We start from the raw sequence: 68,757 nt of genomic DNA on the forward strand, positions 1-68,757 counted from the left end.
TGTCTTGCAGCAGCACTGTGGGGCTGTACCTCCCAGCCTTCAGGTACTGAAAGGAATTAGACCCAAAAACAGGTTGAAGAAGAGCAGGGCTCTGAGGCCCTGCTGGACTCTGAATCACGCTCACTTTTATTGGAACTGAAGGTAATTTTAGACCAGAGAAAGTCAAGGATAAAACCTATCAGGGGATGTTGAGCCATTGAGCAGGATGGGATGTCAGCTCCACTGAGACCTCCAGACAGAGCTCAGAGCCAGGGCCCATCCAACACTGTGTCCTGTCTCTGACAGTGATGCAGTCCTTGTATGACAACCTAATTTCCCTGATGGTCTCATCTGATTAAAGATTAAATCAAATCTACAGGCTAGCAGGTTTTCCATCCATTTCCATTTTTTAAGGTAATTAGCATTTGCTTCTCTCTCCCTCGCTCTCTTCTCCTGTTTACAATCTCACTAAATCACTGTGGCATCTTGTGGAAATGAATCTCTTGGTCTTAATTATCAACTGTCTGGTCATTCCCATGTGAGTGGAGGTGACACCACTGTGCCAGGGAGCTGCTAATGCAAGAGCACCTTCCCACCCCACCCTGGGCACACAGCCAGCTGAGCTGGAGCTGGTTCCCAGCTCTCCCTCGGGCTCCATCTCATGGGACTCGTGCCCTCACCTCTCTCAGGCTCTGTTTGCAGAGGGGGCAGTTGGGCCTGTGGTCCAGGCAGCGCTCCAGGCACTCCTTGCAGAAGGTGTGACCACAGGGCGTCGTCACCGGCTCGAAGAACATCCTGCAAAGGGTGATCAGAGTCAATGGATTGCAGACAGCAACAAAGGCAAAGGAGCACAGATAAGTCTGGCAGAGAGAGACTTTAATTAGCCCTTTAATTAGAAAGTCTGGGCTCAGACTGCTGGGCTTGCACAATGATGAGAACTGTTCCAGGCCTGAACTCTGCTCCCCCTTGCTGCAGGGTCTCCATGGAGTCCCAGCAGACCCCATCAGTACAGACACAGCCCCCTTGGTCCTGCCAGGGCTGTGGTTCCCCAGACACCCACAGTGGTATGTAATCCAAAGGGCAGTGACAGGAAAGTTCCTCCTTCTTCCCTGCTCCAGGAGCAGAGCCAGCAGCAAGCACCCAAGCTGCTCACAGGTAGCTCCAGGATCCGAAATTAAATTAAGGTCTCAAAAAGCCCTGACTCCTCCTAAACACTTTTCTTCTTTCAGAAGAGACCCAAATTCACATAATTCAGATCATCAGATGCAGCCTCAGTCTCTCTCCCCCCTGCACAGACCTGGAAAAAGCTGCCATGCAGGACCTTGACCGACTTGCACGTCTGGCAGTGCAACACCCACCCAGCTCTCTGCCAGCAGCAGCTTGCGCAACTGCTCCACGTCCTGGGACACACCAGGAATAACAGCCTGGTTTCAGCATGCCCTGTGGCAGTGCAACACCAGTCCCTGCCCAGCCCTGAGCCAGCAGACAAACACGGACTCTGCCTTCCTCCCTTTTCCACCTGCACCAGGCAAAGAGCTCAGAAACGCTCCCTTCTGGCTCTGCAACATCCCCATCACGGAGGGAATTTCCCTGGGCAACACCTTCCTGTCCCAGCCTGTAGGTACAAAGGGCAACCACTGCTTTTGGTCTTTGACCCCACTGAACATCCCCACCTCCCCACCTCCATGTGGGATGTCCCACATGCCCTCGGGGACACTGGGGACAGCCCCAGTGATGCTGCACCCTGAGACAGGGTGATCTGAGCTCCTGCAGCCTGGCAGGGTGTCCCGTGGCCTTGCCTTCCCCTCTTATCTGTACCAAAACCTACATCTCAGCAATTGTCAGGACTGAGCTTGTATTAAGATGTGAAGAAAGATGCACACCAGTAAAGAAAACCCAGCAGGTGCTGGCTCTTCATCCTAAAAGCTCTCCTGCTGGAGAACTCACCGTATGCAGAGGGAACACTCCAAGTCAGATATGCTCAGTGACTCCCTGAGGCATGGCTGGGTACACTTTGCTGCTGCTGTTTCCTCCTCTTTATCTAGTGGCAAAAGAGAAGACAACCACCCGTTTCAGTATAGAAAATTTATCTTTGCTTTCTGACCTCATTCTGAGGCATACTGCCCCACAAAGTGCTTTCGAAGTGTCAAAGAAAAACAAAGCCAGTAAGAAATGCAACATAAACCCCTCTATTAACCCATCTGTTCATCCATGTGAACATGTGTGTCATGTGGGTCTCATGGTGCTTGGTAGAGGAAGGTGGTACCTCCTTCTTTTGCAGGGAGGGAAACTGAGGCATTGGGCAGCAAAGTGGCCCATAAAGCCCCAGGATGGAAGTCTCTGGTGACATACCACAAGCCATCACTGCTTTGTGCAAACCCAGGTATGTGGCAGCCACCTCGCTGGACACTGATGTCAAGTTAATGCTGATGGAGGTGCTGCTTCCTCAGGTGATGGCACATATGGGTCCCGTCCCCTACACAGAAACTTAATCTAAACCAAAACCCATCTAAACCCATGGGCACCAAAGAAAGCTTCTCCCTCACTCCACACACAGAACAAGTGATGACTGGTTTCCACAAGACCTTGTCACCAAGCAGAAGCCAAACATTCATCTGCTCACACAGGAAGATCAGGTGGATCCTCCTCACGTGCATGAGAAGCAGTGAAAGTCCTGGCCAGAGCTGCCCCTGGGATATTTGTTTGCTGAGCTAGACACAGTGCAAACACCAAGTTTTCAGTGCCAAAATGGATTTCAAACAAGTACTTTTTATGACACAACACTGTGGTACCTTTGATAACACTCACCCAACAACCACCGGCCCTGACTCTCTGCCGACGTCTCCAGTCCTTGCCATCGTCCTGGCCGGGACAGGGTGGCTGTGTCTTGGCTGTGCTCTGACCCAGCATCCCCTCGGCCATCTGACAGCTCTCCCTCCTCATCCTAGGCACAGCAAGATGAAATTGAGCCCAAACCCTCTTCTCCCTCTGAATGCACAGTCCCATCTGTCCCACCAAGCCCGATGGCACCAGGAGTTTCCTGGCGTGTTGCTGCACATTAACAGCTTGTATCTGCAGGACAGCAGGAGAGTGACATTGCTGCCCATCACATGGTTAAAACATGGGTTCACTCTGTCCAGACCTACCAACTGCTATCTGAGTGTATCTGAGCCCATTTTCTGAATTCCCTCTTCTCTCCAAACCTTCTAGGTTTGTTTATAGAAGGTAAAGAGGAAAATACAAGCTTCCCTTAACAGCTGCTAAGGGTCTGAACTATCCTCAAATGCGGTTTTTAGATGAAAAAAAATTTAAACTCACATTTCATTTTTTTTCCCCTGAATGAACTGAGATGAACAGAAAGTCTCCTCTGTCTCCTGAGTCCCCACAGCATCAGCCCTGATGGTACCTGCTCTCCCACCCTCCACTACCTGCAGATTCTCATCCCAGCACACAAGGTAAGCACGGTAACAAGGTAACATGCCCTGCACAACCTCCCATTATCACACCTCCTTTCCTGTCACCGGGCAACTGCGATGTCCCAGAGGGACATTGTCTCCTTGCAGACTCAGGTATTGCAGGCTCTTACCTGAGCTTGTGTGGAAGATGGGAGTGCCAGGCTCCCTCCATTGACCTGGGAACCAGCTGAGCTCAGGGGAGCATCACTCAGGTGTGCAGCTGTGCGTGGCTGAGGAGCATCAGCTTCCTTGATGATCTGCAAGGACAAAGCAAGGGTTAGGGGATGCTAGTAGGAAAAAGCAAGGAGGTGGGGAGGGCTGCCAGGCTCCCTCCCTCTTTCCCCAAAGCACCCTTCTGCCCACTGCAGGAGCTATCTGTGCTGGCTGAGCACTGTGCTGAGTCCTTCAGAGGACAAGGACATCTCCCTGTACAATGTGAAAGCACAAGAGCATGGCAGAGCCCACACACCTTCTCCATCTCTCTTCGAGCTGGCTGGAAATGGGGACTGAGTGTCAGGCAGTGCTCCCACGCCAGCAGGGCTTCATCTCTCTGCCCCATCTCCAGGAGCACCTTCCCTTTCCTGAAGAAGGCCTGCAGAGCAGAAAAAACATGTGGTGACTATGAGACAGTGACCAGCTGAGCATGTGCCCCCTTAGCTCCTGTGCCAGCCCCAGGGGAATGTCCCTTTGCCTCCTGCCTGCTCCCATCCCAAGCCAAAGCACACAGACATGTCACTGCTCTCCGGATTAGATCTGCCTAAAAAAACCCAGGACTCCCCAAAGTGCAGCAGTTGCAAAAGCCAAACCCAAGGAGAGTTGGAGAAGGACTGAAGGATGGACATGGTGCCAGACCTCTCCTGTGAGAGCAACACAGCACCTGCCACTTTCATCAGCAACCCAATGGGTCTGTCAAGTGCATTTCTGAGCAGGATGAATCCAGTGGAGCATTGAGGAGAAGGGGAAACTGCTCCTGTGCAGTAAGATTTGGCTCCAGTCGCTGTGGCCTCCACTCACCTCGTGTTGTCCAGGCTCAGCCTTGCACACAGCATCCAGGTCCTCCAGTGCCTGTGGATACTGCCCCAGTGCCACCAGGGCCTCTGCCCGGCACAGCCGCAGCGAGCTGCTCTCCAGGGCTGCAGAGAGAAAGGTGGTCACTGGTGAGATGGGCTGCTGAGGCACTGGGGCTGCAGGAGGCTGGGGAGAGGCCACCACAGTGGGGCAGTCCCTGTGCCACTGCCTCACGCTGAGCACAACCTGGTCCTGCACTGCTCTTCATCAGGGGACACTGGCTTTGTAAGCCTCTGCAAGGGAGTTAATTCCCCTAAATACACGGTTTTAAATTGAGGCTCTTCCCTTTGTTTTTTACCCTCAGCTAAGAGGACCCACCATTGCCTCAGGACTCAGCCACGCTGGGATCTGGGCTTTCATCCATCTTTTTGGGATGCAGCACAAAAGCTCTACCACACATGCAGTCTTTACAGGGCTGTGGCCATGGCAGGCCCTGTGATGTGACTCACCCAGCAGAGTCACAACAACACCTTACCAAACAGGACTGCAGTGCCCAATGCCTGAATTTCCAGACCAAACTGGCTGTCACTGCTCTCCTGGGGCAGATGAAAAGCCAAGGGGGATGTAAGAATCTGCCTGCACCCCATGACTTGGGGTTTCCAAGTATGAGAAAAGGCTGAGATTTCCCAAAACTGAGGAAGAGAACTGAGGATCCAGTTCCTCATCAGGAAGATGTCACTGATGGGATATTAGGGTGCTGAGAAGGCACAGATCCCACAGATATTGCTAGTCATAACACCAAGCATTACATACTCCTGCCTTTTCCTAAAAAAATAGCAGTGAAATCCTCTTCTTTCCCACCTGAGAAAACCACATAAAGACCTTGTTTCCTATCAGCACTGCCTGTAGCAGAATTGGGTTGGGGGATGCCAGGGAGAGCGAGGAAGCAGCACCCTAAGAGCTCACACTCATGGAGTAACCAGGTGTGGTAATGTTTGTGGGTTTGAAATGCAGAGATGCCCAGACCCACCCCGTTATATCACAGCTCATGGAGGTGACCTACATCCAGTGCAGTGCTGGTGTTCCAGCTCAGGTAACAGATCTGTCATCCAGCCCTGCATTCCCCCAGCTCTGAGCATCAGCTCAAAGCTGCTGAGGGTTGGGGACTTGTTGCTCCCTGGTCCATGTGAGGAGACCTCCAGTGTCATGCAGGTCCCCCCACTGGCTCCCAGCTCCCTGTGGGACGATGGTAGGTCCAGCACAGGTAACATGTGGTGGCCCTGCAGGATGCTGGCACTGAGGCCAGACTTGTTATCATAAACTAGACACCCTCTGCAGGCATTGCTGCTGCATCTACTGTGGCAAATGTGGTGTGGGCAACATCATCTTGCTGAAGGGCCAGGAGGCTCTCTCAGGGGCAAGCTGGGTCCATGAGCCTGCCTGGCAGCTGATGAGCAATCATCAGGAAACATCACAGTTGATGATGTCTCTCCTGCACTTCCAAACCCTGCAGCATTTCCTCCTGGCCCGGGTCAAACACGGTGCTGATGCAGCTCTGCCAGCAAATTGCAGGTCAGGACTGGCAGCTCCACGACAGCAGGGTGCAGGAAGCATCTGCCTCATTCCCTGTCTGCCTCTGCTGTCACTCTGCCCAGGCACACACTTCTTATCACAGAGGAGGAAACTCTGCCATGGCTATGGCCTCCTTGTCCTGTGCCCAGCGCAGAGCACAGTGAGACTTTGCTCCCTGCCTGGTGTCACCCTAACCCAGAGAGCAGCAGAGCCAGGCACAGCCACTCCTGCACCAAAAGCTGCATTGGCCATGCTGAGCTGTGCATCAGAGCAGCACCTGGGAGCTGGTTTTCCTTTATAATATCAGCCACTATTAGGGCTCAAGTCAGGAAACGTGGGAATTTGCTGCTCAGTATTCTGTCCCACAAGCACCCATCCAGAGGTGAAAAATCCCAGCCCCTAACAACAAGCAGGGCTGAAAAAAATAGGTACAAAGTCTATAGGTTTATTTTCCATGTGGGCAAACCCATTCAAACATTTGCACAGCCCAGCAATAAAGTGACTGATTTGGCCAAAAAAACTTCACACCAGATGTGTAAAACGGGGCAGTGAATTCTGCATTTCTCTGCTGCTGCAGCTATTTTTGATCTATGATATCATTACACACCAGGGCCATCAGCCAGCTGGCAGCCTGAGAGAATCACCAGCTCCACGCTCCAGGCATGTCAGAAGCCTCCTGTGCTACACATTACAGTGCATTTTTCTGTTGTTCACTCAGAAAGAATGAAGATAAAAAGTTGACAGTTTATTTCCACCCAAAGCTGCTCGACAGGCTGGGCTGAGCAGGGCACTTGCAAACTGCCCTACCACACTGCACTGCACCACAAATAAAACATCCCCATGGGTCAAACATTTATCAGTGGTTCTGTTTCAAAGTGAAAGGCAGCCCGTAAAAAACTGTGCAGCTGAACGCTGGCTGCGGGACTTGGAAAACACATCCTGAAAGCACCACCCACGTGGCTGAGCCTGGCAGCCCCAGCAAGCACAGGTTCACTGGAGCACAGGCTGTGACTGCAATTTCCTCGCTGCCCTCAGCCAGACTTTCCTGTCTTTCGGGGAACAGAATGTGCAAGGAAGAGTGAGGACAGAGTTTGCAATGTTTCCTCTTTAAACTAACAAAGGATTTCTAAGGAAATGTGTGATTGTACACCCCAATCAGGCAAAATGAGGACTAGAGAAGTGTGCGTGTGCCTTTACTCTGAAGGAGGGTGCAGGGAGAGACGGATGCCTCTGGAGGTTGCATAAAAGGACTTGTTTTCTGCTGCCAACACCAGGATCGACCGGTCCGCTCAGCCCTTCGTTTCCAGGCTTACCCTGAACCTCTGGCACTTGTCTAGCAGCAGGAGATGAATAAGAGCCTGCGCTGCTGGAGGAGAGCTCAGCGCTGTCATAGAAACGCCGCGGAGAAAGGAAATTCTGCCTCCGTCGCCCCAACCCCCTGCTCCAGACACATTGTATAACCCCTTTTATTTAAGTATTACTTTCCAAGAAATCCACTTACAGCCACACATTAAAGCAGATCAAACCCCACCTCCCGGGCCCGATCCTGGCCCCGCAGGCAAATGTCTGGCCAGAGCCGGCTGCAGAAAGAAGGCGCCGGGCCGGGCGCTGACCTGCACCATGGTGCTGGCACAGGAGCTCCGCCAAGGCTGTGTCCTCGCCAGGCTCCGGGGCAGAGGACGTGTCCATCCCCGACTGGACAAGTCCCAGGCACTTTACATAATGGCCACCCCCTGGGCAGAGCTCTTCCTCTGACCCTGAAACACTGCCGGGCTGCGAGATGTCAGCGTCTGCGGCTCGTCCCTGCCCAGGAGCACGTGGCCGATGGGACACGGCCCCGGCCGGGGATGAGCGGCGCGGTTTGCCCACCGCTCCCAGCACCTCGGGACAGCCGCGGATATGGAAAAAAATCCCCAGCAGCTGCGTTCCCCCTTCCCATCCCCACCATCCCTGCCTTACAACACTTCCAGCTTCCCACGTCTCCCAGCTTGGAGCGGGCTTGGAGCGCACTGAGCTGCAGGGACACAGTGACCTACATTGCTATCCACACCGATACTCACCTGCTGCAGCAGCCCAGCCCGTGCATCATCCCTGGTCTCTCGGGCTGCTGTGCTGGCCCCTCGCACCCCGCGCCCCACCATCCGCACTCCCAGCCCCCCGAGCCCGGTGGTCCTTACCCAGCTCGACCCCTCTCTGCGCCATCCTCAGCGCCTCCCGCGCGTCCCCGCGGGCGAGGCGGTGGCGGACGCGCTCCGCCAGCCCGGCCAGGCGCCGCTCCCGCGGCACGCATCGCTCCAGGATCCCGCACAGCACCACGCTGCATCTCGCCGCCTCGATGCCCAGCAGCTCCAGCCGCTCCTGGCACAGCGGGCAGCGGGACGGCCCGGCCCCGCCGAGGCACGGCTTACAGAAGGAGTGACCGCAGGACGCGGTCACCGGCTCCCAGAGCAGCAGGCGGCAGCAGGGGCAGCGCAGCAGCTCCGGCCCCAGGGGCTGCCCGGAAAGGCTCTCCCCGGCCGATGGGGAGCTGGGGCTGGAGGGGCCGCTCATGGCGGCAGTCGGGGGAGCTGTCCCTAAAGCCGGCGGCGCCCGCTCGCCCCGGCCGCCGCCGTGCCCCCGCGCATCGCCCCGCTCCGCCCCGCGCCGCTCCCGGCCCGGCGCAGGCTGCGGCTGCCGGCCCGGCCCGCCCCGGCCCGCCGGAGGGACCCCGGGCAGGCGCCGGTGGCGGGTGGCCCGGGCCGCCATTGGCCGCCGCCGCCCGCCCCGCCCCGGCCGCGTTTCGTAACGGAGCCCGCCGAGCCGGGGGCGCCGCGCCGGGCCGGGGCCGGGGCCGCTGTGTGCGAGTGGTGCGACCCCCGAGCCGGGAGTGCTGGGGGCTCCGCCGCCGATCCCCCCGCAGCCGGGGTGCTGGAGTGCTGGGGGCTCCGGAGCAGCCGGGACAAGGGGATGTTGGGGGCTCCGGAGCAGCCGGAGTGCGGGGATGTTGGGGGGCTACGGGGCAGCCGGGACAAGGGGATGTTTGGGGGCTCCGGAGCAGCCGGGGTGCGGGGATATTTGGGGGCTCCGGAGCAGCCGGGATGCGGGGATGTTGGGGGGCTCCGGAGCAGCCGGAGTGCGGGGATATTTGGGGGCTCCGGAGCAGCCGGGGTGCGGGGATATTTGGGGGCTCCGGAGCAGCCGGGATGCGGGAATGTTGGGGGGCTCCGCAGCAGCCGGGGTGCGGGGTACGAGCCGGACACCGGGTCTGAAACCGTGCACCGGGCAGAGAAGAGCTCCGCACCAGATGGGCACGGGGTCCCAGAGGGTCTGAGGCACCCTGAAGCAGGACCAAGATGCAGAGTGCTGGGGGTGTTTTGGGGTGCCCCAGAGTGGGGCCCGGGCAATTTGGAGCCACCCAGGGTGTGGGGTGCCTGGGGTATCTGGGGTGCTGGTGAAGCAGGGCTGGGGCACAAGTCCTGGGCAACACAGGATGCTCTGTGATGGGGACAGGAGGGTGGGATGCTCCAGAGTGGCTGGCGCAGGATACCTGGGGTCCCTCAGCTGTCTGAAGCTCTCCAGAGTGGGAGTGAGGTGCTGGCTGTTGGCAGTGCTCCAGAGCAGGGCAGGCTGGTGAGGCTGGGTTGCACCAGATGCCTCTTTGCATTACTCTCCATGGAAACCCATCATGTTTGGGGGCAAAGGGGCACTCCTCCAACATACACTGCATCACCCTCAGACGTCCTACTCAGCCAGAACTGAATGAATTCAGACCTTGTATGTGGACAATCCCCTTCCCATTCACAGACCCCCAGGATGGGTTTGGTATCACAAGGGAGATGTGTCCCCTTACCACACAGTCATACAGCAAAAAGCAGCTCTTGCACAGCAGGTGCTGAGAAAAACAGCTGAAATCTGGGAGCTCTGGAGCTCAGTAGATCAGAATTTATATAAGGATGAAGCACGTTTCCCAAGGACTTCTTTGCATGTCCCCAAAAACAGTCAAACCCATGCACACACTGGCAGGGCTACTCAGGGAGAGAGATCACGAGTGGGACATCAGTGCTGGTGAAACCCGTGCCCCGCTGAGGGAGTGGCTGGTGGAGGTTTGGGCTGTGGAGCAGGTTTTGTTTCCAAATCTATTGCGATTACATTTAACAGCTCATGAGTGGTTTTAAAAAGCTTAACAACTAAGCATTTTATATGGGCTTGATAGGCTTTATTGCTTTCTCCGTTATCTTTTTAAGTGATCCCTCCAGACTGGAGAAATCTCAGGTGACATTTGGTAACACTGCCCTGAAAAGCTGAGCATGGCAGTAGGGACAGTGGTCACCCTGGGAGCATTGGAGTCTGTCTGGGACTCTGCCCAGTCCATTTTCCATGTCCCCATCTGCAGGGTCAGCTTTTAGTTCCACCCTTCTCCCCCTCCTTCCTCAGAGGACCTTGCACATCCCTTCCCCCAGCAGTTCTCCCATGGTGGGCATTTCTCAGGTGGACAAAGCTCATTCACCCCGGACACTCTCCTTTTCATGTTTTAGTTCTCACCATGGTTTTTTCCCATCAAAACCTGGCTATTGAGTAAAAAAAAAATATTGCCACCAGGTAAACCTCACCAGTTTTGCCCCCAGTTTACCTCTCAAGAAGGGCACGTTCCTGGCTCGTGAGCCGTGAAATGAGGGTGATTTTAGCTACCACAGCCAACATTGCAGCAAAGCGTACAATAACCTGTTTGTGTGGCTCAGCCTGGGAGCAGCGGCTCTTTGCCAGGGGCAGCTGCTGTCAGACGAGGAGCACAGCATCTTTCATCTCCCCAGCCAGTTCCTCTGGGAGACACCGGGCTGTTCGCCCTGGGACCTGCCTCGTTCTTTCCCTCACCTCCTGATTCACTCCACAAACATGTGTGGGCTGTCCAGTGCCTCACAAGCAGAGCAGGCACGCTGCTGCCTTTGCATAATACAGTTTAAAATCAATCAACCACGACACACGAGGCCATCACAAACCAGGCTTCATTAGCACCAGTGTGCAAGAACATTTTGTTTTCTTCAATCCGTCCAGAGCTGAGCTGGTTCAGAACTCCGAATGCTTTCTCTTGTCACTGCCCTGTTTGTGCTGACTCAGTACATAACTGCAAAAGAAAAAAAAAAAAAAAAGCTTTAAATGCTTAATGCTAACCATTCTTCTAGCCAGATGAGAACTTCACGTGTTGCATAACAGAGGACAGATCAGACTGTGTTTAGAAACTATTTGCAAAGCACAACAGGATTTTTTTTTTCCTACTTTAGAGGTGGGAAATATCCCAGGGTCAGTGCAGGGTGAGGAGTTCCAGGTGTTGCTGCAGCTTCTCCTTTGGCTCCCAGCCACACGTCCACTTGTGCTTCGGCTCTAGCACAGCCTCATTAATGTGGTCCAGACTGCTGAGCCCAGCATGGGGATCAGGGATTTCACACCAGCCCTGTTTGCTCATTTTTAGTGCATAAATATTTGTTGCAAGCACTGACACTTGTTTTTGACACGCTAGGGTTTAAGGAGTGGCTCTGAGCAGCTTCCCAGCGTTGCCTTTTTTTTGTTCAGAGAGGAGCCCTGCGTGCACCTTAGGGTGTCTTCAAAGGCACCACAAGCGCTCGTAAACAGGAACATGCACCCTGAATGTCATGACCCCTTTTCCACAGTGCTATCCCTCCTCTACCCACCAGCTTCCTCCAGCACCATCAGACCTGAAAGTCCTGTTGCACAGAGGTGAAACAAGTTCTCCCATTTCTAAACCTGCAGAAGGAGGAAAGTGTCAGAATCCCCGCCGAGGAGGGGGGAGTGCTGCTATCAGCAAGGGCCACCCTGGGCTCACAGTGGCATGTCCAAGTGCCAGGCAGCCTGCTGGGTGATCAGGCAAAGAGCCTCAGCACTGTGCAGACACACTTGTGCCCCAGCAGTGCTGCACCTGGATCCTGGCTGCCTGCAAGCCTTGAGAGTTGGCCTAAGGAATTACTTTTACACCTCAGTACATGCATATAACATGCAGGGAGTTATTTGCATTATCCCCCCTTCCTCCTCCCACCTAAGCCTGTCAACAAACACATCAGCTTCCTGGAATTTTTTTTCTTTTTTTCTTTACATCATAGTATTTCTAAATCCAGGATGTTATTCAACCACAGGTTTTCCCATTTGCCACATGTGGTTCAAAGCCTTTCCCGGGAACTGGAACAAAAGGAAGTAGAAGCAGGTGGTGTGGGAGACTCTTTGTCCTGAGCTCATCTTTTGTAACCTGCACTCAGGTCTCTGTGTGCAGTTAGGGGAGCTACTGCAGGCCTGGTTTTCCCCTGGTAGAGGCAGGCAGATTGCCACAGTGCTCTGTGAGGTTTGGGATTCGAGTTCTGTGCTGTGCTGACCAGGCACAGGGCAGGAAGCAATCATATAAATTACATGGTGTGGTTCCCAAGTCCTGAAACTCTGCTGCTTGAGTGCTCAGAGAGGTATTGACTCTCAGTACAGAGGATCAGATGTAAACAGGGTCGGGGAATTAAGAAAACTTTAATATTTTTTCCTTCTGACTCATACAGGCTTTGCCTGAGGCAGCATCATTCCTAGAGAAATGAGTTGACTTTGACATGGATTGGTGGGACAGAGAGCTGCAAAGAAACATTATCTCATTGTTCATGTAATTACATTGTTCATGTAATCTGGCTTATGCCAGAACTGAGAACTGGAGAGTCACAGTGGGAGAACCCAAATTTGTATCTGGCTCATTTCAATCTCTCCAGCCAAACATCTTGGCAAAGAGGTTGGCAGAACATTATTGCTGAGTCTAAGAAGCAAGTTCACACATAAAATAGATAGAGATGTCTTTTTCCACAGCATGGGCAGTCATGTACAAGCCACATACCCCTGAGGAGAGAATACAAAACCAGATCAGAACTGTCTCCATTATCCCAGGGGAAGCCCTGGATGAGTGACAAGACCATGGGCTGTGGTGCAGGGTCCTGTAAGCTTGCCTGGATGCCTTGCAATTGTTATATTGCTATTGTTCTTGAAGCTGAAGACCGTCCATCTATTGGAGCTCCCAAGGAGGAGCCCAAAGTCAGCAGGGCTTGTTCAGCACCACCTAAATCCATGGATAAAATAACAAAGTGAGTAAAGGAGGAAAGTCATAACAAGACAACCCTCTGAAGAGACACCTTTACATTGCAGCAACGTCCACCACTTCCAAGAAGATTGGTGTCCAGAGGGAGCTGCCTTTCAGTGGGCCAGACCTGGAGGTCACATCACCCTCTTCATCTTCTGGATGGGGGAGAGCAGATTTGTAATGAGCCTTTACTGCAGGGTCAGACAGAAGCTGCCAACTCCACAAGCTGCTGTGTGTCCGTGTGCCTGACCTGTGGCCAAGGGTGACGCCGTGGTGGCCCATCACTGCAGCTGGGGACCCACCAGCTGCCCTGCCCCACTCACTCCCAGCTCTCCTGGCCTTGGCTCCTCGCCTCAGCAAGAAGCGAGTACGTGCTGCCTCCCTCATTTCTTCCTTTTTCCACTTTTCCTGTGTGGCTCCCACCCACCTACAGAGATGCCAGCAGGGCTGGCGGGCACCCAGCGCTGCCTTTTCTCTTTGCCAGAGGAGGCTGCAAGTGGCAGCAGGGGAGCTCTGCAGCTGGCAGATCCAGGGTCTGACTTCCTCATCCTCTGCCCTGGTCCTTATCCCTTCAGCTCCAGGATCTCCACCACTGTGTGTCCCTCTTGGGGAGGACAGAAGAGCTCTTGCAAAGCCAGTGGCTCAAATTCCACCCAAAAGCCATGTGTGACTGTGTGGAGAATGAAGCACCTTGAAGTCTCGGGGAGAAATGCAGAGGGCTGCTCTCCCTGCAGTTCCCCTTCCCCTCAGGCAGACAGGATGAAGCCCTAAGCACATCCTGGGCTGCATTTCAGGCAGGATGAGCAGCCCTGTGTCTCTAGCACAATTATAAATAGCTGCCTGTGGGCTCCTGGCCTGTTCGCAGCAGTGGTGGCCTGGGCAGAGCTTTCTGCTCAAGGGGCAGACAAATATTTCTGTCTGTGCCTTATTGTTGCACAGGCTGGCTGGCCTCCACCTCTGCTGCACTTTGAGCAGCAGGTGAATCATGTTTGGGTTTGTCGCCCCGCCGCCAGCTCCTCCTTTCATAACGCACAGACGTCACGGCTCTTAAAGAGGTCAAGTTGTTAGTGCTCGGAACATTTGTCACCCAGAAACCTGTCCTGGTGGATCTGCCAGAGCAAATTGAAGGTTTTTCCTTGGCAAGAAGCCTGGCACCATTCCACTGTGGGTTTTAGGAAGGTATTGCAGTGAGATTTGGGGAAGCAAGGAGCCTGCTCTGCTCTTCTGGAAGAGCAAATGCAGAATCCTAGAGAGGTTTGCAGGGGAGGGAAAGGTGCTGGCAAAAATCTGTATCCTTAGCATCATTTTATGAAAATTAACCCCAAGAATTAAACTCTGCTATAACTTTTAGCTGTTAATTAACGTAGCAAAGATTCTTAATTTATGGATATTCAGCATGAAGGGACAAGTTGTAGAAGGATGCAGCACAGAAAGGAGCAAGCCTGAGTGCTGTGCAGGAAGCAGGAGCAGGGATTTCACCTTCTGAAACATCCTTCACTTGTGTGACTCCAGTTCCATTTGGGTTTTGCTTTTCTTCTTTTTCAGCTCAAAAAGAGAAGAGTGGTTTCATAGGAAACCTCTGCCCAGCACTCTGCAGAGATTAGCAGATCAGAAGCAGGGCTGCAGGAATCAGCTTTTCTGGGAAAGTCAGGATTTTTAACTGTTTCCATTTTTTAGTGGAATGAAAAAGCAGCTTGAAATTTTCCATGAAGGTCACTTGAGAACAGAGGGAAGATTTCTTTTTGATCTTTACCTTAGAGAGCCTTGTTTCCCTAATAGGACATTTTATATAATAAAGCCCCTAGACGCAAGATGAAAAGTCTCATCACAAAATAAAGGCCCAACCTATCTGTTCTGAAATTGTTGGCATTTATAGAAAAAGGCCTCTGTTTGGGGGCATCTCTGCATGAAAGGGTATAGGACACAATTCTTTCTCCACACCTAAGCTCTCTTGGTATCTCTGCTGCTATGAGGCTGCAGACAGCCACATGCTGTGCAGGATCCCTGCAGGCACCCCCAGATGCTGTGAGCAGGGGCAGCACAACTCCTCCTGCTCTCTGAGGACCAGCCAAAGTTATTATATAAATTTGTGTAAACAAGACTTGCTTAAGTAACTCCATGGCTGCCAGTTCCTCTTGCTGGTCTTCTTTTCCTACTCCGCCCCTCCAGAGCATGGTGTGATGGGCATTTGGCCCAGCTCTGTGCTCCATGCTCCTCTCCCAGCCAGCTGAGGACACAGCAGCTCCAAGGAGCCCCTGGTTAAACCTTGCAGATGCTCCAAGCAAAGGAGGTGGTTGAAACACCCCGGTGAAGTCAGAGCTGAGGCCCAGCAGCACTTGGGCAGCTGCTGCCTGTCACGTCTGTGGGCAAACACCCATCTCAGCACACTGAGGTCGTGTTGGGGGACGTGTCCCTCAGGAGAGCCACTGAACTGCTGTGACTGAAGGTCCTCAGCATCCCCAAAAGCCAGATGCTCCACCTGCCTCCTCCACTAAGTGTTTTTAGAGCCTTAATCCCCATGGCTAGCATGAATGTTCATGCTCTACACCCATTCACGTCAGCTGGCTTCAAGCCAGGGCTGAGGAATCAGGGACACCAGAGAACTTGTAATGGTTTTCACCTGCACAACTTTTTGGGGAAACTTGGCCAGCTCAAATAAAGGCAGGGCGAGGGCGCAGAGGGGAGAGAACTACGTGCAGGGCAAGGTGCCAAAGGAGAAGCTCAGCTGCCAGAGGACACGGCTGGATGTTCACACAGCCAGTCCCTGGGTGTGTTTGGCCCTTTGCTCTCCTGCCACAGGGATCTGGCTGCACGTGCTGTGTTTGCACAGAGCTTGGTGCAGTGGCCTGAATCAGGAACTGTAAAACATGAGCAGGAAACAGGAAATCTTCTCCTGGCTTGGTGCTCACCATCACCCAGCACTGCAGAGTGCCCAGCACTGGCCTTGAGCATGTGAAGGTGCTGAGACTGGGGCAGCGTGAGGACATGGCTGTGGGGTCAGCTGGAGACAGACATTTGCAGGCTCCACCCATTTGGGGAGCTGAAGCACAAGGCACAGAGGAAAATTTCAGGGCTTTTGGATGAAATACCTGTCAGCTGGAAAGCAGAGTCCCACTCCAGTGAGATGCAACACCTCTCAGCTCCAACTGAGCATCTACAGGCAGGCTTGACTTCAGAGTCTGGCACATCATGCTTGAAAAGTTTCCAACCTTTATCTTGAAAAGCAAAGGCAATGCCTCCCCTTTTCATGTCCAAACACAGAATTTATTCCAAGACATTACCATCCTGTAGTAGCGTGGCCTGAGGGAACTGTAAAATTCTGTAACTCCATCTACTATTTGGAAGTAGTTTGTGTCTTGTGCAAGAGTCCTGTGTACTTGCACAGAGGGAAAAGTAAAATCTGTAAAATAACCCCACAATGGATTATTTTACATTAATGCACCCAAGGGTTCATGAAGCAATAAGGTAGTTAAAATCAATCCTTCCCAAGCCCAAACCAGCTCATTGAAACCCAGTTTAGCTTTTGGGGTTGTTTGTTTTTCCCATCTTCGTGTTTTCCCTTTAATCTTTGTGCTGGATAATTAAGACAACATTCCTCAGCATCTTTCCTGCTGTTTGTTGTGCTTATACAAGAGCCGGCTGCATTTGTTCCATGGAAAGAACATCCAAAGCCACATTCTGTGGTTTCAAGTAAAATCCTGCAGTGTTGACTTTTAATCTCTAGTTTGCCTGAAATCTGTCTTACTCAAGGAAGTACTCATAAAAATAGACTTCTTAAGGAAAACAAAACAAGGCAGCAACACAGCAGGGAGAGCTTATGCTCGAGTTTGCATTGAACTTTTTATTGATGGTGAGACTTCTGGGCTTGGCCTAATAGTGCCTGGCAGCAGCAGCAGTGGGTCGGGGGGCTGGTCCTGTGTCCCCGTCCGAGGGGCTGCCGGCTGGACCCTGCCAGCATCCCGGGCTCCTGCGCCGCTCCCTGTCCCCGGAGCGCTCCCTGACCCAATGCTCTCCCTGTCCCCGGAGAGCTCCTTGTTCCTGGAGCGCTCCCTGACCCAGTGCTCTCCCTGTTCCTGGAGCGCTCCCTGTCCCTAATGCTCTCCCTGTCCTCGGTGCTCTCCCTGTCCCCGGAGAGCTCCTTGTTCCTGGAGCGCTCCCTGTCCCTAATGCGCTCCCTGCTCCCGATGCTCTCCCTGCCCCCGGAGCGCTGCGGGAGCCTTACAAAACAGCCGAGCGGTTATGAAACCCGTGGCCCCGCTGCCAGACGTCTCGTTCCCGGTAGATGGCGGTGCCAGCTCATTTTTCCTAATTTTTCCCACTTCTTTTTTTTCCTGGCGCCGCGCCCGATGCCAGCCCTCGGCGGCTGCGGCGGGGCTGGGGATGAACAGGCACGGCCCGTGCGCTGGGGTCAGTGCTGCAAAAAGAGAGAGCTCTGGCGGGGTTTTTCCCTCCTATAACTGCTTTTCGTTTGGTTTTGATAAATTTGAAATCAGCTTTAACAGCTTAGCACAGCTCCAGATGTCTGTGCTCGCTCATGCCGCTCCATCCCACGATAAACAGCGAGGAGGGCACGGGGAGGATGTTGGTGATGACAAATCTGGAGGGGCTGTGCAGAGCCAGGCACACAGAGCCCCTGCGTTTCTCTCCAGACTCTGTCATGGTCGTGTACAAAACCTGCTCACCCAGATCGCAGCTCCCCACCTATTACTGCCTAGAGTGTCTCCTTCTGCAGAGGGACAGCACTGGGTAAGCCGTGTGACTGGGGGAATAAACAGCATTTCTCTTCGGAGATCACAACATCTTTATTTAGCTAGGAGTGGCCCAGTCGCCCTCCAGCACAAGCTGCTGTTTCCTCAGTGTGCCCAGGGCATGCACTGCTGCTCCAGCACGGAAAGACTAATCCTTGTCTTCCTTCTCATCATCCTTGGCAATGCCTTGGTCCTGGGGCAGGAACAAAAAGAAAAGGGACAGCAATGTGAGGGCAGTGCTGACTGTCCCATCCCAGGTATTTGGTGGCAAACCCCACAGGGTTGGGGTGCAAGGGAGAGCCAGGTCCCAGCACAGAGCTGGAGGTGAGGTTACCTCCTCTGAATCACTGTCAGAGCTGCTGCTCCTGTCCTCTTCCCCCTCTCCCTGCTGGGGTGAAGAAAGAGGGACAAGCATTACTGGGAACACTGCCACTTTGCTGTTTGAGCCAGAGCCTCAATTCAGAGAGACTCCTGCTCCTGTGGGTATCCAGAGCCAGGCCTGGCACCACTGGTGCTGCTGTGGAACCACGTGTGACCATGGCACCACAGAGCCCTCCAGAGCCAAGAGCAAGGATTTCATGGTGTGTGCAGTGAGGCAGCATTGCTGTCCACACCAGGCAGCATCCCATTTGGAGAGAAAAAGGAGGGAGAACTAACCAGGAATGTTGGGAGCAGAGAGACAGCTGTGTCTCAGTGGAAAAGCCATGGACACTGTGATTTCTAGGTTGTGGACAGCATAGCTCCATCTGCTACAGCTGTGGGTTTGCCCTGGGTCAGACGTGGCTTCCCTTTACAGCCAGGATGGAAATGGTTCTGCAGAAAACTCCGTCATTCCCCTACCTTTTCTTCTTCCTTCTTCCTTCTCTTCTGCTTCTCCTCTTTTTCTCCCTCAGTCGTTTCCTTCTCCTTTTCTTCCTTCTCCTCTTTCTTGTCCTTCTCCTCTTTCTCCTTATCTTCCCGTCCGAACCCTACAGCAGGGTACAGAGGAAGGTTCATTGCCAGCATGCAGAATCCAGCACACACAAACCCTGCAGGAGCCCCTGGGCCCACACCAAACACTCACATTTCAGGATTGTCGACATTTCACCAAAGCCAAGGAGCTCTGGGGCACCAGGCAGTCACACCTACAGAACAGAGAGCACTTGAAGGAGCAACCAGAGAGTGGAGGAAGGTGAGTATTTCAGGGATGAAAACACCTCCCTGGAACATTTAGTTTTCACAGAGGCCCTGTGTAATTCCTACCCCCTAAAACAGCAAGGAAGGAGATCAAACAATCTGTGCACTGCACAAAACCCAGAAGGACCAGACCTTGTGCCCACCCAGGCAACCCTCTCTGCCCAGGAAAGCAGCAAGTGCAGAGTGATGGAGGGAGAGAAATCTCAGGGCAAATGTGCAGGGAGATATCTTAACCTCTCACCATGAACAGGTGCAAATCACAGAAATATTTCAAATTAAATGAGGAAGAAACAATAAAGAGCATGTGTGGGGACTCCCAGGAATCCCCAGAAAAAGAAAACCTTCCCTGAGGGACAGGGTGATGCCAGGGAGGGAGATGGAGACAGCAGCAAACAGAGAAGAAGCCAAAAGCAAGGGTAAGAAAACTTCCCAAGCATTGATTAGGTGCCTGAAAGGTGACAGATGAAAAGAAAGGAAAGGGAACAGCTTGCTTTGAAAATAGGAGGCCCAAAAAAAGCTTAAGAAATAGTCTGAGCAGGTCAAACCCTCCTTCTCATACACAACCAGGGCAGTAGGGGTGAGGGGATCAGGGAAGAGCAGATCCACCCCTGCTGCAGCAGGTAATTAGGAAATAGTTTCTCTTCCAGCCAGTGATGCAGGAAGGCAGAATATTAATGCTTCCTTTTAATGGTTTTTAGCCACAAAATGACATCATCTGGTTGGTATTATTCGCCTTTTTGAAGGAGCCAGTTGCAGCCTCTGAACCAATAACATTGATTTGTATTTTTCTAGGCAGGTTTTTAAACCTCCAGGATGCTGCAGGGGAGCAGGAAGCAGAGGGGTTTGGGGTGGCATCAGGGGAGAGGGAGTTTGGATGGGAAGGAAAGGAGTGTGGGAAGTGACTGATAGAAGATGTAATCAGTGCAAAGTTAAAATCTAATTAATAATGAACAGCAATCTAATTCATCTCCGTAATTAAGAAGTGCAACTACTAATTGAAAATAATCACATTTTAATCTAAAATCATTAAAAATAATCAAACATTAACAAAAGAAAAGGCAGCCCTGGGAAGGGGTAGGAGAAGGTGTAGGTGATGCTCTGACCCCAGGTTCAGCTCACCAAAGCTGCCCCACGGCTCCCATGGTGTGCCCAGCCCCAAATCCAGGAGGATGGCCCTGCCTTGTGCCTTCACTGCCACAGGGGAGCACTTAGGGAAACACAAGGTCCAAGATAGGTACAGATGGGGATGGCACAGAGGTGGTCATCAAGATTTGCACTAGGAGATGGGCAACCAGACCAAAGTGCAGCAGCCAGAGCTGGGAGGGGATAGCTCTGCCCAAACACATGGCAAGAAATGCCTCTGTGGGAGGTTGAACCCCTTTAATTCCCCCCTGCACTGCTACCTCTGTCCCTGGGGACCAACCCTGCTGATTTCCAAGAGATGGGGGGGCTCTGACAAGCTCCTGTCTGGGGGGTGCCACCCCCCACCCTGTGCAGCCCCTGCTGTGGGTGCTGGCTCCTGATGGCTGCCAATGCCCAGCTCTTTCCCATCCCATCCCAACCCATCCAGTTTTGCCTGTTCCTCTGGAGCCTCAGCCACCTGGCCTTTGGCACAGACAGGTTTGCCTGCCCCAGATGAGCTGGTTTCCTAAAGCCCAGGCAGACAAACCAGCAAAACCCAAGGACCAGCTGATGGTCCCCACAGATCAACTGCAATTGTCCATAGGCAAGCAGGGCATGAGGTGCAGCTGGATCAGACCTCTGGCTAACGGAGCAAACCTATTTGGGGTATTTTTTACCTTTCTAGATGAAACCCAAATGGCCTCACCCCTCCAGGCACAACAGGCTCACACTGAGCCCACTCCTATCTTAGCCAGGGGACTGAAGTCCTTCCCACAAACTCAGGCCCCTGTTGCCATCCCCAAGACCACATGGAGCACCAGCTGTCCCAGGGATGCTCCTGCTGCACCCTCATTCACCCTGCTGTCCTGCTCTGCTTCTCCAGCCTGTAAAATACACAGGTGAGTCTGTAAATTCCCTGGATGGCATAAGGGAGAAAGGGAAGGGCCTTACCTAGAGCTGGAAAAGAAGTGATCTCCTCGATGCCTGGCTGGCAGCAACCAGGGCTCTGAGTATTTGAGTGTTGTGGTCTCCTCCCCAGTCCCACTTTTGGAGTAGAAAAACTGGCTCTGCCATCCGTCATGGACAGCACATGACACCGGAAACGTGACCAGTCCCACTGGTACCCACAACAGGCATTGCCTCCAGCACAGGCAGGAGCACAAAGACCTTTTGCAAGCAAGTCAGGGCAGCTCTGGAGGCTGCAGACATCCACGGGGACCAGGCTGGGACGAGGGAGAGCACTGGGGACTCAGTCTGGGAACATGCTATGGTCAGGACCCTGCTGTAAGTACAGAAAAGGGGCTCTGGGGCATGCCTACTGTGGGTGGGAGATGTCAGGCATCTCCAGGAGGTCCAGGCAAGGCTGGACCAGGCAGAGCTCAGCGCTCCCAGCTCCCTCCAATGCTTGTCCTTGCTGCTGGCTTTCACTCCAACATATCATTAAGTAAATACCTGTCAGCAGAGAGCAGTTACCAGCAGGTCTAAACACTTGCATAATGTGCCTTCCCTCTAAGGCAATGCCCTCATTTCTAACAGCACCAGCACAGGATAATAACAGTAACAATAGTGTCAGAAAGGGCTTGTGTACCCAGCTAATTTGTTTTCCCCACCTAATAAAAGGAATTAGCTCTCCCCTAAGATTTGTCCCATTTAACGCCTTCAACTCTACAACAAAGTTGTTCCCACAATAATTTGACTTTAATTTACAGTAATTGCAGGGTGTGTGGAGCCCCCTCTGACAGAGTGAACCTATCTCTGGGTAACCCATGCAGGGAGCGAGCAGCTCTACAGGATTCAGTTGTCACAAAAACCTGGCTATTTCTGCCCCAGACCTCCTCCACCACAGGCTGCACTGATCCCAAACCTAGAGCAAGAGTCCCACGGGCAAGTTTAGGTCAGAAATGAGGGATAGGTTTTAATGTTGAAGGAGATAAACCCTGGAGCAGCTCAGCCAAGCTGATGGCAGAGTCTCTGTAGCTGCCCAGTTTGCAATCAATAGCTCTGGTGCTCTGACAGATGTTTCAGCTCACACACAAACCACTCAGGGAAGTCCTGCTGCCAGCACTTGGTCTTGGGATAAACGCTGGCAGCAATCCCATCTGTGCCAGCATGGCACAGCCCCCAGGTCAGTGCAATCAGGGAATCTGGTGGAGATGTGCACATGGAGCACCCTGAGAACAGGTCCAGGGAGGATCTGTTTGGTGTTGGGAGCAGCACAAGCATCCAACCCACACCTCTGAGCAGCTCCTGCCACCTTAGGAGGATCCTCCCCCACAAATACCAAACTCAAACTTGTTTTTAACTGGTGACCTCATTGCTCACTCATGCCAGCCCCAGCTAGGCTCTCAGTCCTCTGATGCCTCCAGCATCCTCCAGTGAGAACAGCCCAGGGGACAGCCCTGCCATTGCTCTCTGGACACAGGGACACAAAGCATCACCCACAGAACCAGGACCCTGCTGACCTGCAGGCCAGGCTGCAGCCACCAGCATCTTCCTGCAGCAGGACAGCAGAGTGGCAGCCAGGGACACTCCTAGGTCCCAGCCCACAGACTGCACAGGCTCTGGGCTCACCCTGCAGCAGGCACAAAACTGCCCTTGAAGGAGGGAAAGCAGCCTGCCAGCCAGCACCCAAAACACCAGTGCATGGTAACCTTGAGCTGCTGTCACAGGAGACTCCCAGAAAACACGGATTAGCACAGTAAAGGCCACTTTTGTCCTCTGTTTCTGTGCTAAGGAGCCTGTGACTACAGAACACCAATCTCTGCTTAGGTCACAACATCAGAGACCACTCTTTATTTTGGGTTCAGTGTACACACCTGAGAAGGAAATGCCAGAGCCCTCCTCTTCCTGCCACAAGCTCCCCCATCCCTTACCTGTGAATCAGGCCCTTTAATTTGTGCTGTGGGTGACCTGGGACAGGTGCCCTTTAGTCAGGGCCACCAGTGGCAGCATAGCTGCTGCTTCTTCCAAACGAGGACAACTGCTCATCCTGCCAGAGGTTCTACACGCTGCTACTGACCATGCGTGTTTGAATAATGGAAAATGAGTCCCTGGGAAGGTGTTAGGCAAGGCCTGGGAGCACATCCCAAAGCCCACTGGGAAACCCACGTCTTTTTTACGTTTTAAACCCTTCCACAGCAGCTGCCAGGAAGCAGCTTTTACAGCTGCAACTAACAGAATCACTCCCAAGGAAAGAAAACAATTGCAGAAGGCTTTTTTTTTTTTTTTTTCTTCCCTCCAAGTCACTGCCAGCATCTTAGCTGACTTATCTATTCTCAGCCACCTCTCACCTCCCCGAACACCACCAGAAGTGTTCAAATTACTGTCAGCTCTCATTAGGTTCACACAGAAGGCAAGGCCAAGCAGGAAGACCTCCAGACAGTTGGATGCTGAATTCTGATGAATCCTTTGGGTAGAAAGGTTTCAGCAGCCATGCAACTGTTTTTGTTGCCTATCTATTGCAGTCTTTGCACTGGCACACAAATGAAGCTGGTGCACATTTGATTACTGGCTGCTGTAACAAAATCCAGGAGGGCACATGACTGAAGGAATTATTGTCTGCATGTTAAAAAAAAAATCACCTCATTTCCTTTAATTATTAAACGACTCTACACTAAAGCACTGCAGGTCAGTAGAATTTATCTGCAAAAAAGCAGCTGCTGCTTCATAAAACCCCATTACCTTTATTTCTTCTCTTCTGACATTCCTGTACATTTTGGCTTTCTGGCAGGAGCAAAGCTGCCTTTTTGCACTGACACGGGAACAGGGAGCTCATCTGTGGGAGCTCTCACTCCCCAGCCTGGGTTCAGAGCACTGAGAATTTCCTGTCATGAGAATTATCCCAGCTGTCTTGGCCTCAGAGCTGCACCCAGCTCTGCCCCAAAAAAACACAGTCAAGGCTGAGGAAAAAACCCACAGTTCTTTTATTTCAGTTGTGCCCACTGCTACCTTGATAGCTTTTAACTGACACAGTTGTCAAAACAAATCCTTTATTTAATAATGCTATTAACCGAAAGAGGAAAAATAATACAGATTTTATTGTAGTGCAGACTTCTTTTACCCCACACTCCTTTCAAGTCCAGTTTTAAGATGCCAGAAAAAGCTTTCCCTTTAGAGATCTGATCAATCTAACCATGACTAAGGCAGGTTTTTTTCCATATATATAAAATCAGAGCATTAGCCAAAAGGTATTCTAATACAAAAAAACACTTCTCCACTGCACAACTAGAGCAGAGGAATGTTCTAAGCCTTCAGTATAGCAGAGATGTGCAAGACCTGCTAAAACCCAGAGGATATTCAAAAGGGGATTTGAGCATCATTGTTACCAATGAGCAAGTGCAGAGGCAGGTGTGACAGTCACCTCTGATGAGCTATTATGGACTTCTTGAAACTCCATTTTTGCTGTGCATTTCTGCTCTTGTGATTCCAACAGAGGCTGCTGCCTCCTCACGGGCAGGCTCACAAGATAAAGGAACAAAGCAGGGAACTTGCACAGCACAAAGAAACAGATACCATACGTGGAGCAGTTTCTGAGGCAAATCAGGATTCCTACTAACAGAACCAAATTGCTGCCTCTCTTCCTACTTTAATATATACCTTCCAAGAAGGAGCATTGCGTTACAGTGTTTTTCCACAGAAAGAGAAGACAAGCAGTATGTGAGTAAGTCAAGCTGCACTGAAAAAGGGGAATCCTCCTGCTGAATTCTCTCATTAAAGTGCCCAAACACAAATCAATCCCTTTTAGCCAGTTCTCATTGCTATAAAGCCAAGTAGCTGCATTCTCAGGGCTAGATCAGCATTTTCCCAGCTCATGCTGAAGCAAGCACAGCGTGAGACAATGAGGAACAGCCCCCTGGTGAGAGTCCCTGTCCCACATCCCTGAGTCAGTACAGACATCTTCAGCAACAACCGCTTGATCAGGAATCCTCACTGCTCTATTCTAGGAAGTGCAAGGTTCATAATCACAGAAATTTGCCTTTTCTTGCACCTCCTATCCAATATTCACTTCAACATGAACGCAGAGCTATCAGGAACCCAATTATGTCTGACTTAAAAATCACACCATGATTTTAGCTAACTAACTAGCCAGCTGCTACTCTTCTCTTCAGCACTGGAGAAGCTCTCTGGACTGTGAACACAAAGACCTTATTAACACATAGAGCAGAGAGATTTCAGTGAAAAGATACAGACAGTCCATGAGACAGAGAAGCAATCTGCACTTTAAGTCTGTCACGTTGTCCACCAGCCTGGACTATGCTAATCACATCTCTCAGTGTGCTGTAAGAGCTGTCATTGCCAGACTGCACTTAATCACCATTCTTGCAGCAGCAGTGAACAGAGTTCATCTTTTTCCCTTTAATAAGAGCCATTACATCATTCTCCAGCATGGAAACTACGAAGTGGAAAGGTCAAAAAGTTCTTAATTAGGATTTTTATTACTGTGATAGTTCCGTTCTAGCCTCAATAAGAGAGATCTGCAGTACAGGCAATAAGAGCTGGAAGGCATCTTGGATATAGGAAGCACTGTTTGAAGCCTGTGAAAACAAAAATCAAAATACACAAATGAATAGCCATGCTACCAATCAGCTTTACTCACCACACACTCATTTCAAACAGCATTGATTATTGTACAGAAAAAACAGAATCCCAGTGCTTTTGCTGGATTTTAAAGGCTTCCTTCTAGAAATCAATTTTATGTCAAGTTTTTGAGGGGCTTTATGCCACTAGGCAAAAAAAGCAAATGGTTTAAAGACTGCCAAACAAGATCAGTTCCAATCCAAATGCAGGATGCTGTTTTCAGTGAAAGGAAAGTGTTTATTTCTAAGTGAAGCATAGCATGCTGTGGCAGGAAGGAAGAACACATGAACATCAAACACCCCTTTCCTACCACACCTCAGAGCTCTGCAAGCTTGAGAACCAATTTCACAGTAAGGAAGTGCTGGGACTCTTGAATGCTAATTTCTGAACTTGTCTAAGGTTTAACTTTGGACATTTAAATTCTAAAAATCCAGACTGTTGAATTTAGTATGTCTCTTGATCGTAACTGTGAGCTGGCACTCACTCTTCACTAAGTAACTCATCTCTTGTGCAAATCTACGGACATTTATCAAAACTTTCAAGTTATTAGACAGGTAAGCACAATTTTAGACCATGGCCTAGAGAACTTGGCATGCGTAAAAATCCTAAAGTGGAAAGAAGCAGCACATCTATTTTTAAAGTATTAGCTTAAAGTTTTAACGTTAGCACAACTGACCTCCAAAAACACTCCAGTGATTAAGGGATTAAGCACATCTGCTTTCTCTTTGACCTGCAGAGATCAGACATATATTATCCTGATTGAAAATTTGATCACATTTCTTCATGCAAGATAAAGCTAAATCCTCAGTAAGTTTAAAACCACCACTGCTCCCTTAACTAGAGGAAAGCTAAGCCACAAACTTAGCAGCCTTGTAGCATGCAAATAAGAACAAAGTAACCTGCATGTGCCCAGCACAGGTCGGGTATGAATACGCATCACATCTTCAAATGAACTGGGGACAAGTGGAGGATCCAGAGATGATGATACCATCTTCAGGAACACTCAAGTGCTTTAGGAATTCCACAACAGGCTCATAAACATTATTTGCCTCTGTCTCCTTAGCACTGTGAGCATCAGTTCCCACCCCCACTTTGTGCCAGGCTCTCAAAAGCTCAGGACGCCCCAGTTTGAGGAACCCTGGACTAAAACATCAGTTCACAAATTAAGAAGTGCACAGGTAAACATGCAAAACCAAAAAGCACTTCATGGCAAAGATCCTAAGGCTGTTTTCAAATAACCACATCACTCCTAAGGACTGAGGCATGACTCTTACCCCTGCAGTGGTTAAGCATGTTGTGAACTCTTTAGAGAAAGCTGACAGTTCTTTACACAGCATGATCGTCAGTCTGTGGAAGAAGACAGGGAAAACACTGATGTAAACACAGTCCTCAAGATGAAGTTTCTTTCAGTATTCCTCTAAAAGATAAATGTCCTGGTTCTATGCTCATTAAGTTAAATTAAACCAAAATTGATATAAATGGTGTATGAAGATTCAGAAGTTTCCCAAATAAAACAGAGAGGGGAGAGATGGAGAAATAAATGATTAAAGCAGAAGATCTTAAAGAGCACTCAGAGGACACACATCCATTCCAGAAGGAACAGTACTAACTTGCTATTTTTTTACTGGCAAGTGCCATTTTCTGAATTAGGAAGTACTGCACATTTCAGACACATGCCAAGTGTCTTCTGTGCAGTAATTTTGCCATCTCACATACCAAGCATACTAAATGATTAACAAAGAGGTAATCAGGAATCACTTTTGTACACACTGTTTTGTCATGTTTTAAATCTCTGCCTACTGACTAACACAACCTTAAGGCAAATATTCTTCTAGGCTACACAAAGCTTTCAAGAAGGTTTTCCTCTTTCTTACCAAGAAATGCCTTTAAGCTGGAAAGAGATAGCTGAGTTCTTTTGGAAGATAATGATGCCACCCATCAAAAATTCATAAATTTGCCCAATTCCCAAATTTAAACACCTATGCAGAAATCAAGAGCCCTGCATTGCATCCATTTCCAAAGAATTATTAGACTGTTTAATCAGTAATTATATGTTATCCATTTACTGAGAGATGCACTCACTGTGAAAGAGACTTGGCTCTGTCTGTGGCTGTCACCTCCTGTTTCTGGCCGTAGAGAAACAAAGCTGCAGTTTTGTGAAACATTTCAATGGAGCAGGCTGTCAGTTCTGCCAGGCTTCTTATGGCAAATGCATGAATATCCTGCAAGAGTGACAAAAACTCTGCATACAACACAAAAACTAGCAGCTCCTATTATTTAAAACAAGTCAATCACAAAACGTACTATCACTGCCCTTTCAGTGACCTCAGAACCCACACAGAAACGGAAACCCATAAACCCTGTGAGTCACAACTGCAACTTAGCAGCCAGATAAACACTCTGCAGGCAGATATTCTTTTCCTTGATTACTCGGTTACCTCTACTGATTTCTTAGCATCTTGGTCCCCATCTCTGGATTCTACTTCTTGGTTTTCTTCACTTTCTTTTTCTTCTTTAGGAAGACTGCTGTTGAATCGTGCTATCCACTCATGAGCAGATGTCCTCACCTGTAGCAAGATGTGCCATAATATTAAATGTCTGGAATGAAGCCCCCCTGCACACCACAAGACAATGGAGTATTTGATCTCTCCAGAGGAAAGAAGCAGCTACAACTCCTTCTGAGCTCCTGAGAAGAACCAGGAGAAATTATCCCATTGCCTTCAGGATTTTGCAGGAGTTTGGCTGCACTGATGTAGTTGAGGGCAATTGCTCTCTAGCACCAGGGGCTGGAGTTTACCAACAAGACCAGACTATCAGAGGTGCTTTAAAAACATGTCAGCAGAATGCTGCTGCCACTTGGTGGATCTGAAGGGTAGTGAATGATGGCTAGAAAAGTGATTCTTCCTCACATTAGCTCCTGAACACAGAAACACCAGGTGCTCTGTACCAAGAGAAGACCTTCAGTTCATGACTGTGGGTTTTTTTCACTGTGGTGGCTGAAGGCTCACATGATTCTGCCCCATAAAGTTAGTTAAAGGCCCAATGTCCTTTGCCTAACATTGCCAAAAGATCTAAAATATGGCTTGGTTTTGTGCATTTCACATTTTCACAAGCAAAGCAGGTGAAGAGAAGCCCTTCCCGTGAGAAAACTCTCCAGCTTTTAGAATATGGCAAACTCACCGTGATCACTTTGTCTGGCTTGGAGGAGATGTGCAATTCTGAAAACAACTCTGTCACTTCTTTTGTGAACTCCTCGTCTCCTAAAGGACAGGAAAGGTTAAAGAATCCACACAAAGGACAGATTCAGGAATAAGCAGCACTTCAATGCACAACTAGTTCTGCACAAGTCTGTCAACTGTTTCCTTTACTTCTCTTTGAATCATCACCTCAGGCAAGAACACATCAAACCCAGCCTTTTCAAATACAATTTCTAAGGTAAGTTCTGCAAAGGTGGAGACATCAGTGCCTGAAGGTTAGTTCTTGCTTTCTCAATTCTGTTTTTGTAGCTAAGGTAACTCCTTTTTTTTATTTTTTTACAGGCAGCCTTTTATAACACACTAACTTGCACATCACCTTGGAGAGTCTGAAATATCACTTAGAGCCTATGGTTCTCCTATTATATATGGCACAGCAGATGTGAGATCCATTATGTGCAAATATAAAAGATACATTAAATGTTGAATGATAGCAAGTGCAGGTGTGTAAGCCCTCCCTGATGAGCATTTAGGTAAAAGCAATGCAAGAAATTTACATTTAAATCCATGTAATTCTCAAGAATCAGGGCTCTTGTGTGCAAAGGTACCTCTGAATCTTTTGCTCTGTGTGGCTAACTCTCATTTAAAAAACAAATAAAAAGGCTCTGTGCTCTCCCACACGTTGGACAACTCTGTTCTTAGTTTTCCCTTCCTGGTCAAGGAAACACACTCTCTCTGAATTAACATCTTGGCTCAGGGTCAGCTGTATGAACTGCCCATGAGTCAAACAACTCTAACTCTGCCCTGGCAAGAAATCATTCCTGCTACAGAATTACTGTACAGCTCCTCAGAGATGAAGGGTATTGCCCCTGGGCAGAGATGGCTTTAAGATCAAACATCCAGCTAAAGAATAATCTAAATTTTGCATCGTGCCCATTGCTACTGATCAGGGCTGGCTGGTTCTGCACTGAGGACCAGCTTCTCAGAACCTGGGGCTCTCTTACCCTTCTTTTCTTCCTCTTCTTCTTCAAAGAATTCAGGTAAAGAAAATGCTTCTTTGAGTTGTTCCATTTCCTCCTTCAGTGTGTCCAACTCCTCTCCAGAGAGGGCATTCAGAACTGCTTTCACCTGGTTAGGGGCAGCACAGCCAAAGAGAGAATCAATAAATCCATCCAACAGGATGGAAAAGCTAGGCCAAGGCAGCAAACCAGTGGGTGTGAAGAAAGCAACTTGTGAAAAGTTGGAGACCTGCAGGAACTGAGGCTGGCTGGGGTAAAGGGAACGGCTTTACGAGCTGAGGACAGGACAAACTGCTCCCAAGGTAAACACCAGATCCTAATGCAAGGATCAAAGTGAAGTTCTGTAACCATTTTACAGCAAGTTCTGAGCACTTGATTTTACATGTATATACATATATTTCTAGTCTTTTTTCCCCTGCTCAGCTGAACCCAAAATAGAAAGCAAAATGCTCAAGGCCATTACCTTTGATTCACTCTCTCTGGAAAGCATCTCTAAGGCCTCCAGATGCGAAAGACCCTGAAACTCATCAAACAGTAACCCATAATGGGCTTTCTTCTCAGTAGCCATGGTAACCTCGGTAGCTGTCTGCTGCTCTTCTTTCTCCTTTGCCTCTCGTAAGACCTGAGAAAGAAAAGCAGAGGCCTCGTGACAGCGCCAGGAGATAGGGAATACAGGAGGAGAAGGCTTTTGGCTCAATAGCAAAAATGGTTGCTTAATGACAGGACCACAAAAGAAGGGAGAAGAGATGAGAGAAACCAATGAGGAGCTGATTGGGAACTGCAGTACCTGAGATAACGTAGAGGTTCTGTTTATGAGGCCCTTTGTTTTTTTGAATCCAGGGTCTCCCTCAGCTATTACATCCATTGTCTTTTTCCCGATGAATTCCAAGGCATCCAGACCTCCACTAATAACACTTTTACCCTGGGAATCAGATTTGGATAAAGACAGCACATAAAACTCACAGAAGATTACACAATGGAAGAAATTGAATTGGGAGGGTTTTATCAGCAATCTTATGCTGGGCACTCACATAAAAGCCAAATTGTCCTTGTCACCCTAAAATTCGACCTTAATCACCACAAAGAGAGCAGCAGGACATGGAAAGAGCCACAACACATTATCACCCAAAAGCCTATTACAGCACCTAGACAGCTATAGCAATCTGATGGGAAATACATTTTTTTTTTTGTTTGTGAACAAGCTGGTTCTCAGCACATTACAGAATTCAGTTCTCATCCTTCCAATGAGAAAACAGCAGACCTGTGGATTTTGACTGCTAACTTTTGTTTGAGCCTTAAAAGCAAAAACAGAAGCCAGCTTTCCATCTGCAGCTCTTTCAGATTCCCAGGCAAACTGTCGAGACAGAAGATCACAAAAGCAGTTTCTAAGGGTAATGGCTTCCTTTGAAGTGCATTTCTGATGGTCACAGGAGCAAACTGATTTCCAAGCGAATTGGGCTAGTTTCACATAGGTCTTTGAAGAGGAGAATGAATTTCATCTCTAGTTCTGTGGAAATCAGTGGAAATACTCCAGGAATGAGGCTGACCCTGTGTTTAGCTGACTACTCCAAAGGAAAGGCAGAGATGACAGAGTACAGAGGTGACATGCACAGAAATGCATGCTCTGCACAACCCACCATTAGGATTTTTTTGTTATGTACCAACATTCAACACAGAACTATAAAAATTCAAGGTATCTTTCACATAAGGTGCCAGTTAGAATCAAGGCAAAGGATAAGGATTTTCTGAAGGTTAGAAGAGTTTATCACCACGCATCCCACAAATGCCAAAATTAAGTTTACTCTTACAGTATTTCAGATGAAAGGCGAAAACCCTAAAGCTCCCTCAAACCCATTTTCTCCTGCATTCCCAACTCACTCACTGTGCTTTGGACAGCAGTAGAGATGGTTGATAAAACTTCAAGAGCTCCAGCAATAGGGAAGGAGCTGCCATCATCAGCTGCATCAGTGTTGCTGGCAGCAGGATTCTCACTTCCTGCATCAGAAGGCAGAAAATTAACTTCCTGACTTCCAAAAAAAAAAAATCCTTTCAGCCACAGAGTGGAGAAAATCAACAGACACCAAATATCAGCTAGGAGCAAACCTACAATTCAGATTATTTTTCTCTCTACTTTTCAGAGCTAACAGAACTAAGCAAGAGAATATTATTTTAATGATTTTATTATCAATATATTATTTTAATGATTTTTATTATCTCAAGGTGCAACGTGCAGAGTGAGGTGATGCTACTTGAGGGCTGATTATGCTTTGAAAAACATTCCAGGGTTGTTCTTATGCAGTACAAAACTCACCTCTTGAAGCATCTTTGGACTCTGATGAGATTTCACTAGGACTGGGGATCCCAAGGGTTGTTTCTGCTTTTTCTATGACATTTGAAATACCTTGACCTAGAGAAGACAGAAATCAGAACAGAAACAGAATTAGAGCTGAATATTCTTTTTTATTATTCCGGATTCCTTCTGTTTAAAAACAGTTTAGCCAGCACTTAAAAACTCCTTCTATCCAGCTCACCTAACAATGTAATGAAAAAAGGTTTCATCTTAGCTTTTAAATAAAGTTGTAAAGACTGACAGAATACCAGTTTAAAATACCAGGTGAAAATTACACAAACGCCTTAAAAACTTGAAAGTAATTCTGTCTGTGCATACCTCCTTTATCTACTGTGCCTTTTGGTACAAGCTTTTCCCATTACATGAACAATTCTCTTGACATTTTTCCTATAATGGCTGCTATAACTAAAATTCCCTTCTCTAGAAACAAGTTCTAAAGCACCAGCTTGAGACACAAAACATGATTAAAATATTTATCAAATACCAGAAAGAACCTTACCTACAGTAGCTACGGTAGCAGACGCAGTTGACAGAAGAGATTTCCCCCAGCTTCCCCAGTAGCCCCACCCTGTCTGAACTGCAGGAGGATCTGAGACCTTTAATGAAGAAAAACAGAAGACTGATGCAGGCATTATGGTAAGGAAAGGAACAGAAGCAGTCTGTGACATGTGCCTTTTGTGCAGCTTTTTCATTTCAGAGAACAGCAATATGAATTTTTCAGAAAGGAGTGAGGCTTATGCTCAGAGTTCTTCTGTGCTCAAAGCCATGAAATGTGCATCCACATCTTTCTGAGGAAGCACAGGAACATACCTTGATGGTTTCACCTGCAGGCTTTTCTGTGGCAGCAGGCTGGCTTGGGGGCTTGGGCTCAGGTCTTTTCCGAGTCACAGGCACAGTCTCTTGTTCTCTCCCTTCACTGCTCTCAGAGCAGCCAAGTTCCTCTGTCTTCTGTTCATTTTCAGCTTCATAAGAGGTTTCATCTTTCCGATTTTCACCACTGTCTTCCTCAGACATGACTACAAACATCCATAGAAAGCAAAGCAAATAAAATAATCACTCCCTTGCACTTTGACATTAGGTCAAGAGCATCACGTTGGTGCTCTAGATAATTAAATACATCAATGTTGCCACACATGTGTGTACATCAAATTATGTCTGACTAGAAGAAATGTCATACTTCAAAGTTTGAAGTCCCACAGGGACACGTGGCTTTACCTAACTGACACACCCTCTCCGCAGGGAAAAAAAAAAAAAACAGTCTCCTAACTCAGAAAAACAAATGAAAGTACAAAAGGGCCTCAGATAACGAAATCCACTACACGTTCCACCAAAATAAAAGTGAAAACAAACCGCTTGGGCTGGCTGGTTTGCGGAGCGTAGGACACAAATGGGGACAGCTGTCGGAGAGCTGAGCAGAGAGGGAGGGTGGCTCACTCCTCTAGCTGGGGATGAGCACTGCAAGGGCATGAACAGCCCCCAGAAGCTGCGATGAGCAGCACCGGGGATGGGGAGCCGTGAGCGGGGCTGTCACGCTGCTCCCTGGGGACACGAGCCCCCCGCCGGGGCTCCTCCGGCAGCAGCTGCGGTGACTCGGCGGGCCGGGCAGGGACAAGCCGAGCAGCCCAGCCAGGGCGGCCGGGATCACACCGCCGTGACGCCGTGTCCCCGGCCAGGCGCTCACTGATGGCAGCGATGGCCCCGAGCGAAGGGAAGCGACAGCTCCGGGTGCGGGCTGCGGACCCCCAACCCATCTGCCCAGGACCCTCCACAGCGACCGCAGCGACCGCGGCCCGGCCCCGGCACCGCCCGCACCCCGCAGGCCTCCGCCTCCCCGGGAGACCCCCGAGCCCATAACCCCCACACCGGGCTGCCCCAGACGGCCCCCCAAAGTCCCCTCAACCTCCCCGCGGGGCTCCTGCCGCCCAAGGAGCCCCGCAGGTGCCCACACCACCCCTCCGCGGTGCCGCCCGCCCCGCAGCGGCCCCCAGAGCGCGTCTCCCCGCGGGGCCGGCTGTGCCCGCAGGGCCCCGGGCCGCCCCTCACCGCCGGCGGTCGGCGCGGCCCCCGCGGCTCCGGGCGGACCGAGAGCAGCGAGGCCGGCGCAGAGCGGCCCCGGCGCTGCCCCGGAAGCGGCCTCAGCCCGGGGAAGCGCGTCCGGGGCTGCGGGGCCGGCGGCGGCGGAGCTGCGGGCCGGGCCGGGCGCCTCGTCCCGGTGAGAGCGGCGGTACCGCCAGGTTCACCGGGCGGGGGTCGGGGTCGGGGGACGGCGGAAGGGGAGGCCGCGGGCACATGTCCCTCCTCGCTGTTTCGGCGTGTAAATAGGGGCAGTAGGGAGGGCAGCGAAGGTGGTAAAGGGCCTCGAGGGGAAGCCGCATGAGGAGCGGCCGAGGTCACTTGGTCTGGTCAGGCTGGAGGACGGGACACTGCGGGCTGAGCCCATCGGGGTCTGCAGCTCCTCCCGAGGGGCAGCGGAGGGACAGCGCCGAGCTCTGCCCTGTGTGCCCGGGACAGCGCCCAGGGACCGGCTGGAGCTGGCCCAGGGCAGGTCTGGTTGGAGCTCAGGGAAAGGTTCTTCCCCCGGAGGGTGCTGGCACTGCCCAGGGAATGGGCTGCCAGAGCTCCGGGGGCGTGTGGACAGCGATCTCCATCCAGCACGGGGGGATTGCTGGGGGATCTGTGCAGGGCCAGGAGTTGGACTGGATGATCCTTGTGGTTTTCTTCCAACTCAGAATATTCTGTGTGTTTGTGTTTCATGCCTCAGTGACACCAGCCCGCCCGGTGCCCTCGGCTGCGGTGTGTTTGTGTCACTTGTGTGTCCCACTGCCACCACCAGCCCAGCGGCACCAGCGCTTTCCCACAAGCGGGCTTGGAGCATGCAGCGGCTCTGAGGACAGGGTGATGTTAAGTGAAACTTTGTGCCTGATCGTTTTTTAGCTGACAGGGAAAAAAAACCTGTTTTGGTGCACAGCCGATGGCATGTCATGGTGAGTTAGCCCGTGACAGGTTCCAGTCAGCCAAGGGATAAGCACAGCAAAACACCGTGTCCTGTCAGGCAGCCAAGGGATGTGTACAGCAAAACAACAAATCCCATCGGGCAGCCTCACCAGCGAGGCTGGCCCTGGGTGTTGTGGGTTTGCCCCTTAGGTTGGTTTTGGGGCTGTAGGTGCTGCCACTGCCTCGCAGAGCTTTGGCTGGTGCCAAAGGTGAGTCCTCCCTGCAGCCTCTCCTATGCTGGGAGCACCCAGAATGGCTCTTGCCTGTGTTCATAAACTTCCCAGGAGTTCCTGTCTGCAGGGCTCTGCCAAATGCGTCTCCCTGGTTTGACAGAGGGTCAGGGGGGTTTGCAAATGGTAATTCTGCAAGATATCAGCAGCCTGTGCTCTGTCAGGTGTGTGTCAGTTTATTGCTTCATGTTACTCCAGGTATGAAGTGATGTTATAAGCACTGAATGTAAAACCATATAACTTGCAACCTCTTGGGCCCCAATTTTGCAGTGCCATATAAATGTGTGTAATTTTAAGTACTATCAGTGCTTCCACTGACCTCAGTGGGACTTCTTAGAGTGCTCTAAGTTAGATACAAATACACTTCTTCAGGATAGGAGCCAAGGATGACTCATACAAGCACATGCATCACAGATTTTTATCTTTCCACTGCTATTTGTTGCTGCAACTTATGGTTTAATAAAGGTTAAATGTGTTGAGCTCAGCTTCAGGTTCACTTGTAAAATAGCCAGTTTCTATTCTGGCACATTTCATCTTGATTGAGCTTAACACTTTGTTGAAGAATTGTGATGTTGGCACTGATCACGCTGTATCCTTTTTGGGTCCCTTTATCAGCTCCAGCAGCTGTTTTGCATAAGTGCAGTGGATGAAGAATATGGATTTTGCAAATCATTTTATTGTTCCCAGCACTCGGCAGTGAGAGATCATTGTCTGCTTAGGCAATAATGGCTTTTCCAAAAGACAAACAATTTCTAATAAATCAGACCTCGAAGAATTTAATAGTAAAATTAAATGACCCATCAGCAATGGTTTATGCATTATGCAGGCTCAGTGCAAGTATAGTGGAGAGCATATGCAATTACTGAAGATAATTATTCTTATGAGGGAAAATGTTGCTGAGTATTTCTTGTGTTAAATAAATGAGTGAGATTCCTAATGTCATTTAGGAGAAACGTCAGAGACGCTTGGAAATCTTAACAATTCAAATTTAATAATTTAAAATGACAATAGCGCAGGCAGAGTACAAGAGGCACTGGGATTATTCTCTAATAAATCTAAAGTATAAGTTGGGAGGTTATTGTTTTAGAAGACTGGAAGTTTTTATATGCCTGTGATTCAAGGGTGAAGATGAGGGTTTGTGTTTGCTGCAGAACTGTCGTAGTTTTAACTGCATCAGGCTCTGTGAAGTCAAGTCTGATGCATGCAAAAGTGCATTTTTAGCTGAAGGCAGCTGGGTCATAGGGTGATGTCTGCTGAAGGTCTGAGACTGCAGCACCTTCCTTGCCACCACAAGCTGTGACAGACCTTTAAAGCAACCCTAGTTTCAGTAGCCCACAAACCACTACCAATCCACAGTCTGTCTGTGTGGGGTCTGCATAAGGTTGCCAAAACAAGCAGGTCAGTGTCAGCAACCTTTTGCAGGCTCTGAAAAACACTCTGAAAATACCAGGGGTCTAAAAACAGAAGGTAAAAACCACTCCCTCAAACAGAAGAATAGTTGTTGAACAACAGCCTTAGTATTTTTTTTTTCAGACCTGTGCTGTTGCTGTGGATGGGATGCTCTTCTTTGGAGGCAGCAGGACTCAGTAGCACTTTCTCTAAAGTGTAGCTGGTGAAAAACAGGAATGAAAGAGGCCTTGGTGGTGGTTTTAACTGTTTAGCTGTGGGAAAGCAGTTTCTCCAGCACAATGGTATAATTGAGTTCTCTGCACTAGTCTCATCTTAAATGAAAGGACAAGAGGCATGATAGAAAACAGAGTGGGGCCAATGATTAAAAAAAAAAAAAAGAAAAGAGAAGGCAGATGAAGGGATTGTTTCTTTACAGAGAAACAAGTAGGGAGCCTGTTTTCCAGTTTCTCTTGCAGCATTCAGTGGGTGAGTTGGTTAGTCAAGCTTGAAGGAGAGTTGGACACAGCTGTCTTCTTTGCCTTCTTTGTTAAACTGGTTTTGGCAATAGCCACAACAGAGATGGAAATGGGTCAGATAACACATTTCTCATCAGATGTCAAGTCTGGAATCTGGTTTGACCTTCGACAAATTAAATTTTCTCTGAAAAAAAAATTCCCAATCTGGATTGCATCAGCAGAATTCCCCCTTTTGAATATGCTTAGTATGTCTCTGATGAAAGACAATGACTAGAAACCCCCTTTATGTTTGTTACATTATTTTTCAGAAGTGCTTTAGATAGTGTTAACTGGTAATTCTAGAAGGATGAAAAGTGTCTGTCTGCATTATTTATTAAGTAAATGGGTCCTTTTGTATTGTGATATTTATGAAATTCCCTTCCACTTACATCTGTTATTTGTAGAAGAAAAGGTGATAAATTTGAAGTCACCCAGTCAATGGAATGAAATGAGATTTTTTTAGGATAACATTTGAGCTTGTGGCTTCTGTACTTCATAAATGTTTTTTTAAGGCTCTGGAGCAGTCTAGATGGAATCATAACTTCAGGGAACTCATATTGGATTAGAAATCTCCTTGAATCAGGCTTCCAGGAAAATTGATTACAGATTGTCTCTTATCAGTATCATCTCATTGTGTTACAAGTTGGTTTTATTCTGGCTTATGTGGAAAAGATAGAAAATTAAATTTGTATCCTAATGTCTTAAAATATCTTTTGTGCACATTAATTTGAAGAGTATCTGTCCCTAGACAAAACAATTTTTCACATTGCTGTGAAGTTTAGGTAGAGAAGACAATGAAGAATATATGACTGCTGAGATGAAGCAGCATAAACTAAAAGATTTTCAACAGGAGCTCATTGTTAAACAAGCAAGAATAGCAGGAAGCAGACTTAGAAAATGCAGCAGCAACAAGAGATATTACAAAAAAGGAAATACATGTAGACATCAGTGCCCTGATGTTCAGAAAGGGACTTCCTCTTCTGGCTGTAGATAACAACCAGGAGACTTTTCTCAAGTAATTAAATCATATTATATAGTATTTAGACATCTAATATGAGTTGTGCCCCTAAAATCAAGTAAAGTAGATGTAAATGCTAAAATCAGATGTGTGTGTGCTTTGGTTTTTCTCTGGATGGTAAATGATAGACTGGCTTTAGAAAGCCAGGGCTTAAAAGCACTTTGATATTGGGGGAGAGGGAGGCAGAAATTACATCCTCTTTCTTGCTTTTCTTCCTCTATTAAGAAAGCACTTTTTCTCTGGTAACAAATGCAGAATCCACTTTTAAAGATAATTGTGCATTTTGAGTAGTCTGAACAATTTGTTCTTTTTGTAAAACCTTTTTCCCCTTAACGATTATTGTTCCAGAGATTATTTATTTGGTTGGGAAGATGAACATCTAGTGAACTGGAGGTTGTGCTAATGCCTTCTTACCCTCATTTTATTACTGTGTTCTGAGCAAAGCTCTGATTTGGAACCTCTCAGCTGACAGTTTATATTATGCTAATCGAAATCTGTTTACTGGAAATTAAATTTGAATACATGGTAACCTTGCTGTCATTAATAAACTTACTGCCTTTTTTTTTTTTTTTTTTTTTTCAGTTTTACTTCCAGTTTCCACTTCAAATATTGATGGTCCTGAAAGTGCATTTGGATCCCAGACATTTTCCATCACAGAACAAATCAAGAGCCTCCTCTCCTATCTCAGAGCAATGCAGACAGCTTAATATCATATGACCTCATTTCTCCAAAATTAAATGAAAGAGGAATTTTCCCTAGCTTTCCATGAAGCTCAGCTATTGCCTGTTAATTTTGGCTGTTAGTGCTGATCTTTCAGTTGGATTCACAGTGGAAAATGTAGCTTTTAACAGGACAGTTGCTTTTGGGCCTTTCAATGCATCACTTCATGCAGTGTCTCAAGCTTTAATAAGTTCTCCAGCACACCATGATATCATAGCCAAAGAGGGGACCAGTATTTTAATTGAATGTAAACTGAACATCAGCCAGTATGAACATATCCTTTGGTATAACTCCAGAGGACACCTGCTTGAACAGAAAGATGAAGGTGAGTTTTCCTGCTGTTTTCTATCCATCATTATTCCCCTTTTAAACAGTATTGGAAAACCCCTGGGACTTTATTACAAATTTTCTCTTCCTATCCTCCCGTTTTTACAATTGAGAGATAAAGAGAGTGCAAAACAAGTCCTCTGCCCTCTGATATGTTACATGGGAATTACACCTGGGTACTTCTGTCCCAGCCCATCCATCCAGCTTCACTGTCCCACAGAATGACCTTGTTCAAGACTCATCCCAGTATTCCTTACAGAAGAAATGAGTCTTCATCTTAGCCAATACTAACTGATGGTTTTATTTATTATTGCTCTTGTTTAAATAATATTTTCCCAAATGCATGAATTAAATCCAGTTCTCTGCAACTTGTGGCCTTTTGAGCTGGCAGCTGGTGATTTAGTTTTGTTACAGGACATTTTAAGACATACTTAGTACATTTATTTTTTGCTCTATCCACCAGTGAGACTGTGGAAAGTAACACAGTATATAATGTCCAATGATGGAATTTGTGCTATTTAATCCTTTTGAACTGAAGGGGAATATCTTTTCCTAGTCATTGGCTCTTGGAGTTTTATCCCTGCAGTTCTTTATTTAAAAAAATGCTTTAGAGATGCATGTGTTTTTCTCTATTAGTATTAATTAATGTCATCAAACTAATTGATAGGATCTTGTTGGCGGCCATCTTTCTGCCTTAAGTATTCAGTAACCTTTTTGTAGTTATAATGCCATCTGGAGATTAGTTCAAAGTAGAGTAATTAGAAGAGTAAGTTATGAAAACAGTTCAAAGCAGAGTAATTAGAAGAAATGAGTTATGAAAACAGTTTTCCCTGTAAGTTATAAATGCACAGCAAATGCTGTATAAAGCTGCTTTTATTGATTTCTTTTTACTTGAGTTTTGCATGTCAGCACTGCATGCTCAGCAGAAAACTGTCTCAAGAAAATTCTGGGTTCTTTTGCCAACAGAGCCATTTACAGACTGATCTTTTTCATGGGTCACTTGACTTTTGACTCTGAACATATGGAAAATTAGACTTTACAGAGGACAATCTTTTAACATAGGGTGAGAAGCCCTAGTTAAGAATTAGGATCCCCATCAGAAAGAACCAGCAGGCCAGAAGCACACTGGAAAAGTGCAGATGAGAGAAGGAAGTAAAAGCAGTGTAGCAAGCATGCAGAATAATTTACCATTAAGCAGTAGGATGGGTAAGTGGCTTATGGCTTTCTGTGTCACAAGCATGGAAAGGGCATTTCAGTCCTTGGCGTGCTGTTACTATGCTAGAAGTGGACTGCTCACTGCCAAGCTTTGACTCCTGTTGATGTTTGCCCTGGGATTTTTGTTTCCTGAGCTGTGTTTATTCCTTATCCCTCTGCAGGTGACCGGTGGAGGATTGCTGATAACTCCCTCAACATCACAAAGGTCAGCTTTGCTGACCGGGGCCGGTACACGTGTGCAGGCATTAATCATAACGAGACTTTGTACTACACAGTCACCCTGAGGGTTATCTTCACCTCAGGGGACATGAGCATCTACTACATGATTGTGTGCCTCGTTGCCTTTGCCATCACCCTCATTTTGAACATCACCCGCCTGTGCATGATGAGCAGCCACCTCCGCAAAACGGAGAAGGCCATCAACGAGTTCTTCCGCACGGAAGGGGCCGAGAAGCTGCAGAAGGCTTTCGAGATCGCCAAGCGCATCCCCATCATCACCTCGGCCAAAACGCTCGAGCTGGCCAAAGTCACTCAGTTCAAGACCATGGAGTTTGCTCGCTACATCGAAGAGCTGGCCAGGAGCATTCCCCTGCCGCCCCTGATCCTTAACTGCAGGGCCTTCATGGAGGAGATCTTCGAGGCCGTGCGGGTGGAGGACCCCGACGAGGTGGGGAAGGAGGAGAAGCAGCCCCCCGGCTGTGGGGCGCAGCCCCCGCTGTTCCCCGGGAACACGGAGATGAAGCGCAGCCACTCCCCGGCCGGCGACTCAGATGACGGCTCCCTGAGCGAGCAGGGCCAGGAGATCGCCGTGCAGGTGTCCATCCACCCCCAGGCACAAGGGCAGGCCATTGACACTGTGTCCCACGGCAGCTGCCACTCCGTGCCGGCTGAGGAGGGCACCTGCTGAGCCCAGGGATCACAGAGGGGTAAAGGAAGCTCGGGTGATCCAAGGGTACTTGTGAGAAAAGGATCTGCAAACAAGCTGCCTCAGTCTCATGTGCACAAGAGTTTTTCAAATTGCAAGGTGCCACAGCTAGTTCTGAAGTGTGTGTTTAGTGTCGGTGTTGATTTAACAATTCCAGTCTCCATTTGGAATATTGTGCGGTGGACTTTTCTTTCTAAAGCAGGCTTGCTATATTTAAAATAGTAATGAAACAGCAATTCTTTGTCCTTGGCTCCTTGGTAGCTTTTGATACTTCAGATCTGTGTGAGAAGTGACCAAGCTGAGCAGTACAACTTGCAATAAGAATTTCTCCTTTGTGAGCTCCTTCTTTCTTGCGGAAGTTGAGCTGAAATTCCTTTGAGTCAGTGTTGTTGTCCGGATGAACTGAGTTCTGTGCTCTTTTTGAGTTGCCCCTTGGTGTGTGTAGTCCATCAGAACCACAGTGAGCTTGAACAAATCTGTTTTGTGTCACGTGCTTCTGTGTTGCTATCAAAATGTACTGTACTTAGGAAAAGAGTAGTGCCAGGATCTGCTGCTGGATTAAATGAATTGTTGTAGTTTCAAAGCAGCTTAGAGAACAACCAGGAGGTCTCAGTTTTCTGTGCATCTGCAGGAAACTTGTGTATATTCTAAAAGCTTGTTGCTTAAACTTGGTGCTGATTTCCAAAGCGCCTTACCCTGGTCCTGTCCCACAGAATGGAGCAGTGACAGCGCTGCTGGCACTGCCTGGCTTTTCATTTTGCTGATTTCACTTGCTATAGAAAATCCAAAGTTTTATATTGTATTTGATGTTGTGGTGAGAAAGGGATGACAGTAATCACATAGTGGCAAAACTAATAAGTGAATTTATCGCCTAGAGACAGTTGTCTCAGGCACATCTTCCTGAACAGCATTATAATACAGCAGGTGAAAGGTAGTGACACTGAGAAGCTCTGCTGTGGCCGGTCCTGTCAGAAGGCAGTGGCAGAGAGAGTGGGGGGCTGGCTGAGCTGTTTGCCAGCTGCTGTTTGCAAGAGGGGAGTGACTCACTGATAGAGCCCAGCCTCGTGTGCTGCAGAGGTGGCAGAAGGGACAGCTGCAGCTGCTGACATATGTACACACACAAGTACTTCTCCAACGGTCTCCCACCTGGCTTCCTCAGCTGTAGAGATCCAGCCTCCAGGAATCAGAGTGCAGACAAGAATCTACTTTCTTCTTCCACTCTTTGGTGCTGTGTTTTTTTTTTACTCCTTAACATCTGTAAGTTGTATCACTTGAATAGCATTTTTTATCCTGTTGAGATTTAGTAGATGTAAAGCTTGTAAGCACTCCACAAATTAATTTCTTACAACTACTGGAAGCATATTGCCATATAATTTTAACAGCTTGGCAACAGGAGCGCCATTTAATTTCACACAACTCTTTTTTCTTTCCTTATTATTACAGAAATGTCAGTTGAACAAGTGATTCTGGAGGGCTGCTCTGGATTCTTAAGAGGATTTGATGTTACATTTACATGAGTAGAGGTGGAAAACAAGCAGGCACAGTGGTGATAGCAGGGTGAGGCTGTCTGTGGTAATACATGCTCAGAACTAAGGGGCTTTATAACTTACCGTATCAGAGAGAGGGAAATGACATAATCTATTACCATTTTAAACTACCTTCTGGGGAAATACCTGCAGTCAGCCACCAATTAAATCACCCTAGTTGCCTTTGGCCTGTCAGGTAAGAGTGGTGTTAGTCAGGAGGGAAATTGCTAGCCTTTATTACAGTAACATTCCCACCAGCTTGGTGCCATTTCCAAGACTGTAGCAAACTTTGCTTCAGTGGAAAAAAGCCTTCTGTACACACTTTGAGTAGCTGCCTCAACAGTGACTTCTTTTTTTGCTTCCATAATTTGATGGCACTTTATGTCCAGGTGAAAAGTTTCTATAGTTCTATGTAACCTGTCTGGTTTCTTTTAAGTTTTTTTAGGTTATCAGTGTTAAAAGATACTCTGTGGGTAAATACCTATTTCTCATAGAAGAAGGAAGCTGCTGGTTTCACTTCTGGGCTCCAATGGGCTCTGCAGGTTTGTTGTACATGTATGAGGGGAGACTTTAGGATGTGCTGGTCAAAAGAGGTGAAGGCTACAAGAGAGAATGGTGTGTTTCAATCTCCTTTGTGCCACAGGCTGTCAGAATGTACCTGCACCTGCCTTATAAACAGCTCTCCTTACTTCCGTGGAACTGTTGCATGATATGCAACATATGGATGTGTTACCCCTAAATACACACACAGTGAGAGATGCCACTACAAAATCTAAACTATTTCGTTGCTTCCTAGGAAGCAGTTATGATTGACAGATGTCACGTCAGAAGTGGCAGCTTACAGGTAGCAGAATGACACTGAAGGTGTGTCAGATGGGTGTCAGGAGAGCAGTTTTGAGACTGATTTGATCTCTTTTTTGATTTTTACACTTTATTTATGTAGCTTCAAGTTCTTAGTGAGCACACTTACCAGGTGTCTTCATACATCCTATTGCTGGTTGAGAGGAAAGAGTGACCATGCATAAAGGTCCTCAGAAATGCAGTTGCAGTGTCAACTGTTGGAGAGCAAAGCTGAGAGTTTTCCTGAATTACAACAGTATTTTGTTCCTTAAACGAATTTCATTCCTGGGAGGGAGGTTGTTTTGTGAGGATTTCAGTATATCGGGAGTACCTCCTGAATGTAAGAACTCATCCTACTCCCACTGAATTCGGTTAGAGAGGGTTTGGAGGTCTGTGCATTTTACAGGATTTTTATGCATCTGAAAGCAAGGACGATGGTGATGTTAAATGGGAAAAGTGATTTCCAGCGAATGAAATTTGACACCAGTTTCCAAACAACTTGTGAACTATTCTTGTTACCCTGAGAGTAGGCGTGTGCACTTAATGTCTCTGATGAATCTAATTGAGCATTAACATTGGAAGTGTCTCTCTCTTAACTTTTTGTAGGATGAGGAGAATCTACAGTGGTTTCCTTGCTTTAAACTAAAGTCTCTGACAATCACAAGGCTATTCTATCTCTTCTTTGTGACTAATTTTAAAAAAAATATAAAATCTACTTGTTATCCAAGAGTACTAAAACTAACTTTGTAGTGAGTATTTGTATTACCTGGATTGTAATGTAACTGTTTAATGTAACCACATAGGATTTCATACTTTCATAAAATGAATTGGTAGATTTGCAAAATAAATTGAAAAGAAAAACCTTGCTCTGCTGGAATTTTCTGTTTTACAAGTGAGGAGTGCCTATCTCACCAAGATTATGTAGCAGCTGTATTGAGCTCAGCAGAATGTTGTTAATCAGCCTGGCAGAGGTTATTGGGATATTCAGTCATCTGAAGGACCATTCCTGCTATGACATCTTTGGATCTGTTCTTTTTTTTTTTGTCTCAAAGTCTTCAACAGCATCTAATAATTGTTCCCAGCTGCATATACAAACAGGTACCGACCTGAGATGGTTTCAGGAAGGTCCTTGTTTACTTCTTTGTTTCACGTTGTGTATGTGACCTTCAGCCCCAAGTCTGTTTTATTTGTTCTTACCTTTTTCACATGCTGGTACTATTCTATGTTGTGAGCACCTTTATTTTTGTAATCCCTCACCCCAAATACCAATAATCCATCTTGCTGAGAAGCCCTCTGTAGTGCCTTCCATGGGGGTGTGCAGCTGTGAATGAGAGCAGAATTCACCCACATTGCTTTTAAAGAAGAGTCTCTGGTTGCCAGTCTCTGCACAAGGCAGGTAATGGCATTGTAGCTGAATATTTGGGGATTTTCCCATGAGAATCAGCTGCCTAAAGGAAGAATTATTGGACCCATACTCCTCAGGCTAGGTCAACACTCAGTCAGCATCTGCTTTCTATCTCCTTGTTAGGAGAGATGCATTTATGATAGCAGTTCAGTTTTTTAAAGCTCCTGTAACCCGATTCCTCATGATCCTATCCTCAGTGAACAAATTCATCTGCATCCATTTAGAGCACTTTTCCATCTGGTAACAACAGATCATTGAAAAGGGACCTGCATTGAGGATGATTGTACTTCAATTTTAGGTGCACACCTTAAAAAATACATTTTTTTCTTAACATTACAGCACTTCTGTGAGTGAAGTCTCCATCTGGAGACACAGTGGAGACACCACGGTGTCATTCAACTCAGGCAAGTTACAGCTTTATCGACTTCCCTTCCGCCAGGTCATTTCACACCAGCCAAGTTTCTTCCCTCTCCTCTTTTTTTTTAATTGGATAGCAGCTCATTCAGATGTCTCCAAATATACTGCCAGCTTTTTTGCATGTGGAAGTGAGAATTACACCATCATTCAAAAAAAAAAAAATCGTTCTGCTAGATGCTGAAATACCAAAAAGGCCCTGAAAGCTGGGAAGTTGTTCTTTATCCCTGGTAAAACACTACCTATTCTTTGGTCATGCCTGGCTGCCAATGAGTGCAATAATACTAAGCAATTAGGCCTTTCATTTGTGTTAGGTTAATTAATTGTTTGCACAGTGCCCTGAATATGGAATCATTTTCCTTTTGGAAAGAATAAAAGGATTAGAATGGCTTTATCCCAAGTTGCTCTGAACGTCTTTTATTTATTTAATGGGAGAAAAACCCTCTGTCGCCCCAAACGCGGAGCACACACTCGAGCGTTACGGCTGCATGGGGACGTTTCCATCAGTGGGGATGTGAATGCATCCACATATGTCCATCCATCTGCAGCCAGGCTCCATATGGGATCTGGGGGTCCTGCTGCATGGCAATGAGCGTGCAGAGGCTGCAGGGTTTGGATGTCAGCGCTGTCAGGGGCTGCAGAGGGATGAGCAGCCCTCGGATTTCAGCTGCCTGCAGCACCACGGTCACTGTGAACTGTGGTAGTGCTGGGAGGGCAGAGCTCTGCCACTGGACACTCTCTGAAGAGGTTTGTACTGAGGGAATCCAAGGAAAATGGAACCTGGGCGGGGATTTCATGAAGAAAGTTCCCAGTGGACGCAATATTGCAGAGGCTATTGCCATCTCTGCTTTATGTCTGTCCCATTCACTGCCTCTTTGTGCTACTATATTATTAAATATATATTTCATGTTGAATGGTTCTACAGACGTGCAAAAAGCCATTTCAGTGGAAAGCAAAGGAAAACACTCTCAGCTCTAAGTGCAAGGCAGAGGGTGCCATCACACAAACTTCCACTGAAGGGGTTGGACATAACTGGCTGGAGTCCCTCCTGCCTTCCTGCCTTTCAGCAAAAGCTGAAAGTGAAAATTCTGTCCCATGCTATTTTCTCTTCCTCTGAAGGCCAGGTCACTGAGAAGAGCCCTGGGTTTGAAGGGAGTGTGAGGACATGTTCTCAGCCACAGATGTCCATCCTGGCTTAAAAACAGCTGCTGGCAGAGATGTCGCATCTCCCAGGCAATCTGTTCTCCTGCTAAACTCTCCAGACTGGAAAGATTTCCCTAATATCTGCCACAAATCATTTCTTAATGCATCACCCATCTCATCCTTTTCCTGCCTACTGCTGCTACATCTGCAGCCCAAATCAGGGCCACTCCAAACGTGCAGGAAAAGAACAGGAGGGCAGCACAAAGCAGGGGCCATACTTGGCTTTATGTGCCTGTCTTGCCTGGAGAGATCATCCTGTGTTCAGCCCAAGCTGGCAGAATTTAACTGGAAGTCAAACTCCTTTTGATTATTTAATGCCTGGATGTCTGAGTGTTGCTTCTTGGACTTTGGACCTTCTTGCTATCTATACTGGGTCATGGAACTGTTCCTGACATCAGTGCTGTTCAAATCAAAGGAGTAGCTCCAATATTTTGGGTGCAGCAGTCTCGTGATGACTTTGTATTTGTATACTGTAGGGGCTGGAAGGCAACCACTGCAAAGCACATGAGCCTGTTCCACCATAATCTCAAGAGGTTTTCAGCATTTCATTCTCTTTTTTTTCCTTGGTGTCTTCACTTTAGTGCATGAAAATATTCAGAAGTATCTTGTCTGGTCAATGGGAGCATCTCAAGTTTGCATTTTTTTTCTTGCAAATATTTTTGTTGCTTTTTTTTTTCCTTGTGAGTTTTTTCAAGCTTAACTCTCCTAAATAATGACTAGGGAGGAAGACAGTGGACCAGAACAGACATGAAGGAGTTTGGACAACTGTCCTAAATTAGAGGACAGGTTTGCTTTGGAAATCCTATATGCATCACACTCTGTTACAGAAAGTTGGCTTTAACAGCAAATCTCTTGCAGCAGGGTGTCACTTCACTTCCACAGATTACTTGAAATGCTTTATTAATTCGATGACCTTGTGGGCTCTCAGAAAAAGCCATTTCTCAGTGTTTTGGGGAAAGAGAACTTCCCTGAGCTAAAGGGACTGTTTTGTTGCTCAGATTTATTGCTTGGCTGACTTAATTCACCATTCAAACACGATGATTTTTAGCTGCTGGGCAGTGGGCCTTGCAATGTTGAAACTAATTAACTGCTAGAACTCTTCTGAGCAAGGCTGTTTTCTTACTGAGTTTTGGGGGTTTTTTTGTTTGGGTTTTTTTTTGGGGTTTTTTTTGTTTTTTTTTTTAATCCACAGAAATAAAGCAAACACGATCCTTGGAACACAGGGTTGCATGGATACGGTATCAGCACAGAGACAGCCCCGTGCTGGATGACTCTGTGTCACAAAGGAAGAAAGGCTGCCAGCTGTTCCTGCTGCTGGCTGTGACACCACACAAAGGTAAGAGGAGAAAAGAGACAACATCTGAAGACAGAAGACAGGAGGGGTGCCAGAGTCGTGACAAAAGGAGAACTCAGAGAATAGCAAGAGAGGTCTCCACTCTACAGTTCTGAATGCACATCCATCAAAGACCTGAGGTGTGGGGCTGGCTGGCAGGCCAAGGACAGTGGCTCTGCAGCTGGAGAGTCCTCACACCTCTCTCCATTCCTTCATCTCCACCACTGATGTTGCAGACTGTATTTCTGAAAGAACCTTGGACCTTGTAGCTCAGATAGATCTAAAGAGCTGCAGTTCCTGCTGGAAGGACCTCATTGAAGCCTTGAGAGGGAAGATAAGGACGGGAAAAAGGTTGTTCTTTGTCAGCATGCACCTGGCTGCAGGAAGCTACCAGTTGTTATCCCACCAGGGACTTCTGCTCATCAAAATATTTTCTGGGAAAAGTTTATAACCCCTGCAGTACTTCGTGGTGATGTCTACAGATGGCATAAAAAGGTCTAGAAGCTCAAGCAGAGACAAATTCAGTGTCTGTGTACTCCTTCTTACCTTGTTTTTGCAAAGCACTTCTGCCCTGTTCCTTGCTCTGAGTCCATAGTGCAAGTGAAATATAAATTGCTGCTGCTCACTGAAAGCAGGGAATCCCTCACTGGCTCCAGAGAGCTCTCCATCCATCTTTGTTCCTGACAGCTTGATTACCTTTATCATCACTTTTAAATGCAGAGCTGCAAATACCATTAGTGGTCATACAGAATGGCAACTCTCTTGACATTCTTCAACCACAGTGACCTTCCTCAACTGGCAGCAAGGGAGCACAGGCCAGTTCCTCTTCCTCCTATGGGTTTGGGCTGGAAGTGTCAGCCCCAGCTGCCAATTTACCTCTATCTCATTGTCTTCTTCCCTGCATTTCAATTCCAATGTTTCCAGGATTTCTAGCCTTCTTCTGAAGCCTCACAGTCTATCTGCTTCTTCCTGAAGCACAGGAATATAGACCAGCACCCCTGCTGTGTGATCAAGGAAATCTTATGTCACTTGACTTGCTCTGAAGTGCAGAGGATCAGCACCATGTGGGAGAGGAGACCTCTGCTTCCCATGGATGCTGCTGGAGCTCACCTGGCCAGGAGCTCCAAAAGGACCATGAGGTTTTCTTCCTGCAGATTCTCTAGGTGAAGCAAGAGGACAGTTAGTGGAGGTTTGTCACAAGGAGGTTTTTGAATAAGAGAAAACAGAATTTGGTGGCTGCAAGAGTCCAAAATAGCACCTGGGGTTGTTGTTCTCATGAGCTGCCCCATCTCTTAGCTCTCAGCCAGAGCATGTTCCAGCATCCTCTGGCTTGGAAAGGTGTCCTTAGATATGAGGTGATGGTCTGTAGTGACAGAGTCCCCAGGCAGGTGCAAAGGAGAGCTGCTTTATTCCTAAAACCTGGCCTTTTCCAGCAATTACTCAGTTATCAGCTACACAGTTTTAAATCATAACATGTTGGAGTCCAGGACATCTCCTTGGATGGCCTGGGACCTGAGGAAAGGAGTTTGAGCCCTGGACAGGGGGGTGTGGAGACGGTCGAGGGGGCTCGGAGACCTTGGCACAGAGCCCAGGGAGACACCGGGTTTGATTTTGATCCATGGGAAAAGCTCTCAACATTGCAGAAGTAATTACAAACTCCCAGGATGTGAAAATTGTAGTCTAGCACAGTAGATGATGTAGAATTTAATAGTCTTAGAATTTTTAGAATAGAAGTAAATGGGGACAAGATGGTGGAATTTGGGTGGTACCTTATGTACTTCTCCTTCTTCCTCGTCCTGCATTTTCTGGGGCGGTGATGGCACAAAGAAGTTAGAGTAGATTGGACCAAAGTAGAATGTCACTTCTGGTGTGGGCACTGGGCATTGGCACAAAATAGTAAATAACTAGTACGTAATTCTCTGTATAAATGTTAGGGGACATCCCATCTGTGGGGCAGTCGCCTCGTGTCCCAGCTGCTGTCCAGACCTCAGCTGGGAGCAGAGAAAATTTTGAGATACCAAATAATAAACAACACGAGAAACCTGAAAACAAACCTTGAGGACTCTGCTTTCTTACACGGACGCGACTCAGGGCTTTTTAGAGGGCCAAGGACCTTAAACCACCTAAAGCTCAGGTGAGGAAACCCCCCCGACAATAACAAACATAATTCAACCAACCACCACAGAGTGGTGAGCACGCAGTGGTTACATGACTTGTTTTTCTACCCCTAATTCAGCTGAGTCACTTTCCCATAGTCCTTTTCTCTTAGCCAAAGTAGCTGGCCTGAGCCATGGTTTTACAAAGCCTTCCCTTTGTAAGGTTTTACCTAAATGTAGCACTTAGAGGCAGTACAGGACACAGTCAGGGCGTGAGGGGACAGTGCTGAGGGCTGAGCATGACCCCTCAGGCGTGGGGCCAAGGCACCAATTCTCTTCAGTCGCTGACATTTCCCGGTGCACCAGTGAAGCCACCCCTGGAAAGGAGCACACATGGTCCCCGTGTTTATCCTCTGCCAGCCATCGCTGCTGTTCTCTCCTTTTTCCTGCCAGCACCTGTGCTTTTCTTCCCCCCAGACTGTCCTTGGAGTGACGCAGCACAGTGCCAGGTGTACCTTTGCTGCCGCTCTCTTCTCAGCAGCGAAGGTTTTCTTTTGTTCAGCTGAAAGGGAGCCTGAGTCAAGGTTCTTGTGTGCCAGGCAGCATCCAAACACGAGAACACACAGGTGAGCTCAGAGCCAGGATCTGGGCTGACAGTGACAGGGGGAGAGCACCGTGCTGGGGACTAGGGAAGTGTGGATAACACAGGGAGATGGGATGGGATGGGATGGGATGGGATGGGATGGGATGGGATGGGATGGGATGGGATGGGATGGGATGGGATGGGATGGGATGGGGATGAGATGGGGATGGGGCAGGATGGGATGGGGATGGAGATGGGGATGAGATGGGGATGGGGCAGGATGGGATGGGGATGGAGATGGGGATGAGATGGGGATGAGGCAGGATGGGATGCCGTGGAGCCCCTCTCCGCGCTGTTTTTGTGTGATGGGGACACACTGCCAGGCAGCAGTCCCCAGGGCAGGGCCGGGCAGGAGCTCCTCGCCTGGAGCCCCGCGAAGCCCCGCTAGAGGCAGCTCTTGGTTTGCTCTGAGCTGAGGAGCAGCCGAGCGCTGTGCCCGGGATCGCGGGCGGGCAGGAGCCATGGGGCTGCTGCTGCCTGCCCCGACACGAAACCTGTCCTCCAGCAGCCCCCGGCCACAGCCCGCCCGGGCTCCACATGCGGTGTGCCAAAGCCTGGCCGGGCAAAGAAACCCTGCGGGTGCCAGCCTGAACCCAAAGGAGGAGGGGTTGCTGGGGGGCTCAGGGGGCTGAAATCGGCTCCGGGGAGCAGCGATACCCGAAGGAGAAGGTTGGGATTTGAGGTGTGTGCCCCACTCCTGCCCGCACCCAGAGCAATGCATCCTGAAGCGAGAGGGTGGGAGGCGACAGCCAACAAGGAGCGGATTTGCTTCGTCCTTTTTTTTTTTTTTTTTTCCCTCTGTAGATTAACAGATCCAGCTCCGGCTGAAGTATTTAGTGATCACAACCACTTAATTGCATGGGGAAAACATTTCCTGGCAGTGGTTTCAGCGCCCGTCTCGGCTGGCCGAGTGTTTCCCTTCGCAGGGCGGATGGCAGGAGCAGCCTGGCACGGCACACAGCGGTCCCCGGGGACGGGCAGCCACAGCCCGGCTGGCACAAGCCCTGCCAGACGGATGCCACCTGCAGAGGTGCCCTGGGAGGCCCTGGAGAGGCCGGATCCCCTCGCCCACCCTCCTCTTGGCCGGGCTGCCGGGCCAGTCCTCGGTGGCCGAGGAGGTCCTCGGGGCCACCCAGCCCCGGCTGTCGCAGGGTTCAGCCTGGGTGAATTCCAGCCTTGCTCTTTTCATTTCAGAGCTGCAAGAGAAGCGGCTGATGGTCACCTTAAAGGAATAAACGATGCATAAAAATATTTGATCAATTAAGCCAAATGATTTGGCAAGCGGCGGCTCCCGCTGTACCCATCCTCCTCACGATTGTCTCATTATCCAACCCTAAATCAAGCTGTCACAGCTCTTGGGTTTTTTGGCTTGGAGGGGAGGGGGATGGAAGGAGGGAGCTGCTTTGCAGCGTTCACCTGCAGAACAGAAACCCTGAGCAGGGAGCGGGTCACTGAGTCACCCCGAGCATCCTCCCGGCCCCTTCCCTCTGCGCCCGCGGCTCCTCCGCAGCCGGACCTCGGACCGGGACCGGGAGCGATCCCAGCCGGAGCTGGGGCTGCTGCAGAAGCTGCTCCCACCCCGGCTCCTCCTGGCACCGGAGCTCCTCCAAGTGCCGTTCCCAAAGCCACCGGCTTGGTCATTTGCTGTTGCCAGAGAAGTGTCCCGAGAAGGGGACAGGAAGGTCCCCAGGGACGGGGTCCGCACCCTCCTCAGGTGCCAAAATAAAGGGGACTTGGATCCTGCTTGCTGCCATCCCTGCCACGTGTAACAAGTGTGTGGAGAGCCTCCTCTTGCCTCAGCTGGGACAAAAGGCACTGGAGCCCCTCACTTATGGGCACACCTGAGCTGTGGTAATCACATCAGCCCCTTTTCACAAAAAAACCATAGGCGATTGCATCAAGAGGTTCTTGATATGAGCAGAGGGACTCTGTGTGTGAGCCCCAGACAGCAAACGTGAAGTCTTCCAGTATTTGTTTGTCAAGGAAAAGCAAAATATGGCTCTTTGGGAGCCTCAGTGCTTCAAAGGCCCTAAAGAAATCACCTGAGGATTCTCAGGTCTCCTGCATCCTCAGGACAACGGAGCATCCCTCGTCCTACACACAGGGAAGTTCCTGTCAGGAAGAGTCCTCCTCCTCCACTCTTCTCCCTAGGTGACACCCTGGATACTGTGCCAGACCTGTGTGATTCCCCAAGTCTGCTAAAATAATTAATGCAAACTAATTCTTATTATTTTATTAATAAATTAATTAAAGGCTCATTCATTCACTCTGCTGGGACAGTGAAACAGATGCATACTCATCTGTTCATGCGAGCACAGCCAGGCAGACAGAGCCTCCCCCTTATGCTGCCTGCCCTGCACGGAGACAGCCCAAAACCAGACCTTTCCACCCAAGAAAATTTTCAATCCAAAAAGAATCAAGAGGGGAACCACGTGGAGCAAACAGAGACCTTTGCAGGCAAAACTGCTCTGGGTGGAATTAACAAAAAAATGTGTCATTTTCTCTTGCCAACAGCGGCCAGGCAGGGCAGGGCAGGGCAGGGCAGGGATGCTGGGTCTGGAGGACAGGCTGGGACTTTGCTGGTCCCTGGGAGCTGCTGTGCCTCTGCAGGCACCACCAGCTCGGCTCTGAGCAGCCCTCGTGGGTGCCATGTTCAGCGCACACTGTTTAGTTTTGTTGCCTTTTTAATGCTGTCAAAACATGCGATGCTCCTGCTGCTTTCACAGCCTTGCTAATTGGCTGCAAAGAGCAGATTTCTGTTCGAATTACAGCTACTTTTGAACTCTGAACTTGCCTTTAAAATCCAATTCATACGAGGTTTTTGTCCCCACCCCTTGCAGGGCTGTGAAGCAGCACAAGCAACAGCTCACTCCCACAGTGCTTTTTGGAGGACCAAGGGCAGCTCACACACCCTGCAGGGATCCCAGAACGGATTTTCTGCTCTCATCGTGGGCTCCCCCCAGCCTCTGGCATCCCTGGAAACAGAGGACTGGGGAGCACATGTCAATCCATCCCCTGGAAAATGCAAGCAACACCCTGTCTGGGGAGCAACTCTTGGGCTGAATCTCCAGCAGATGCTGAGGTATCTTCAAGCTTTCCCACTCCCACCTCCCTTCTCCATGCTCCAGTGACAGCTCTTTCCCCCTGAGCCCCTTGGATCACAGATGTGCAGGTAATGTCCGGTGCTGGGTGCTCAGTGAAGCACCTGCACGAGTCACAGGGACCCTGTGCCCCCACCTTCTGTCCATCCACCCACCTCCTGCCCATCACCTCTGCAGCTCAGGTGCTCATGGCATTTTCCAGCTCTGCCAAAGCCAGGAACGATTTGAGCTGCACAGCAGGGCTGGAGCCTTCCTGATGGTGCACGCCTGGCAGGCTCTGGTTTTCCTTAGATGAGGCCAAACAGGAGCTCTGGAAAAGCCCAAATGAATCCAGCAGCAGCAGGAGCAGGGCTGGTGATCTGAGATACCTCCAGGCTGATAATGCAAGCCACTCCAGGAAGACTGGGAAAACCACTTTCCAAGCCTGGCTTTGGACCAGCCCCGCAGCAGAAGCAATGGGAGAGCTGGCCAAAAGCCCCTGACCCCTCTCTGGTCACCCCTGAGGCTGCACTGGTGAAAAGCCAGGCAATGCCCAGGTGTGCAGGGCCAGGAGGACGAGCCCAGGGTTGTGTCTGCACTAACACACACTCACAGCCCCAGTGTTTGCCAAGAGCCTGTTGCTCTGCCAAATGAGCCTGAGCTCGCAAGGAACTATTTGCCAGAGCAGAAAATGTTGGTCTCCAGCACATCCTTCACTCAACAGATGTTCCAGGTCCTGCTAAACTGTAAAAAGACTGACCAAGAGTCCCTGATGGGTGCAGATGGTTTCAGCTCCACTGGCCATCAGTAACCACCCAAAATGCTCTGACCATCATGAACCACAAAACCAACCTGCTGCTGGGCAAGGGGCCAGAGCCAGGGCTGGAGGCTGCTGGGCATGGGGAAGGAGAAGCTGGAGCAGCATGAAAAATCATGGCAAAAGCACCCACAATGGGAGCAGTCAGAGCAACAATTCGGGGTTTCTACATTGCTCGGTAATTTCAGATCACAGATGGAAATCCAAGAGAAGCATCTCGTAAATCACACGGTCTGTGGTTTTTCCCTTTTCCCCTGCTGTGTTATGATGGAAAATTGCAGTCGGTGTTTCCAAAAGCCATGAAATACCGTGCAGGCCCTGGCAGGTTCACATCCAGCTGAAGCAAACTCCACTCCAGCATGCAGCTTGCCTCCAAAAGGGTCACCGAACCCAACAGCTGTGTTTGGCTGACTGGAATTTGCACCTTTCCCCAGCTCATTGGGCTGCTCTCACCTCTTCCCCATCAGCATTGATTTAGAGTTGGTTGTGTGCCAGCCTTGAACCCTTTGAACACAACTGAAACCAGAGGATTTCTGATAGAAGACAAGGAAAAAGGCACGAACAGGTGGCTTTTAGAGGAAAACAAAAGGGATTTTTTTAAATATATGATTCTGCAATAAAAAAAGAGAAGATGAAGACTTTGCTAACAATTACCATGCAGCACCAAGCAAGAGAAGATATTTGGACCCAGGAGTTTTTGCTGCTGCTGCCTCCCTCCATGGCCAGGACAAAGCACAGGGAGTGCCACAGCAGAGACACAGACAGCTCTTGGTGCCATGGCTCTGCCTTCAGAGCCACACTCTCCATCTGCTCAGTCCCAGCAGCACAGGGGCAAACTGTCACCATCCCACCCCTCTCCAAGCCCAGGGGCTGTCCCATTTACCCACAAGGCTCAGGATGAGCGTTGTCCCATGGACTGGGAGCAGTGTCACAGCCCAGGACACGCTGGGTTTGAGGATGTGTCCCCTTGATTACCCTGGAGCTATGCTAATGGCTTTCTATTTTAATTACATGGGAGTCTAAAGATGCTGCAGGGTGTGGGTAATGCTGCACAGCACAGAGGATGGTCTGTGCATCACTGACAGCCTTTTTTTTTTTTTTTTTTTTTTTTTTTTCTTTTGCATAATAAAGTGACACTAGGGACATGTGTCGTTTATGGTCCGAGGTCAGCTGCCTGCAGGTCCTGAGAGCCAGGAGAGGGAGGGGAGAGGGAGGGAAGGAAGGCAAAGTAAACAGATAAATCCCTGGAACATATGGCCTGTGCTGGGTATCTTTACGCATGAGGCACCCCACTTAATAAAAGTTTAGGATGGAAAAGCCAAATAAAATTGATAATCTGCCCAGGGAGGGTGATTCAGATGAAGCAAGCACATTACAAGGGGGTGACTGATTTACAATTTTCTTCTATTTGCAGTTTTATGACTATTACAGTTATTCTTGTGAATATAATTCATTACTGTGCTATTATTCCCAGAAGTGATAATCAAAGGTTTATCAGCCAACACCGGCAAGCATGAAATACTGCCCCAACACAGAGCTCCGTGCAGGAATCACAGCTCAAAACCAGACGAGAAGGCAGAAGCCAAGAGCTCAGCTCTCCCCATCCCCAGGTCCCCTCCTGGGACGCAGCCAGGGGCAGGCAGCCCAAAGCCAGCAGCACCTCCCACTCGGGCAGGGAGTGAAGCAGACCTGTGTGACCAGGGTCTCACCCTCCAAAAGATGATGGACACACGAGTGGCTCAGTTATTTGGAAAAAAGTAACGCTGGTGAGTGCACTGCTGGGCAGGGGGGATCCACAGGAGCTGGACACCAAAGGGATCAGGCATCCTGCCTCTCCTGGGGGCATGGCAGGCTCCCAGGGGTGGCTCTGGGCACAGCATCCCACTGTGCTGCCAGGTTCTGGCAGGGCAGAGTGATGGGCTTGAAACCAAGACAACAGGACCTGGGGCCAAGAAGAGGGCAGGGTTTTATTTAGACTAACAGCGCTAGCTGAGAGAAATGAACTGAACCAGGGGTTTATCCAACACAGAAGCACTGAGGACAGTACTGAAATGTACTTGAAGTTGCTGCTCAGTGGATACCTGGTTCTGTAGCCCACATCCAATATAAAAGCCATCATTCCTGTGGTGTGGTTTCTCCAGCAGCAGCTGAAGCCCAGCCCCAGCCAGCTGCTGGTGCAGCTTGATGGCACAGCCCTCCCTGGCTGCATCCTGTGGGCTTTCAGGCTCTGTCACTCCTGCATGCCAGCCTCAGCTGTGAAAACCAAGAGCAGTCTCTTCCAGATTCCTTTTTCTCTTCTTTTCAACAAATTTTTGTCTGAAGAGCCACACTTTGCTCTTCCCGTGACAGATCCTCATCCCAGAGGCTTCTTTGCAGCACTCCAGATGTGCCTGACATTCTGCTCCAGCACCAAGAGATACCAGCTCTTGATTAAAAAATCTCCAGAAAGTGATGGCAAAGAGCCCTGCACAGCACAGAGACCCTGCAATAATGGAGAGGAGAGGGAGGGAAGAGGGAGAGGGAGAGGCCAAAATCAGCGTGTCTGGACCAGACCAAAGGTCTCTTCAGCCCAACATCCCAGTGCTGGGTCTGGAAGAGTGGATGTAGTGGAGAGAACAGTCTGGAGGGACATTTTCCTGGTGTCCTCCCATTTGGGTCCTAGAGCTTGTCTTGATGCTTAATAGCTCTTGATGGATTTTTTTTTCTTCCTACAATTTGTCTAATCACTTTCTGAAGCCTTATAAAGTTTTGGCATGTCCAGTATCATCTTGTAATTAGTCTCCAGATGAAGGACATGCTGCGGGTGGAGGTTTGTGTGTTTTCAAAGGCTCAGTCTCTGAGACTGGGATCTGAGTCACGTCTGAGGGTGGGAAAAGCAAACACAGAGGCCAGGAGTTTACTCCTCATCACCACTCTGTGCCCCAGCGCGAAGGAACAGAGTCTCTGAAGTCCGAATTGTTAAAGTGGAAATAAAACCAACACCAGCTGCATTGCCAGAGTTTGCCCTCTGCTCTCTGCTCTCTCCCTAAAAGAAGATGTGCCACTGCCCAGAAAACAAGCCACCAGGATGTGCCACAACTGCTGTTCATCTGCTTTAAATCAGGAAAACCCCCAGACTTTACCAAACGTGCCGGTTGCACTGGGGTGAGCTGTGCCTCCAAAGGGAAGCACGTGTCAAATTCTCATCTGGGAAGGGCATTCTGGTGAGGCCAAGAGCTGCGATTGAGAAACGTGAGCATCCCAGCAAAGCCTAATGACAGCCCCTCCTATGGCCCCTCAGGCTGGCTCAGGCTGTTCTTCCCCATCCCATCAGCACAGCCAAGCACCAGGCCGGGGCTGTCCTTGGCTCCCCCAGCCCTGCTGGCACAGCAGCCCCCAGCCACTGCTCCGCGCAGGAGCAGCTCCAACCAGACTTGCGCAAAATAAATCCCATTAAGCTGCAAACTGCATGAAGCGAAGGCAAATCTGCTGCAGCAATAACCGTGAACTTCCCCTGCTGGAGGCTGGGGACAGGGTGCAGTGGGGCCGCCCAAGTGCCCAGCGAGGACACGGCTCCAGACGGGGCTAATGGCACGTGTGTGGCCCAGGGACTTCAGCAGCGTGGTTAATTGTGATGAGCTGTAAAATTCCAGCTGGGGATGAAGGTCCCAGCGCCTGCCAATTAGTCCTGGCATCCTGAAGACAGGCTGTAATGGGATTATTGAACCAGCCCTATTATGCACTAAAGTGCTCGGGGAAAGCTCACCACAGTGCTGGAGAGCGGCTGGGAGCACAGAGCTCCTGCTGGGGCAGGGATGGAACCGGGCACCCACCCACCCTCCCCACAAAAGAAAAGCACTTTTCTTGCTCCCCGGCTAAAACACTGATCATGCCAAAGGGGTTTGAGTCAGTGAATCTGGGCAGTGACCAAGATTTTGCTGTGGAAAATAAAAATGGATTTGTTTTCTCTCTTGAACGACAAACCCAAAGAAGCTGCATCAGACCCCAGCTGAGAGCACTTAAGAGGCAGTGCTGGTGCAAGAAGCTGTTTTCTTGGCAATCTCACATACCTGTAATGGCAGGTATTTGTGATCTGGAGCTTTTTCCTCGGCAGCCCTGATGAGATTTCATGTTTATAACATTATGGTTCAGGGGGTGAGGATGGGCTCAGCCTGCCACTTGCTGTCTCCAGCTCACAGAAGACATTTGGGTTCACCATGGCAGATGATGCAGGAAGCTTCCTGCAGACTCCTCATCTCAGCAGCTGCCCAAAATCCGTCCCCCTCTGGCTGTGCTTGCTGCAAATGGAGAGATCTCTCTGTGATGCAGAAGAGACCAGAAGTGGTGTTTGGATGACAGCAACGCTGGCAAACCCAGGGCATGGAGAGGTGCAGATGTGTCTGCTGTGAGTGCTGCTTCCCCCAGTGCCTCCCAGGGGGCAGCTCAAAGGCAGGGCCCACATCTGGGTGTGTGCCAATACCACAGCCCACACACTGCCACCCTCCACCCCTCCTGGAGCTCTGAGGCCACTCCAGAGAGCCCCTGGCCTGAATTGTCACACAGTTCCCATGGCCCTTGTCCCCTCAGTGCCATCAATCACTGCTCTTGGGTGACAGGCCAAAATGTGGTTCCATTTTGCATGTTTGGCCAAAGAGATGAACCAATTCTGCACTGATAGAGTTCATCTCCTGCTCACGGCTCACTGAGGAACAGCTCCTTCTCTGCAGCAAGGACCTGGCTGTCAAAGGGCTCTTCCACCTCCTCAGTGGAGGGATCCAGGAGCTTTCTGCTGCTGCTCCAGCCCTGCACTTGGCCCCATCCCCTCAGCAGTGCTGCTCCTGCAGGAGTTGGGGACAGGAGCCCAGGCAAGGCAGGGATGGTGCCTGTCCTGGGCAGGACACCCACCATGGCAGCAGATTCCAGAATTGAATCAGACAACATTAATTAGGCAATAAAGGGTCAGAAAAAGTGGAAAATTAGTGAGATGGGAGAGGATGGGCTCTGGGTTGTGTCTGCAGGAAGAATTAGCAGGACATGGTTTACAGAGATGAAAAGCCTTTTGATTATTAGAGCAATATTTAGTGGCTGCAGGAGAGGAAATGCTGCTGCTTTCCCCCTGCTCAACACAGAGCAGCCGACCTGGTGGAGTGCAGCCACCAGAGCTGAGACTGCATCATCCAGGGAAAAGTTAGGAAAGGTCCTGCTGCCAGATCAAGGCTGCTCTGCCCACGCTGAGCTGCAGCCAGCCACTCTTTAAAGAGCTTCAGCAGGGTCTCAGTTTTATCTCCAGTCCATAAGGAGCTTTGCTTTTCTGCCTAGAAGCCTAGGCATGAGGTGCCTTGAGGTTGGGATTTATTTCACCTTTATCATCCTGGACAGACATCCCCAGGCTCCTGGGAAGGTCTGCATGAGCTGTTTAACTGCAGCCAGCTCAGCCAAGATGCTGTGCCTGTCTCTGCTGTGCCCATCTCTGAGCCCAGAAAGATGCAGGAAATGCCCAGGGAGCTGCCTGGGACCCACAACTTGCTCTGCTGTCCCCACGAGGCCAAGTGACAGTGACAGCCCACAGCCACGCTCCAAACTGACTCTGAGTCTGTCATTTCCAGTGCATTAATTCCTACTCGTTATTGATCAACTTGTAACACGCTGGGACAGAACTGTGCTGCACCAGCCCTGAGTTCTGGAGCCATCAGTGCCTGGGAGAGGAGAGGAGAGGAGAGGAGAGGAGAGGAGAGGAGAGGAGAGGAGAGGAGAGGAGAGGAGAGGAGAGGAGAGGAGAGGAGAGGAGAGGAGAGGAGAGGAGAGGAGAGGAGAGGAGAGGAGAGGAGAGGAGAGGAGAGGAGAGGAGAGGAGAGGAGAGGAGAGGAGAGGAGAGGAGAGGAGAGGAGAGGAGAGGAGAGGAGAGGAGAGGGAGAGAGGAGAGGAGAGGAGAGGAGAGGAGAGGAGAGGAGAGGAGAGGAGAGGAGAGGAGAGGAGAGGAGAGGAGAGGAGAGGGCTCATCACGTCAGTCCTAACACATCCATTGACATTATTTACCTGCTCCTAACAGAGAATAAGATGCTCCAAACAGCTGATCACTGTAGTGGATTCCCACAGCCCTTTGTTCATGCACTCCTGAGGTATCTGGGAGCCAGAGAGGAGAAGTCCAGGACATACAAGTTGTTTATGATTTTAAAGATTTAATGGCTGGTAACCAGGATTTATCCTGAGTCACAGGTGCCCTGCAGGGTCCCCTGGATACTCTCAGCAGCCTTTGCTGCCTCACTGAACATGCAGGCAGCAAGGGGACAGGGGGAAGGCTAAGTGCTGGAGAAACAGTGCTTTGATTTCTTAAAAATTAGACGCTCAAGGACTCAGCTCACACTTGGTACAAGAGGCACACAAGAAGGGTGGCAAGGACTTCAGCCTGCACCAGGGAGCAAAGGGATGCCAAATACAGACAAGGACAACAAGGACACCCAGTGAGATGAGGGGCTTGAGGTGAGCTGCCCAGAAAATATTGTGAGTTGCACTGAGTGCACAGACCCACTGGTTGGAAAAGGGTTTCCTTGTGTCAGAGGAGCTGATGTGCCTCCAGATGGCCTGCCTGAGACATGAGCTGTCTCTGCTTCCCTTGGGACAATCACCCCCTGGAATGCTGCTCCTGGCAGAGTTCACACCCAGCTCCGTGGCTGTTCCACCCAGGCAAAACTGCTCTTGCCTCGAGCAGCTGCTCAGCTCTGGACACCTGAACAAATCCTCCAACCAAGCAGAAATCCCTCTTGTGGGACACCGTGCTGATCAATGGCTGCATGCACCAGCTTCCTGTAGGTAATATTAATAATTTTTGCTGTAAGTAATTTTCATGAGCTGCAGACTAAGAAATGCCAGTCTCTTGCCTTCGTCAGAAACCAGAGCAGCTCTGCATATGCATTAAAACCCAGCACACGCAGTTTATCTTAAACCACCTGAACTTCTTGTTCTAGTGCAGTATCTGCCAGCCTCCATCCACCCTGGGAGGTGTTACACAGCATTTCTCTGCTCAGAGCCCTGGTCCCTCAGGGCCTCGGTGGTTTGGATCATAATTCCTCAATAAGACACAAGCTGTTGGGGAAAAAAAAGAGTAAACACGCCACAAAAATGACAGGGAGCCTGTGAGCACATATGGAGAAAAGGCAGAGCGGGCTCTGGGTTTCCCACCCCTGGTCTCCTGAGTGTCATGTTAAATTCCCAAACTGACTGCAGGCAAAGCCATCCAAACCCCAGCTGTTTTGCAGATGTTCGGTGGGAATTGTTCGTATCCCCATGCTTCTATCACAACATTTTCATCTATAGAGTCTCTTAATTAGTCACTTCATCTTTTGCCAAACCCTCTTCAGTTTCACAGCCTGCCTGTTGAGATGGAGCCACTCTGGGTGCAGAATCCCAGCGGTCCTGTTCCCCCAGGACCACCCCAGTTCCCTCTCTAACCTCTGTGGAAACACACAGCAGATGAGAGGAGACTCCCAATATGTTTTCCAAGTCATTTATTTGTAAGGCACTTAGCAGCAGGCTTGAAAACTTTCCTTTTTAACTCTGCAGCATCGATGCCATAAACAAATGGCCAAAAGTTCAAACCTCTGGGTAGAGGCTCCTCCTTTGGGGTGAGCCAGGCTGCTCCTCAGGGCTCCCCAAAAGAGCACGGGGCTTGCACAGCCTCTCTCAGCCCATGCAGGAGAGGGGATGGGGATGGGGATGGGGATGGGGATGGGGATGGGGATGGGGATGGGGATGGGGATGGAGATGTCCCCTTCCCACCAATGTCCAGCCAAGGAGGGAAAGCACAGGGATGGAGCAGGACCTAAAGCATCACTGCGCTCCTAAGTGACTCGGAGGAGGAGCAGCCAAGCAGAGCTTCCTTTATTGATTTATTTATAAAGAATGAGACATGAATGCAGGACCTGTTGTTTGAAGAGGTTTCTCGTGGCTGTGCCGGGAGAGGAGCCCCGCGGTGAGGGGGGAGCCGTGTGCCGAGTGCCAACCCCGCCCGCTGCCCTCGTCCCCTCCTCGCTCCATCTGCTCCTCCGGATGATTCACTGCCACTCCTCAACCCTTCTTCCCCTCTCCCCACCCTGAGCAGGGAGTAGCTGGCAATTAAACTACTGGCAGGGGGGAAAAAACACTTCATAATGCATATGATTATTTCTTAGTCCGAGGAATTTTAATTAGTTGAACACAGGGAAGACCAAGTTTTGCCAGGCAGACCCCACAGCCTGATGCTGAAACCTCACTGGCTGCCTTCTCCTGCCCACAATGTGCCTGGGATGCTCTGCTATTGCTGGGTCAGAGCTTGTGGCTCCAGATTTTCCTGCAGTTTTATTATTATTTTTATGTCTTGAGTTTTACAATACACGGGCTTTACAGCAGGGTATTTTTTGTGATTTTTTTTTTACCTTGCCTTTGTTTTTTTGCTCAGGAGCATAACAAGGTGATGGGATTTATGGGCAGCTCTGGGTTTTCTGTTACAGCTTTTCTTAGCAAGATCATCACTTTTACCACTATCCTTGCTGGCCTTTTTCTCTGGCTTTGGTTGCCCCCAAGAGTCACAGCCCACATTAGTCTCCAGCTGTTGTTCAAGCAACCCAAGCAGGGATCACACAGGAGTTATTGTAGCTAAATAAAAGTTTCAAGAGCAGCAGGGTTTTAAAAGTCTTCTGAACTATTCCTGCTGTCATCTGTTAACACCAGTTTGAGCAAAGCCCTGCTTACTGGGGACAATGGCAAAAAAGCATCCTTGGCTGGAGGGCTAAGGACTAATGCAGCAGCCCTGGATGACCAGCTGGGGACTGAGAAAGCAGCCAAGAGCTGCACAGAGCCAGGAGCTATAAACTGAGAGGGGAAAAAATAAAAGTAAAAATAAAAGGAACCAGGGTATTATTTCTTAATGGTGCCAAGCCCAGCATTCAGGGGGAGAAGGTGTGAGCTGCTCCAGGAGGAGCTGCCTCATGGCAGAGGAAGCAAAGGCTCCACCCAGATGTGAATTTGGGTCTGTGATTTTGGGCACAGCAAGCCTTGAAGGCTGAGGCATCCCCAGAGGCCGTCAGGGATGAACCATCCTGCAGTTTTCTTATGAAGGGAAGCCAAGAGCATCCTTCAGCTGAGATGGTGGTGAGAATTTGGGAGGTCCCTGCCAGGCAGCCAGCAGCCTCGGCAGGCTGAGTGTGGATCCAGCCCCATCTCAGAAGCAGGAGTCCCAAAACACAGCCTTGTCTGCGTTTTTCTGTAACTGGGCTAATGAGATTCACCCACAGCCTGCCCCCCCCAGCCACAGTGTGAGGAGGAACACCCATCAAAAATCTTTATCCCCTGGATTTTGTGGAGTTAACACTTGAGCTGTGTGGTTTTATTTAGCTGGAGTCCCACACAGGGCACCAAAGGGATGCTGGTACTGCAGCCTTGCTCCTTCAGCATCTCTCAAGGAAGGGCCAAAGTTCCCTTTCCACACCCTCATTTCTGACAGCTTGCAGAGATGAGGACATTTCAGTGCTTTTGCTTACACTTTGCAAACATTGCTCCACGTGTTTGACCAAATAGTGGAATTTATTTTCCCCTCAAAGGAAAAATCCCCGTTGCAATGTGGTCTGTGACAGTGCTGAGGCAGGTGCAGAGTCTGGGGGTGTCTCTTACCAGGGTGAATTTCCTCGAGCCATTTTTTATCTTAGCAAGTACGAGATCATTATCTGACAAGTCCCTCCCTGGAAAAGACCAGGGAGGAGTGCCTGGGGGTTTTACAGGAGTGCCACAGCCACTTGACAGGCAGCCTGCAGGCAGGGCTGACCCTGTATGGGATGGGGCAGCTTTGCTCAACCTCCTGGTGAGCTTCCCCAGGCTCTGCTCCCTCCACTGCCACTTCTCTCACCAACATCCCCCTTCGTTACCACTAAAAGAAAAAAAAAAATCCAGAAAGAAAGGAGGAATTTTTCAGATGATGCAATTGCAGAGGCATGGAAAGCCTTTCCCAGAGCAGGAGCTCTCCTCTCACAGCAGCCAGGCCATGGCAGGGCTGAGCCTGCCCTCTGGCAAGATGAGAAATTGTTCAGTGGGCAGTGTAAATATCTCAGCAGTGTTATCTCTAACCGTGTCTGAGTGCCCTGTCCATTCCCTGCTAATTCCCAGGGCTCCTGTGCAGGAGAAGGCTGCTGGAGGCCACTGCAGGGACACAGCCCCAGGTGGGCTGGGGACACAATTCCAGAGCCCCTCAGCCAGGGAAAAGGCTCAGTTTGGAGCACAGAAGGTTGAGGGGAGATGCTGGGATGTTAATCCCAGCCCAAGAACAGGGTAAATGGGAGAGATTAAAACCAGGGGAGGCAATATTGATCAGCACTGGCACTGAGAGAGCTGGCCCTGCCCCAGAGCTGAGAGGGGTGATCTCTGCTACTCCCTTCCTATGAAACCTGCCTGTGGAAAATAAAAATAGTGACACCTGAGATTCATGGGCAACACATAAGCAAGGTGTTATCACCACGCTATAAAGTCTCCCTCCCCAGACCTGCAACCAGCCAGGCCAGCAAGATATTATTCCATTGTATTTGGGAGTAAAATGAGAAATCTTGTATGGTTTCCCTGCAAAGGACAAAGCAAGTAGGGCTGTTTTTTTTGTCTGGCAAAGACACAATAAATGCCAGAGGAGGAGGGGGCCAGCCTTTGCAGGCACTGGGCAATGGGAGGTGGCAACAAGGGATGCTGATGGAGCATGGCTGAGGCCATCCTCTCCCCACGCCAGGTGTCTGCAGGACACAGCTGCTGCAGGACCAAAGCCAAGCTGGGCTGCTGCAGTGCAACTCAAAAATTATATCAGGAAAATGACACCTCCAGCTTTAGCAGAGACTTGAAGGGAAATCTCAAAGGGGTGTTTGCTATCTGCAATCAAAAAAAAAAAAAAAAAAAAAGGGTAATCATGTGGGATAGAAACAGAGCTGCGGGTACTCTGCAACTTCCACTTGGAATTCCTATTTCCCAGACTGTTGGAGGACGCAGTGTGGGCTGGCATCTCTGTCCTTCATCCCACAGGAGAGTCATAGCAGCCCAGGAGGAACAGTGCCTGTCCTCAGCAGCTTGGCATCAAAACAATAATTAAAAAAGAGGCAGAAAGCAATCGAAGCTCAGGTGAGTGAGGTGAATTTCATATCAGGTAGGAATTTCTCATGGTTACAGTTTGCTGGCTCTAATGCCGCTCTCATAAAAATGGACATTTTTTTTTTCTTTGGGAATATTTCAAGATTGATGAAAAAATATGAGTTTCCTCTGGGAGAAAGGGTGGGAGAGCCAGAGACATTCGCCTAGTCCCATTTCTGCCTTCAGGGAGAAAACAAAATTAATGGGCACCGGTTGAGCAGTCACATGTTGAGCTGAGAAACCCCACTGAGCTCTCCTAAAGCTGTGCTGAATATCTCCTCCCGTGGAAAAAAAAATAAAATCTGATATTGCATTTCACCCCAATTCAGGTACAAAAATGGCTTCAAAATCACATTCTGGAGTATTGGGTGGGGTTTCGTATCCCAGCTGGCAGCAGATGCATTCTGTCAGCAAGACCTCTGCTCTCTGCAGCATGCCCTGCCCAGCCTGCCCCAGTGTCACCCGTTTAATTAGTTGCTGTTCCCAGTGCCTGTGGCTCACCTTAACTTCATGTGAACAAACCCTGCTGTGCTCCTGCCTGCACCAGGGAGAAATCAGTGCCTTTGTCTCTCTTTTTTTTTTTTCCTAGACTTCATGCCTGGCAGAAATTAAAACTCCAAAACCGGGCCCAGTAGGATTAATACGTGGCTTGGTCACTCAATCTTGTATTTTATCTAAGGAGGAAAATAGAAAACAAAAAAGGACCTCAGGGAAATGAACCCTCTGCTGAACCTTGATGTGCAGCTGTCCAGGTTAGTGGTGTGTGCCTGGGAGTGGGGTTAATACCCTTCAGAGGGATTTCAGAGGGAAGAGCACCCTCACCAGATGCAGGAGTGGACAGAGAGGGACCAGGAGGGCCACATGAGGCAAAACCCATGAAGGCTGGCAGGCAAAACTGGGCTTCAGGCTCAAAAAGAGCAGGTTGTAATAAGGAGATAATGGGAAAAGTGATGTCAAGAAAGGGAGGTGCCTGTTCTTCCCCCTCTGCTGGACAGGGTGCGGTGGACTGAAGCAGCAGCAAGAACATTTGGGGCTGGACATCAGGGAAACCCTTCCAGGACAGCAGTGAAACCTGGGGAGGTTGGCTGGGGGAAGGAGAACACTGTCACTGTGGGGAGCAGCCCAGCTGCACTCTGTCTCTGGGCAGAGCAGGGGGAGCTGATCCTGTCTGGGCACATGCCTCTGGACCAGACAAATCGCTGAGGTTTCAGCAGCTCCATTTTCCACTGACCCCTGGTGATACATTTACAGCCTCTTTTTGTCTCTTTGCAACTTGATTTCCCCAACAGCAGCAGCAACCACCCACAGGTGCCCAGCTGGATTGGGACCCCTCCCGTGAAGGGAGCTGGATTTCCTGAGCTGCAAGACAAACCTGTGCATTTCTGGGGGAGCCAAGGGGCTGGCAGTGTGCACGGCAGGGGGACAAACACAGCTGCCTGCACAGTTTTCATGGGCTCAGATGGCAGAGGGGATCAGAAAAATACCTCTGAAAGGTTTGCTGAAGTGGGAGTTTTCTTGCTTGGCTCCACGAACTGGATCAGGAATCTCAGCTGGTGTCACAGAGCACTAAAGTGATCTCTTCTTTCCCTTCGGATACATGACCAGAGTCTTCTCCAAAAAGACAGAAGACAGGTGATATTCCTTTTCCCAAGAGGAAGTGCAGCACAAAAGGGCTAGAACCTGACTGACCTGCATCTCCCTGCCTGCCACAGCCATGTCCTGCTCCTTTCCCAGGCTCAGCCAGCAGCCAAACCTGCCCCAACCACAGCAAACTCCCCTCCCCACCGCAGTGAACAGCAGCAACCTCAGGAACAGGGTTTCATCCCTCTCTCAGGGTAGAGGAGGGGAGGGATGTGCAGGGGGTAACCCTGCTGCTATGGAGTTTACCAGCTTTTTATGGTGTCTGACTTTTGTCATCTGCAAAGCTATCAGCTGAAAACGTCAAATTAGTGCTGTTAGTCCACTGCACAGCTCTTATCTGAGTCTCTCAGGATGGAAGACACTTCAAGATGATTATTGTTCCCCACTGCTCCTGAAATGAAATTGGCCCTCCCAGAGTGCTAAAAGGGAACCGAGAAATTGTTTGCCTGAATTTGCATGAAAAGCCCTGGAGACATAATGAAAGCGGGTGACAAGCCCAGTGTCACCTTCTGCCAGCTAAATGACAGAGGGAAAATTCCCTTTGTGTTTCTGCTTCACTTTAGGGCCTTGCTTCCCTCTCCTGCCCTTTCCCCTGGCCTGTCCCCGAGCCCCTGAGCCCCATGACTGACATGGGGCTGCCTCTTTTGGAGCCTGGAGGATATTTTGGAGCCTCTTTTGGAGCCTGGAGGATATTTTGCCACCTGAGGAAGTATGGTGTGTCCTGCTTGGACGTCTTGACCCTATTCCCAGCACAACAAGAGTGTCCTTGTGCCCAGGGCACAGGTCTTCCACCTTCACCCCAGGCACAAAGTGGGGTCCCCCCTGTTCTGGAACATCCCATCCTGCTGTAGCTTTTCCCCAGTTTAGGAAGTCCTGCACACTGCAAAGAGGTGTGCAAGTCCCAGCCATTGCAGGTTGGTATTTTCCTTTTGATCCACCTATTTGGCTGTGAGCAAGCAAAGCAACATGGTCCCTCAGGACAGACTGTGTGCTCCCAGGTCTCCTCCTGATTGCCACGGGA

The 68,757-nt window shown here is 49.4% G+C and overlaps 4 protein-coding genes across 7 annotated transcripts in view; 1 reads left to right on the plus strand and 3 right to left on the minus strand.

Moving 5' to 3' along the window:
* LOC136367513 (LON peptidase N-terminal domain and RING finger protein 1-like) overlaps window positions 1–8,774 on the minus strand; it is a 13,655-nt gene extending 4,881 nt beyond the window's left edge. The window contains 10 exon segments of the mRNA XM_066329208.1: window positions 1–46; window positions 660–774; window positions 1,927–2,020; window positions 2,788–2,923; window positions 3,566–3,691; window positions 3,904–4,026; window positions 4,449–4,567; window positions 8,192–8,654; window positions 8,656–8,744; window positions 8,747–8,774. The exon segment at window positions 1–46 is cut by the window's left edge and continues 76 nt beyond it. Of these exon segments, the coding sequence (XP_066185305.1) occupies window positions 1–46; window positions 660–774; window positions 1,927–2,020; window positions 2,788–2,923; window positions 3,566–3,691; window positions 3,904–4,026; window positions 4,449–4,567; window positions 8,192–8,654; window positions 8,656–8,744; window positions 8,747–8,759 (1,324 nt within the window). The 5' untranslated portion in view covers window positions 8,760–8,774.
* Window positions 8,775–17,443: 8,669 nt separating this feature from the next.
* On the minus strand, window positions 17,444–21,283 carry LOC136367516 (uncharacterized protein DDB_G0286299-like). The gene is made up of 4 exons (XM_066329215.1): window positions 21,105–21,283; window positions 18,696–18,823; window positions 18,190–18,243; window positions 17,444–18,048 (listed from the first exon to the last, which is right to left on the minus strand). The coding sequence occupies exons 1-4, from the start codon at window positions 21,232–21,234 to the stop codon at window positions 18,004–18,006; spliced, it is 357 nt and encodes a 118-aa protein (XP_066185312.1). The 5' UTR covers window positions 21,235–21,283; the 3' UTR covers window positions 17,444–18,003.
* A 2,842-nt stretch (window positions 21,284–24,125) lies between these two features.
* Window positions 24,126–34,441, minus strand: FAM114A2 (family with sequence similarity 114 member A2). Of its 2 annotated transcripts, XM_066329210.1 has the most exons (14): window positions 34,337–34,441; window positions 33,104–33,309; window positions 32,793–32,889; window positions 32,255–32,350; window positions 31,826–31,938; window positions 30,731–30,865; window positions 30,407–30,565; window positions 29,929–30,052; window positions 28,911–28,990; window positions 28,169–28,297; window positions 27,813–27,952; window positions 27,005–27,077; window positions 26,407–26,460; window positions 24,126–25,687 (listed from the first exon to the last, which is right to left on the minus strand). In XM_066329210.1, exons 2-14 carry the CDS (start codon window positions 33,305–33,307, stop codon window positions 25,589–25,591), a joined length of 1,503 nt encoding a protein of 500 aa, XP_066185307.1. In that variant the 5' UTR covers window positions 33,308–33,309; window positions 34,337–34,441; the 3' UTR covers window positions 24,126–25,588. The 2 variants fall into 2 exon arrangements, with proteins under 2 accessions (XP_066185307.1, XP_066185306.1); XM_066329209.1 differs by lacking the exon at window positions 34,337–34,441 and having other exon boundaries at window positions 33,104–33,319.
* On the plus strand, window positions 34,384–44,853 carry MFAP3 (microfibril associated protein 3). Of its 3 annotated transcripts, none has more exons than XM_066329211.1 (3): window positions 34,384–34,505; window positions 39,022–39,484; window positions 40,863–44,853. In XM_066329211.1, the coding sequence occupies exons 2-3, from the start codon at window positions 39,205–39,207 to the stop codon at window positions 41,606–41,608; spliced, it is 1,026 nt and encodes a 341-aa protein (XP_066185308.1). In that variant the 5' UTR covers window positions 34,384–34,505; window positions 39,022–39,204; the 3' UTR covers window positions 41,609–44,853. The 3 variants fall into 3 exon arrangements, with proteins under 3 accessions (XP_066185308.1, XP_066185310.1, XP_066185309.1); XM_066329213.1 differs by lacking the exon at window positions 34,384–34,505 and adding an exon at window positions 35,584–35,681; XM_066329212.1 differs by lacking the exon at window positions 34,384–34,505 and adding an exon at window positions 38,793–38,910.
* Window positions 44,854–68,757: the final 23,904 nt, after the last annotated feature.

Source organism: Sylvia atricapilla, chromosome 14, assembly GCF_009819655.1.
Source record: "Sylvia atricapilla isolate bSylAtr1 chromosome 14, bSylAtr1.pri, whole genome shotgun sequence".
In the NCBI taxonomy this organism is placed as follows: domain Eukaryota; kingdom Metazoa; phylum Chordata; class Aves; order Passeriformes; family Sylviidae; genus Sylvia; species Sylvia atricapilla.

What these genes read in the sequence shown, in the direction of transcription:
- MFAP3 (XM_066329211.1), top strand. Translation starts at nt 39,205, where the DNA reads ATGAAGCTCAGCTATTGCCTGTTAATTTTGGCTGTTAGTGCTGATCTT. An exon ending in GCTTGAACAGAAAGATGAAG is followed by an intron (nt 39,485 to 40,862) that starts GTGAGTTTTCCT and finishes ATCCCTCTGCAG; the next exon opens with GTGACCGGTGGAGGATTGCT.
- FAM114A2 (XM_066329209.1), bottom strand. Translation starts at nt 33,319, where the DNA reads ATGTTTGTAGTCATGTCTGAGGAAGACAGTGGTGAAAATCGGAAAGAT. An exon ending in AGAAGAGGAAGAAAAGAAGG is followed by an intron (nt 28,991 to 29,928) that starts GTAAGAGAGCCC and finishes CCTGTCCTTTAG; the next exon opens with GAGACGAGGAGTTCACAAAA. An exon ending in AGCCAGACAAAGTGATCACG is followed by an intron (nt 28,298 to 28,910) that starts GTGAGTTTGCCA and finishes ATCTTGCTACAG; the next exon opens with GTGAGGACATCTGCTCATGA.
- LOC136367516 (XM_066329215.1), bottom strand. Translation starts at nt 21,234, where the DNA reads ATGACGGATGGCAGAGCCAGTTTTTCTACTCCAAAAGTGGGACTGGGG. An exon ending in CACTTCTTTTCCAGCTCTAG is followed by an intron (nt 18,824 to 21,104) that starts GTAAGGCCCTTC and finishes ACCCTGCTGTAG; the next exon opens with GGTTCGGACGGGAAGATAAG. An exon ending in CTGACAGTGATTCAGAGGAG is followed by an intron (nt 18,049 to 18,189) that starts GTAACCTCACCT and finishes TTCCTGCCCCAG; the next exon opens with GACCAAGGCATTGCCAAGGA.